Genomic DNA, 72,089 nt, shown 5'->3' on the forward strand with positions numbered 1-72,089 from the left:
AGAGAACATCAAAATACTTCTTAAACATTGAGGGTCTATGCTTCTACGACCCTCACAGACAGTGAGTTCTAGATTCCCACCACCCTCTGCATGAAAGAAAAAGTATCCTCATATTCTAAACCTCCTACCCTTTACCTTTAATCTATGTCCCCTAATCATCAAACCCTTCACCAAGGGGAAATATTCCTTCCAACAGGAATATTACGCCAACCATTAATCATGTCCCTCCCCTCAGTCTCGGCTGCTCCAAGGTAAATGATCCTGGTCTGTCCAATCTCTCCACATAACTAAAACCTTCTAAACCAGGCAACATCTGCACCCTTTCCAATCTCAAGATTTGGATAAAGGAAGTGAATGAACTATCAAGTCTGTAGATGACACAAAAACCATTTGGGAGTTCAAATGGTGAGGATGCCACATTAGTACACAGAAGGGCAGAGACAGAATCCTTACAGTGTGGAAACAGGCCATTCAGCCCAGCAAGTTCTCACCGACTCTCCCAAGAGCATCCCACCTTGACACCCCCCACCCTATCCCTGCATTTCCCATGGCTAATCCAACTAACCTACACCTCTCTGGACACTTCGGGCAATTTAGCATGGCCAATCCACCTAACATGCACATTCTTGGACTGTGGGAGGAAACCCACACAGATACGGGGAGAACATACAATCTCCACACACAGTCATAGAGATGTACAGAACAGAAACAGACCCTTCGGTCCAACGTGTCCATGTCGACCAGATATCCCAACCCAATCCAGTCTCACCTGCAAGCACCCAGTCCACATCCCTCCAAACCCTTCCTCTTCATATACCCATCCAGATGCCTTTTAAATGTTGCAATTGTCCCAGCTTCCACCACTTCCTCTGGCAGCTCATTCCATACACATACCACCCTCTGTGTGAAAAAGTTGCCCCTTATGTCTCTTTTATATCTTTCCCCTCTCACCCTAAACCTATGCCCTCTAGTTCTGGACTCCCCCACCTCGGGGAAAAGACCTTGTCTATTTATCCTATCCTTGCTCCTCATGATTTTATAAACCTCTATAAAGTCACCTCTCAGCCTCAGACTCTGCAGGGAAAACAGCCCCCTAGCCTATTTAACCTCTTCCTGCAGTTCGAACCCTCCAACCCTGGTAACATCCTTGTAAATCTTTTCTGAACCCTTTCAACATATTTCCGATGGGAAGGAAACCAGAATTGCATGCAATATTCTAACACTGGCCTAAGCAATGTCCTGTACAACCACAACATGACCTCCCAATTCCTGTACTCAATACTCTGACCAATACGGGAAAGTATACCAAACGCCTTCTTCAATATCCTATCTACCTGCGACTCCACTTTCAAGGATCTATGAACCTGCACTCCAAGGTCTCTTTGTTTAGCAACACTCCCTAGGACCTTATCATTAAGGTTGAAGTCTTGTCAAGATTTGCTTTCCCAAAATGCAGCACCTCGCACTTATCTAAATTCCATCTGCCACTTCTCAACCTATTGGCCCATCTGATCAAGATCCTGTTGTAAAGACTGGAATTGAACCCAGGTTCCTGGCATTGTGAGGCAGTAATGCTAACCACTGAGCTACTGTGTCGCCCCACAAGTTAAATGAATAGGTAAAAACTTATGCATGTTGGCAGCAAGACGTGCTGAATATTATTTAAGTTGAGTGAGAGTGCAGAAAGCTGAAGTACAAGAGATTTCGGAGTCCTTGCACATAAATCACAAAAAGTAAGCATGCAAATTCAGCAGCTAATAGGGAAGGCAAATGGAATAAAGAAAGGGAGGATAAAAAATAGGGCAGTCTTGCTGAAACTGTACAAGGCACAAGTTAGACCACACCTAGAATACTATGTTTATCCTCTTTTCTAAGGAAAGGTGTATTGGCATTGGAAGTGGGGGTTGGTTAACTCAGTTGGCTGGGCAGATTGAGTTCAAGGCCAATAACGCTCTTCAGGTGTGATTTTACTTTACAAGCAATATGAAAATGAAAATTTGATCTTAGAACTCTGTTTAAACAGGGATATCTGCACATAGATCTGAGTGGGAGTCATAAAATGTAATATAAATCAATAAATAGTTGGAACAAAATACTGGATGAATTTGTAGAGGAAGAGAAAGTAAATGGCCAGTATCAGGATGACTGCTCCTTTTTTGTATTTAACTTATTTGAGCATTAGATCAAAGGACATAATTTCAAAGTTCAGATTACACTAAATTCAAATGCAGTAAACCAATAAAGGACTGTAGCTGATATCAGCAGAATGAAAGACACCACTTGTAAAGAAATTTTCACAACTTGCAGGTTATCTGAGCACAGGCTCATCAAACGTCTCACATGGAGGTTCACATTTTGACATTTTTCTCTCACTTGGGAAGGGAGGCAATGAGCAAATATCAGAAAGGCCAGCTTAGCCACAAACATAAACATGAATTTCATAAAAACAAGCAATTCTAAAGCAAACGATCATTGTCACAACTCGCTGGGATAGCGACAGTGGAAATCAAGCGACATTACTCCCAGAGTCATCACAAAAGTTAAAAGGTTTTAAAAGAAACAAGTGAAACCTCTAAACTACCTGATTTTTCAGACCCAGGTTGGGAGAAAACATGGACCATGTTTCTGTACTTAACAAGAATTAATATTTATCACAGGTCATTAGATTCTAGCTACAGGTAAACTAATAAATTTAAACTTGAAACCCATTACTCAATGGCCCTTACACAGATAGACACAGAGATAAATAGGGGAAAAACACACATGGACAAAGGGGACACTGGAAAAGTTCAGAGTCTTTGCTCACAAAATCTTTTGAGTTGCTTCTTGATCTTCCGTTTCTGAATGCTGTCATTGGTTTGTAAGAGACACAGGGTGATTGGTTCACCTATAAAAAGTCTCTGACTTGTCAATTAAAAGTTACAGCTTACAGTAACTGCTGAAGGATAGATAAACTGATTTCTTCTGGCTTTGCATTGACATTGCAGAGAACAATGAGTGACAGCTCCTGGCCTGCTGTTTGCATTCTCTCTGTGTCTGGTCCAAGCTGCTCAACTACCTGACAACCAATCACATTGTGGTGAGCAGGCTGGAGACCACTGTCACTGATAATTACTCACTATTCCACAAACCAATCCACTTCTTGTTGCCAACCCAAAATCCATCTCAACTATTTGGCTTCAGTTTGTCTGCAAGCTGAACTTCAATAACTAGCAGCTGGACAGACAGACAATATTAACAATGAAAGTCAGGTTACTGGATTTTTAAAACATTCAGCAATCCTTGCAAATCTCTGGATTTAAAACTGTTGACTGTTAAAAAAACTATTTAAGAAAACACTTCTTTAAAAACCATATGTTCCACACAACTGCCATTCTGTCCTTGATGTACAAAATAACTCTGGTTATCTGAGAGGAGGTTCCAATCAGGATTCCTTCAGAAATGCAGTGCCACACTTCCATTCTGATAGCTGTCTCATGGTGCATACCTAAAGGCTAACTGCGTCCCTTTTCACAGCAGTCAGCTGCCGTATTCTGAAACGTAGAGGTATAGAATCACGGACACCACTTTGAGACCGGCTCTCAAGTGTGTGTCTCAAAGGTAAATGTGAGGTTATGGGTCTGTGAGTGCCTAATGCCTGCTTGAATGGGTGTTACAAAGTGCCAAGTTTGACGAGGAATGGGTGTCAGGTGGAAATATATCTGTGGGAAAAAATCGGCCCCCCTGCCAACCCATGATAGGCCCACAAAAGCAAAATTAGCCAAAAAAACACCCAGAATTCCCAAGCAAGTTCACAAGCCAAATCAGATATCCCATGCAGACAAGAGAATACACTTCAAGCTCCCACTAACAATGACAGAGCACCACAGGTATCTCAAAGCCCCAAGGGCAATTTCACAACCCAGCAATACCAAAGCCACACAAAGCGCAGATTAGACAGAGAGGCAGCAGCAAGGACATGTTCCAGGAACAGGACAATGGAAGCACTACACCACTTCAGAGGAGACATTAACATCTACCTGTGAAGAGGAATGAAACCTTCAATCCTGTCGGCATGTTGCATTGTGTGAAGGAACAGGACATTCATCTGATAACTATTTTCCAATTAGCATCCTTGTAAGTAGATTACTCCATTTCCAGATACATTGAATTTTCCACATTTCTTAATCAGCCTGATTGTGCAGCATTATTATAAAAACTGGGAAAAGAAATTCTGATCTACCTGTACAGACTGTCAGTTCTGTGTCAGTCTAGTCATTTTCTCTTCCAGTGATATCACTTGCAATAAACTGTTTGTCAATTTCACTTTGAGCTGTACTTTGTGATCTCTAACTTCTTGGCAAATTTCTCCAACAATATCACAATTCCTTCACTGGCTCAAAACCCTGAAATTTCCTCCCTCAGGTTATTGTGGGTCAACCCACAGCAGGTGGACTGTTGCAGTTCAAGAAGGCAGTTCACCACCACCTTCTCAAGGGGCAACTAGGGATGGACAATAAATGCTGATCAGCTAGCAATACCCACATCCCACAAAGGATTTAAAAAAGTCATCTTTGCTTTGGCAAATTCACTTCTAGCCATATTTATAGTTAAGTTTGCTTTCAAGCAGTTTCTTGAACAGTTCCGGGCTTTTGCCCGAAACATTGATCTTCCTGCTCCTCGGATGCTGCCTGACCTGCTGTGCTTTTCCAACACCACACTCTTGACTCTGATCTCCAGCATCTGCAATACTCACTTTCGCCCACTCAAACAGTTCAGTCAAGTGACGTAAATGTTCATGCTAGGTTTAGTTAAAGCAATTTAAATAGCTGCACAGAGGCCAGTATTCAGTCACCAAGTCACCCTTTATTCACATCTACACAGGACACGGTCTCTGAGCCAGTGCCTAGAACTAGGAGACTCCTGAATGTCCTGTTGTTCCTCTTCATACAATTTCCACTTGGAACCTTTTGCCAATTATTTTCTAACCACCTTCACCCTCCACAATTTTGAAAAGGAAGCCCTATGTCTACTAGGAATAATTCCTTAACTTGTAAACAACATTTGTGCCATCTCCAACCAGAGAAAGTCTAGCCATCTCTGAACATTCAATGATATTACTATTGCTAATTAAACTTAAGTAGACTGAAATAACTGTACAGAGGATGGTATCGCATTACCAAAGAGCCTTTTGTTTACATGTGCACTGTACATGCGCTGTGACCAGCCAGGTCAGAGCAGGTCTCTAGACTGGGGAGACCTTCTGAAACTGCTGTTGATTTTATTAAACAGTACAAAATACAGTTGACAATAAACAAAAAAAAACAGTTCACAGAAAAACCACTATATACAGGGGGAAGGGCAGCAAAGCCAAATGCCCCGCCGCCCCCCCCCCCCAACCACCACCACCACCGCGACAACTGTTCAACCAGTTTTCAGGGAGATGAGGACAAAGCTCAAATCCTACTTCCATTCATCACAAAGAGAACAGTAACAAACACAGACAAGACCATGCAATCAAATAAAAAAGTGCAAAGAACACAGACTCAATATAACTGTAAAAAATGTACCTGACACCCATCCATACCACATACTGATCAGACCATCCTTGGCTAGCCTTCCTGCAGGACAGTCACGGCCTTCCAGCACCCGACTGCCCACATACTTACTGACCCTTTCTCCTGGCCAGCGTTCCTACAGACTGGCCATTGGCTGTCTGGCTCCCAGCCTCCCTGGGTACTGACCGGTCGACCTTCCTACAGGCTGCCAACAGCCGCCTGGCTCAGTCTCCCCACGTACTGACCAGCCTGCCCTATACTGGCTTTCCTGCCAGGACACTATCACTTGCCTGCCCCCACCTACCCCCTGTACTGACAGGCTCCTCCTACCCACTTTCCTCCAGGCCGGTCATCAAACCTCTGGCCCCCAGCCTGCGTATTGGCTGCCTAGCCCCCAGCCACCCTGCATACTAACAGACCCACACCCAACTCATTTTCCCCCAGGCTGGTCATTGACTCTCCAGCTCCCAGCTGTCCCACATACTGAATAACCCACTCTTGCCCGCACTCAAACACAATTACAAAACCCACATACATTAACAGAATTCACAAAATCCTCAAAGTATACTTTCCAGTACCAAGGCAGAGTCCACGCCCGAAGGCAAAAATGCACACCCTGCAGCACACACACAGGTATTCAGTCTCCATAGGGCCTGGTTTATCTTTAGAGATCCAGGCCTACTCACAGGAACACAGTACATTGTGAAGGTGCAGTTAACTCTCAGGGGTTTGGGCCACACCACACACGCAGGTGTTCAGTCTCCACAGAGGCCTGGTTCATCCACAAAGGACCAGGCTTACTCACAGGAACACAGTACATTGTAAAGGTGCAGTTAACTCACAGTTGTTGGTCCACTCCAGGATGCAATTGCTCACCTCTCAGCACACACACAAGTGTTCAGTCTTTACAGAGGCCTGGTAACTCATGGAGGGCCAAGCCTACCCATAGAGGGCTGGCTCATCTGGAAAGATATATTTTCTCACAGCAGTTCAGTCCAAACACCAAAAAAGTGAAAACACATTCAAAAAAAAAGAAAACCAGAATGCAAGGGCTAAGCCCTGCCACAAAATCAGCATAGTCCTTTTCTCAAAGTAAAAGAGTAACATACAGCCTATAACCAGTCAGTGAAACAATAGTTCCCTAATGAGAACTGAATTATATCTGAAACACATTGACTGTGTAGATCAGGCAGTTTAAAAATCAGTCCTCAGGAATACCAGTTAACAAACTGACTATATAATTCAGCCAGTTCAGGAATCAGGTTTCCTCCAAAAACAAACAGAAACCAACAGGAGCAGTACACACAGGATGTGGTCCAGCCAGCTCAGAGTCAATCCCTCCCTGACACAAATTAAGAATCCTTGACACTGATCCAGCTCCCTCACAGCCAGCTCTCAGAGTGATCAGAACCTCTGACACTCCAGTTTATTTCTTTTTCTCTGACACTCGTTTTTTTTTTCTTTCCCTCCCCACGTTATTTTCTGCTTATTTTTCCCCAACATCAATGTCATATGTGTACAGGTGTAGGACACAGTGAAAAACAAGAACGTAGATCTTTATTTATATTCCACCACCAGGAAGAAAGGAAACACCCAAGTCGCCAGTGAGAAGCAGTGCCCTTCTCATCAAAGGGCAATGCGGCGTGATCAAAAAAATGAAGGGGAGGGCAGAGATTAATCAAAATAGAGTTGGAGGGGGGAAATAAGACACTTCACTCCCCGTGATGCCCATCTCTCCCTGAAAATCTTTAAGGTGTTGGTGGACACCGCGTGCTACCTTCTCCAGGAATACCCGGGCTCAGATGTAGCTGCGAAGAGGGGCAGGCTATTGGGCCTAACGACCTCCTCCACGGCCTGCTGTGTGGACCAGTTTATGGCCAGTTTGGCCAGGCCCAGGAGCAGACTCACGAGGAGGTCCTCTGACCTATCCTCCCCCCTCCGCACCAGGGACACTCCTGGTATTTTTTTCTTTACAGAGTCAGTCTGCTAAACCGAGGAGATCCTAAATCACCTGTTAATTTTTTTTTCTTTTACAGGGTCAGTCCCCTTTACTGAGGAGATTCTAAATCTCCTGGTTATATTTTTTTGTGCTTGTATTTTCCCCAGTGTTAGAAACGAAAATCGCTTCTTAATAATCGCTCTAGACAAATTCAGGAAAACAAAGGTTTATTAGCAAGTCTGCAGAAATGGGCACCCTTCTGAGTAAAAGGCGCGCTGAGGCTTACAAAGTTTCTCATTATATACAGTACAAGTCCCTCCCCTCCTTGGTTCTAACGAGCCATGAGGTTCACATTCTTAAAAACATCATTATTCTCCAACTTGCATCCTTGTCACAAAGTCTGCAACAAATGTCTCCAGACCCTCCCCTTCCTGGCTCTTAACGAGCCATGAGGTTCACATTCTTAAAAACATCATTATTCTCCAACTTGCATCCTTGTCACAAAGTCTGCAACAAATGTCTCCAGACCCTCCCCTTCATGCCTCCAGACCCTAGAGGTGTTATTTTTTCTCTCCCTGTAGTCTTATCAGTCAAAGACTTATTCTTCTCTGTCTGTGCTGTAGCAGATGTCTCTGTATCAATCTGTAGCAGATGTCTCTCGAGTCGTTTCCCTGTCCTGCAGTCTTTATCAGTCAAGGACTCATCCTTCCCTGCCTGTGTTTATGGTTTCATCAATCAAGGGCCTGCTTGTTTTACTCTGCTCACAAACTGCATGCACTATTTTAAACTATTCTACTTTTGAGTATACAAAATGTTTTAAGAAAGCAAAAGTCTAATGTTTTAGAAAAGAAGCAAAAGTTTTATCTTTTATTATAGATCAGTCTGTGGTCTAGGCACATCTTAAAGTTGCAAACCGAAATTACCTCTCACAATTCCACCCTTTTCTTTTTTAAGATGTGCCTAGACCAAGATAAGCCCCCCCTTCTTTAAGGGCCCGGGAAATCTTTGGACTTTCGCAGCAACATCACCTTAAGTTCCCGTGTCCCATGTTGTGGAACCACCACTGCCTGGAGTCGGGAAATATTTTTCTGAATTAGAAGCTGAATACAGGGGATTAGGCAGGGTAATACGAGAAGAAGAATCACAACCCCCCCAACCATCAGTAGCGCCGTGCGCCACCAACTACCACCTAGGAGACCATCCCACCATCCGATGCGACTAAGAGGACGCCAAGATTGTATTGGCACATGGGCCAATTTCCGTATTTCATCGGAAATTTCCAAAACCGCTTTACCATTATCGTCAATTTCTAGGCAGCAGTTAGTCAGGTTAAACTTCCCGCACACGCCCCCCTCCGAGGCCAACAAATAATCCAAGGCAAGTCGGTTTTGATATATAGCAGCCCTCATCTGATCCTGCTGCTTAGCCAGCAGCTCCAGGGCCAGGGCAGTCCGGTTAGTAATAACCTCTACGACTGCTTGGAGCCTGATAATTCGATTTAACATATAGATAGGAGTACGGTATCCCCATGATCCGTCCTGTGCCCATGTAGCTGGCCCGTAGTATGCAATAACCCGGGCCGGTGGCCACTCATCCCCCCAATCACCGACTTGGATATCCCTTGGCGACCTACGGAGAGAGTCAAAGAGTTTAATTCCCAAATCGTTGCCTTCCTTCCGGGGTAATAGGAAGAACGCAGGTCGTATTAGACCTAGGAAGCATACCCCAGCCCATCCCATGGGCAGTTTGGAGTATGCCTGATTACCGCATATCCAAAATAGGCCATCTGGAGCAGGCCCTCCCTGCCTCACAACGTTATCCCACAGCTCCTTCACCCCGGGGACGCCCTCATAAGGACCAGGACCACTGCAATTCCAGTAATCAGCCCCCAGCTTGTCAGAGGAGGAATCAGTACGTAATGGAACGCACGAGCCATGATCTCGGTTTGCAATGTACCAAGTAATATCCTCAGGCCACCATACTCGCGTGGTCGCATCCAATACATTCTGACAGGGACTAATCCCTACCTCCACGGTCCCCTTGCCTTCAATACAGAACTGGCCCTCAGGGCTGTTTGTCAGTCTCCACCCCTGGCTTTTCCTTTCGTTGACATGAGTCCAAGTGGTTTGCAGCAATTCCCCTATGTCTAAGCTTTGGCCAGTCCACGGCCATTGTTCTGACATATGCGGCCCCCCACAAACCCAGCAATTGCTAACATTTAAAACAGTGGCTATTCTAGAGGTGAGATCAATAAACAGGTTTTGTGTAACATCAGGGAGTTCAATCTTTTCTTCTACCTGTTCGTATACAGATGGCACTTTAGAGAGCACGACCATTCTTTGACGGTCTTGCTCTTTTCCCAACCCCCGATCAATGTTCTGTACCCTGGTCTCCTTGACTCTGTCAACCTGCTCTCTGAGCAACACGGAAGATGGGTCCCACCTTCCAGTTTTGCTAATACATACCCAGCGCTCATTTATAGGGCATCCACGGATTTTGCCACCGTATCCCTTATTATACACCTGATAATAGGGTCTTCCGCCCTCCCAACATTCATGGCGTGCACTCACATCATAACACCAATCGTCCACATAGGAATGGGACACAAATGATCCCGTGTAGATTCGAATCCCAAGTCTTACTATAGTTCGACATTTGTCACATCTCCCCTCACCCTCCCCCACATACAGGAGTAAACTGATCAATATCCCCACCAATACAGTCCAAGTAGAGTTCATTATTGCTGTCTTTTCAGTTTTACCACCAACGGCTTGTCCCCTTGCTCGCATGTCCAAGTGCTTTCTTCTTCAGACGGAACAGGCCCCTTTATCCTTGATGCGTGGACCCACCCTTTTTCTTTCGTCCGAACAGCTGCTTCAGTTGTTAACAGAACCAGGAACGGTCCTTCCCACCGCGGCTGGAGCTTTTCGGCCTTCCAGGTCTTAACAAGTACCCAATCTCCGGAGTTCTGCAAAAGAACGGGATAAGGCCAGTAAATAGTTTCTGACAAATACATCTCCCCCTTGTAAAGTGGGACATCCATCAACCTTACTCCAATATGGTAATCCGAACAGCATTTCATCGTCTCATACTTCAGGATGCGAGAGTCTGTTAACCAGCGGTGAGCCTTCTGAGCCAGTATGGCACTAACCGAATGTGGGGAATATACTGTGATCCTTCCTCCAAAGGTAAGTTTTCGGGCCTCTTCCACTAACATTGCCGTAGCTGCCACTGCTTGTATACAGGTCGGCCATCCACATGAGACAGGATCTAAAATTTTTGACAAAAATGCAACTGGCTGACGTTTCCCTGCCCGCAGCTGGGTAAGCACGCCCTGGGCAATTCCGCCGGCGCTATTGACATATAACTGGAATGGTTCCTTCAGGGTGGGTAAAGCTAATACCGGAGCTCGGATCAGTTTACTTTTAATAATATTAAATCGCTGCTCCTCCTCATCTGACCAGTCCACCTTTTGTCCTTCTTGTCCCAGTTTGTCGTACAAGAATTTTACTAAAGTGGTGTAACTTTCAATCCATATCCGGCAATATCCTACTAGCCCCAGGAATTGTCTGATTTCCTTCTTCGTCCTGGGTATTGGCATACCCGTAATCCCTGATATTCGTTCTGGCGTGATACGGCGATGCCCCTTACTGACTTGATGGCCCAGATATCTTACTACTTGCTCCACAAACTGGAGTTTTGTCCTGGAGACTCGTAGGCCCTGTTTCCCCAGGAAGTTCAGCAGGGCAACGGTGTCTGCCCGTACCTCCTCCTCTCTTGGTCCTGAGAGCAAGAGATCATCGACATATTGGAGCAATTGATTCTCCGCGTTACACCGAAATCCTCCTAAGATCTGCTCCAGTATTTGTCCAAACAAGTTGGGTGACTCCGTGAATCCCTGCGGCAAGACTGTCCATCTTAACTGTCGCTTTTGTCCTGTGGAGGGATTCTCCCATTCAAAGGCAAAAAGGTTCCGACTTTCTTCGTCAAGGGGGCAACTCCAGAAGGCATCCTTCAGATCTATTACGCTGAACCATTCATGTTCGGGGGAAATTTTACTCATTAACGTGTAGGGATTGGGTACCACCGGGTACCTAGCCTGGACTACTTCATTCAACCCCCGCAAGTCTTGCACCAGCCTATATGTCCCATCCGGCTTCCTCACAGGGAGTATTGGAGTATTGAAAGGGGACATACATTCCTCCAGTAGTCCATCTGTGATTAATCTTTCTATCACAGGTTGTAACCCCTCCCATCCTTCCATAGCAATCGGGTACTGTTTCCTTCTCACAGGGCCTCTTCCTGGTAACATGGTGATTTGGAGAGGTTTGATGTTTAAACCCCCTCTGTTCCCTTCTCGGTACCATACTTCCGGGTCTATTTGTTGATCATCTTCTTCGGTGAGGGCGAACAATCTTACCACCATTTCCCCGTTACTTGGTACCGTTCCGATCCCTAGTTTGACCTGCAAGTCTCTTCCTAACAAATTAAACCCCGCCGATGGCAGTAGAAGGAGGTCTCGTTTAGTAGTTCTGTCTTCATACCCAATTTCCACGTCCTCCACCACTGGGACTTGTAATTTCTGTCCTCCAATTCCAGATACCCCCATAACTTTTCCTCCTGCTCGGGTGCCGGGGGGTATTTGGATTATACTTGATCTTTCGGCTCCCGAGTCCACCATAAATGTGATCTCCGATCCTTGGGGTCCTACTTTCAAGTTTACCAGGGGTTCCTGTCTATAGTCCTTTTGCCCCAAGGGTAGGAACCCCCGACCTCCCTAATCTTCCTCCATCAGTGCGTACGACCGCACCTCCCGCTTGTAGCGGGGGCACTCCCGTTTAAAATGTCCCTCTTCATTACAGTAGTAACATCTGAGTATCCTCTTCGTTTCCCTGTCACGGTCTCGCGCTCCTCCACTCTTCCTTTGTTCCGGCCATGGTTCTCTTTTCCTCTGCTCTTGCCACGACTCTCCCCTTTCCTGTTTCTGCCACGGCTCCCCCTTTTCCCTTCTTCCAGCTTGTCATTTGTTGCACCGTTTGCATCATTATCTTTGTCGCCTTCTTCTGCTTCTCATCGTCCCTTCTCACAAACACCTTTTAAGCGTCCCGTAGTAGTTCACTTAGAGATTTACTATCCCAATCATCCATTTTCTCTAACTTCTTTCGTATGTCCGGCCAGGCTTTTGATACAAACTCTACCCGTATGAGTTGTTGCCCCACGTCCGTCTCAGGGTCCACCCCAGCGAACTGCTGCAAGTTCTTCCTAATCCTGTCTAGGAAGTCCGTAGGGGTCTCCTCCGGGTTTTGATGATTACCAAAGGCCTTGGTAAAATTGTGCCCCTTCGGGGCTGCCTGTCTTATCCAATATTCCCGCATGTCTCTCATGTTGCGCCGTCCTTCCTCCGTGTTCTTATTCCACTCGGGGTCGGTGAGGGGAAACTTCTGCTCCCCTCCTTCTCCCCCCTCTTTCTCCCAGACCAAGAGCGCAGCTTGTCGTATCATCTGACGTTCCTGGCTAGAGAACAATGTTTTCATGATGGAACATATCTCTTCCCACGTGTAAGTATTCGGACCCAGGAACTGATCTAATTGTTCAGCCAGGCCCATGGGGTCCTCTAGTAGACCCTTCATCTCCCTCCTGAAATTTCGTACTTCAGTACTCGTCAAGGGAACGTTCACATATCCCGTCCTTCCTTCCTCGCCCCCCATGGGCACTTCCCGGAGTGGATTCATTATTGCAATTGAGGTAGGGTTTTGTCCGTGACCCCTTCCAGCTCGAGATCTGGTCTGTACCCCTGAGGTAGCCTGTGATTCCCCCCATTGTCTTCCCCTTCCTCTGACTCGTCGTCACCCGAAGGAACATTTTGTGGGGCAGACGGGGTCACGTAGGGCGGTGGTAAGTGATCTAAAGGTTCCCATTCTTTCTGCCTTCTCGAGTCTTCATTAGTTGCCTGCATTTGGCAAGATATCGTAACCGGTAGCCAACAAAAGGCATAATCACTTTCTTCCAGATTATCATCAGGTTTTGAATTGACATATAAAATGAGAGCTTGCCGGACCCAGTCTTCGTCAGTACCGAAGCTAGGCCACCACACTGAGTCGCCCTGAATAGGTTTCTGGGACCACTTTTCACAGGATTTTACCATCTTCCTTCTAGATTTTCCTTTTCTCCCACCCTGATTCCAATTATTTAACATTCTTCCTAACGGACTATCGTCAGGTACCCCGGGGTATGTGTCATTGTCCCTGTTTAAGCCTACCCTTCCCTTAATCACTTTGGATCCCCTATTTCCCATTGCCGAGGACTTTGTATTTCTCGTATTATCCCGTGATAATCTATCACAATTTAGCCAATTCCCGGACCTTCAGTCCCGTGATCGCCCAGGTTCCTTTGCAGGCACCCCCGGTCTTTGGATTCCTGTGTCCTACGTCTCTGCGACACAGATCACAGGCACCCCGTAGGTCCACGTTCCTCCTCAAACACGGTCTCTGCAAAATCCCTCACAGGCGAGCCCCGGCCTCTAGATACCTGAGTCCCACGTCTCTGTAGAAAAATCCACAGGCACCCCGTAGGTCCCCAGGTCTCCGGAAACACGGTCCCCACAAGTTTTTTCTTACCTGGGTTCGGTGCACCGAAATTACTCGATCGTTAACCGTCCCCACTGCCTCGGCTACACCCCTCCTTTGTTTTCCTGAGCCTCCCGGGTATCACTCGCTCAAGCCGCGCGGGGCGACAAGCAAGGAATCAGGGACTGCCGAAATCGGCAGGGTGCACCTTCTCCGATGTCCTTCCTCAGCTCCCCTTGCGGCCGGAGTGTTGACCGGATGAGCCCCCAAGTTGTTAGAAACGAAAATCGCTTCTTAATAATCGCTCTAGACAAATTCAGGAAAACAAAGGTTTATTAGCAAGTCTGCAGAAATGGGCACCCTTCTGAGTAAAAGGCGCGCTGAGGCTTACAAAGTTTCTCATTATATACAGTACAAGTCCCTCCCCTCCTTGGTTCTAACGAGCCATGAGGTTCACATTCTTAAAAACATCATTATTCTCCAACTTGCATCCTTATCACAAAGTCTGCAACAAATGTCTCCAGACCCTCCCCTTCCTGGCTCTTAACGAGCCATGAGGTTCACATTCTTAAAAACATCATTATTCTCCAACTTGCATCCTTGTCACAAAGTCTGCAACAAATGTCTTCAGACCCTCCCCTTCATGCCTCCAGACCCTAGAGGTGTTATTTTTCTCTCCCTGTAGTCTTATCAGTCAAAGACTTATTCTTCTCTGTCTGTGCTGTAGCAGATGTCTCTGTATCAATCTGTAGCAGATGTCTCTCGAGTCGTTTCCCTGTCCTGCAGTCTTTATCAGTCAAGGACTCATCCTTCCCTGCCTGTGTTTATGGTTTCATCAATCAAGGGCCTGCTTGTTTTACTCTGCTCACAAACTGCATGCACTATTTTAAACTATTCTACTTTTGAGTATACAAAATGTTTTAAGAAAGCAAAAGTCTAATGTTTTAGAAAAGAAGCAAAAGTTTTATCTTTTATTATAGATCAGTCTGTGGTCTAGGCACATCTTAAAGTTGCAAACCAAAATTACCTCTCACACCCAGCACCCATGTTGTGTGTGCAGGTGTGAGACACAGTGAGAGACAACAGATGGGCAAATCTTTATTCAATTCCCACCACCAGGAAGAAAGAAAACACCAGGGTGGCCAGTGACAGGCAATGCCCTTCTCATCAAAGGGCAATGCTGAGTGATTGAAAAGGTGAAGGGGAAGGCAGGGATTAAATCAAAATAGAGTCAGACGGGAAAATAAGACACTCTACTCCCTGCAGTGCCCACCTCTCCCTGAACAGCTCGAGGGTGTTGGTAGACACCACGTGCTCCTCCTCCAGTGACGTCCGGGCTCGGATGTTGCTGTGGAAAAGGGGAAGGCAACCAGCCCCAACGAGCCCCTCCATGGCCCGCTGCCTGGACCTGTTTATGGCCAGGCCCAGGAGCACACCCACACCTTCCCACCCCCATTCTCTGTACAGGAACCACTCCTGTTTATTTATTTATTTATTTTTTAAAGTAGGTAGGCTCAGGCAGCAGCAGTGGTGCAGGCAAGGTCCAGGCTCCAGTATTCGGAGCAGGCCCAAGCTTGTAGCAGCAGCAGCAGTGATGGTAGTAGCTGCCTGTGCAGTTGAGCACAGCTTCAAATTAGCAAAAAAGCCAGAAGACAAACAATCACAATAACAATAAAGAAGAAACAAACAACTTCAAAATAAACTCTTCCTCTTCAATGGGAAGACACAAATAGAATCAGTCTCCTTTTAACACAGGAAAAAGAGCAGAGTCCTTCTTTCCACACTGATCCAACACTCTCAGAGCCAGCTCTCAGAATGAAACACAATCATTTACTTTTTTTATTTTTATTTCAGAATGTCTGACATTCCTGTTCTTTTTTTCTTTTTCTTTTTTTTGTCCCACACTACTGCCGAACTGTGGTAGTGCTTGTATTTTCCCCAGCATCCTTGTCATGTGTGTGCAGGTATGGGACACAGTGAAAGACACAAGGTGTACAAATCTTTATTCAATTTCCATCACCAGGAAGAAAGGAAACACCCAAGTGGCCAGTGACAAGCAGTGCCCTTCTTAGAGTGTAATGCTACGTGATCAAACAGTGAAGGGGAGGTCAGGGATTAAATCAAAATATAGTTGGAGGGAGAAATAATACAGTCCACTCCCTGTAGTGCCCACCTCAGGCAGAAACAATGGGTCTGCCTGGACAGTCCTGTTTATGGATGCTGGGGAGAAAGTAGAAGCAGACTGTACAGGGTGAGGGGACTATGAGCTACAAGGCTGTCAAAGGGAGATAAGATGAGATTGCTGATGGTGATGGACACAATAGCCTGATGCTGAATGGTGGGGTCATATCCAGGAGGAGATAGGAGATGGTATCTGAGAGCTGGCGCTCAGCCTCAACAATGTAGAGATTAGTCCGCCAGACAACATCAGCATGAGTCTTGTGGGCAGGCTTGATGATAAAGCCATGTTTGGAGCTGAGAGCATGGAGCCCCTTCAGTTCAGAGGGAGTTAGGTTTCAACGGGTGAGGGGTGGGGCAGAGAAATTCAGATGACCAATATGACATTGACAATTCTCAATAAACAGGTCAATTGCAGGTAAAAGGTCAGAGGGAGGGTCCAGGTGGATGGAGAGTGTTGGAGGTGGGGGAAGGGTAAAGTCATTGAGTCATACAGTCATTGAAACAACCTTTTTAGTTCAAGCAGTCTGTGCCAACCATCATCCCAAACTAAACTAGTCCCACCTGCCTGTCCTTGGCCCATTTCCCCCTAAATATTTCTTAATCATGTACTTGTTGAAATGTCTTTTAAACGTTGTAACTGTAACTGCATCTACTCTGGAAGTTCATTCCACATATGAACCACTCTCTGAGAGAAAGAAAAACTCCCCTCATGTCTTTTTAAAATCTTTCTCCTCTCACCTGAAAAATATGCTCCCTCGTTTTGAAAGCTCCACCTTAGGGAAAAGACTTGTGCCAATCATCTTATCTATACCCTTCAACTCCTATGTTCCAGTGAAAAATGTTCCAGCCTATCCAGCCTCTCCTTGTAACTCAAATCCTCCATTCCCAAATGCTGGAGATTCTAAAACAAAAAGAAAAATTGCTGGAGAAACTCAGCAGATCTGGCCGCATCAGTGGAGAGGAAGAACAATTGTTTTGAGTCTGGTGTTTCTTCATCAGAACAGACAGCAGTTAGGAAAATATAATATTTACAGCGAAGATGAGATTGTTGTGGGTGGATGTGGGGGAGAGGTGAGGGGATAGATGGAGACAGATTCCAGAACAGGCAGACAAGGGGATTATTGAGAGTAAATCAGGACTGAAAAGAAGCTGAATAAGTATTAATGAGGGCTAAGAATATGAGAAAATGGTTAGTTTGTGTCAAAACCCAGCAGAGAAAATGAAAGTAATGATGGTGAACAAAAAGAAAGATTAAATCAGAAATCCTGTCCGAGAGAGGAGCAGATGTGTACCATCTTGAAGAAATTTCTGTGTGTTTGACACAGTCTATCCACTTTCTACAAAGGGACATTTGCACGTTACCATAGAGCTTCAACCCACTGGTTAGGGTTCAGCTGGACAGTGCTGACAATTCTGGGTATTTAGGAATAATGTTAAAGTCTTGGGAGGGTTAATCATGTCTTACCGCAGACAATTTGGTTCACAACTCGAATGGAAAATTCCAGCCCTTTGTTTCCGACACGAGGGCAAAGCAAATATCATGCAAGAGAGAATAGCATTTTCATTCAATAATGTTGGAGACTTACAGCTTAAAGTTGCTGAGGAATGGCAATGAAAGAATAAATACATAAGAATTAAACCATCTTCCTGCTCAGCAAGTTTTCTTTCTGTCACCAAATCCATCGCTGAGCAGAAGCAAGAGGCAGAGTCCGGAATTTCCAAACCCGCCTTAGGTCGTTTCTATTTCACAGATTAGAGTTTGTACCTGGGCTGAGTCCAGACATGGGAAGCTGTAAGTCAATAATTTTGTGTTTGTCTGATTCTATACTCGTATTTTAAACTAAATAATTTAATACATTCACTTTTTATTTCAGCTTATTCGAATGACAATGCCGTTCACAGTCCAGTTTTCAACCGACGGTGAGTTTCTGGACCAGCCGAATCAATTAATAAATTATGTAAACAAAAACCACTTCAATTTAAACTTTTTACACCCTTCTTGTATTTTTTTGGCAGAAAGCTGGAATCTCTGAGGGACTATCTGTTGGGCTACCAGCCTCCCAGAGAATGTGGGAAGTATATAAACATCTTGCTGTTTGGAATGGAGGGAGCTGGTATATCAGCCACCATTAACACATTTCTCTCAGCTCTGGATCCAAAAGGAAGAATAACGAACCTTGCACCAATTGAGCGGAATCGGAAATCTCTTACACCCACGGTACTGTCTCCTGTTTTTATTTTAATAATTCTTTGTATGTTGCTGCAACTGGCAATCCTGTTTATTGTCCGTCTCTGATTAGAGGATCCAAAGGGATAAAAACAAACCGATCAAAACAGGAGTAATACCTGGAAATGAATGTACTGGTTCTAATGAAGCTGTTTAAAAGTATACAATACAAATGGACCAGTATGTCTCTTCTACTGGACTTCCTGGATTTTCTAATCATTTTGCACAACAGCAACTAAGTCCATTACAGCAGTTAGTGTGCTGGGCCATTTCAGAAGGCAGTTAAGTATCAGCACATCAGTGTAGGGCTGGAGTCACACCTTGATGAAAGCATAGCTACTAAATGTCAAAACACTTTCTTGCCAACAAAGTGCTTTGGAAATGTAGTCATTATTGCAGTACAGGAAACACTGAGCCAATTGGATAATATAACAATATTTAATATCCTTCCTTCTTTAAAATCTACAACCCATACTGTTCCAATCTTTCAATGTTACGAACTAAAGAAGATTCTGTCCTAATTCCAGATTCAAACTTGGTTTGATGTAGCATATGTTTAATTATTTAACTTTTTTGCAGTTGCCTGTTGTAGTGCTGAGTCAGTGAAATACATTTATGGGGTTGGAAATATTCTTTAGCTCTAGAACATAAGAAATAAACATTATTTTCAATATATTGAAGACAGATAGAAAGGTCTCAACACAAGCAGCAACACAATGTTTCAGACTATTTACAAAGATGATTATCCTTTGACTGATAGTCAATTACAGAGAAATATTTTTTAAATCTTTACTTTTTAAATCTTTACTGAACTGACTCTTCCCAGTTTCTTTCTCTTGGATGCTGAGACTAATTTTTGATTCTACGATTCCTTTTTGAGACTGGAGCCATGAACCTTACCCAACTTTGATAGCCTAAATAGTCTTCATTCTAACAAGTATGTCCACAAGGGCTATCACAGCTTGAAAGCTGCACAGACTGGAAACCACTTCCATTGGGGTGACTGGTCAACATGACATGACTTGACTCTTCTGCTGTGAAGTCCAAACCAAAACTAGTGCCTTGATCTATTTACTCTGCCTGCCTTAAACTCAGGCAAGCAGAGTAAATAGATCAAGGACAGAGAAGATATAGAATGGAGGGAAATAGGTTGTGACATCTTGAAAAATGTCCATATTACAGAGGAGGAAATGCTGGATGTCTTGAAATGCATAAAGGTGGATAAATCCCCAGGACCTGATCAGGTGTACCCTAGAACTCTGTGGGAAGCTAGAGAAGTGATTGCTGGGCCTCTTGCTGAGATATTTGTATCATCGGTAGTCACAGGTGAGGTGCCGGAAGATTGGAGGTTGACTAACGTGGTGCTACTGTTTAAGAAAGGTGGTAAGATCAAGCCAGGGAACTATAGATTCTGACATCAGTGGTGGGCAAGTTGTTGGGGGAAATCCTGAGAGACAGGATGTACATGTATTTGGAAAGGCAAGGACTGATTAGGGATAGTCAGCATGGCTTTGTGCGTGGGAAATCATGTCTCACAAACTTTATTGAGTTTTCTGAAGAAGTAACAAAGAGGATTGATGATGGCAGAGCGGTAGATGTAATCTATATGGACTTCAGTAAGGCATTCAACAAGGTTTCCCCATGGTAGACTGAGAACTAGTCATTTGGATACAGAACTGGTTCAAAGGTAGAAGATAGAGGGTGGTGGTGGAGGGTTGTTTTTCAGACTGGAAGCCTGTGACCAGTGGAGTGCCACAAGGATCCGTGCTGTGTCCTCTACTTTTCATCATTTATATAAATGATTTGCTGCGAGCATAACAGGTATAGTTAGTAAATTTGCAGATGACACCAAAATTGGAGGTGTAGTGGACAGCAAAGAAGGTTACCTCAGATTACAACAGGATCTTGATCAGATGGGCCAATGGGCTGAGAAGTGGCAGATGGAGTTTAGTTTAAATAAATGGTAAGGTCCTAGGGAGTGTTGCTGAACAAAGAGACCTTGGAGTGCAGGTTCATAGTTCCTTGAAAGTGGAGTCGCAGGTAGATAGGATAGTGAAGAAGGCGCTTGGTATGCTTTCCTTTATTGGTCAGAGTATTGAGTACAGGAGTTGGGAGGTCATGTTGCGGCTGTACAGGACACTGGTTAGGCCACTGTTGGAATATTGCATGCAATTCTGGTCTCCTTCCTATCGGAAAGATGTTGTGAAACTTGAAAGGGTTCAGAAAAGATTTACAAGGATGTTGCCAAGGTTGGACGATTTGAGCTACAGGGAGAGGCTGAACAGGTTGTGGCTGTTTTCCCTGGAGCATCGGAGGCTGAGGGGGTGACCTTATAGAGGTTTACAAAATTATGAGGAGTATGGATAGGATAAATAGACAAAGTCTTTTCCCTGGGGTGGGGGAGTCCAGAACTAGAGGGCATAGGTTTAGGGTGAGAGGAGAAAGATATAAAAGAGACATAAAGGGCAACTTTTTCACACAGAGGGTGGTACATGTATGGAATGAACTGCCAGAGGAATTGGTGGAGGCTGGTACAATTGCAACATTTAAGAGGCACTTGGATGGGTATATGACTAGGAAGGGTTTGGAGGGATATGGGCCGGGTACTGGCAGGTGGGACTAGATTGGGTTGGGATGTCTGGTCGGCATGGACGGGTTGGACCGAAGGGTCTGTTTCCATGCTGTACATCTCTATGACTCTAATGCTCTAGAGAAGATGGTGATGATCTGCCAACTTGAACTGCTGCAGTCCACAGGGTGGGTGCACACACAATGCTGTTCGAGTGGAAATTCCAGGATTTTGACCCAAAATCACTGTAAGCATGGTGATCTATTTCCAAAGCAGGGTGTAGCGTGGGTTGGAGGGGAACTTGTAGGCAATGGCATTCCCATGGATCTCCATTAAATGGCAAAGGCTGTGGATTTGGAACGTTATGTTGAAAGTGTCTTTGTGAGTTACTGCAGTGTGTTTTGTAGATCGTATATTCATCTGAATCTATGCATCAGTGTTAGAGGAACTGGGAAGAGTCATTTCAGTAAGGTGTTTGATAAGGCTGATGGGGTCCAGGATGTTGTAGCTAAATGGATAGAGAACTGGCTGGGCAACAGGAGACAGAGAATAGTAGTGGAAGGGAGTTTCTCAAAATGGAGAACTGTGACCAGTGGTGTTCCACAGGGATCTGTGCTGTTGATCATGATATACATAAATGATCTGGAGGAAGGTATAGGTGGTTTGATTAGCAAACTTGCAGATGACACTAAGATTGGTGGAGTAGCAGATAGTGAAGAGGACTGTCAGAGAATGCAGCAGAATACAGATAGATAGATTGGAGAGTTGGGCGAAGAAATGGCAGTTCAATCTTTGCAAATGTGAGGTGATGCATTTTGGAAGATCCAAATCAAGAACGAATTATATGGCAAATGGAAATGCTCTGGGGAAAATTGATATACAGAGAGATCTGGGTTTTTAGATCCATTGTGCCCTGAAGGTGGCAACTGATGTTTATAGAGTGGTCAAGAAGGCAGATGGCATGCTTGCCTTCATTGGCAGGTCATGTTACAGTTGTATCAGACTTTGGCTCGGCCACATTTGGAACACTGCGTGCAGTTCTGGTTCCATTTTACCAAAAGGATGTGGATGTTTTAGAGAGAGTGAACCTTCTCTGCACAAGGATGCTGCCTGGTACGGAGGATGCTAGCTATGAAGAAGGGTTGAGTAGATTAGGATTATTTTCATTAGAAAGACTGAGGTTGACAGGGGTCCTGATTGACGTCTACAAAGTCATGAGAGTTACAGACAGAATAGCAAGAAGCTTTTTTTCTCAGAATGGGGAACTCAATTACTAGAGGTTACATGTTCAAGGTGAGGGCCGAAAAGTTTACAGGAGATATGGTGGAAAGTTCCTTACACAGTGGGTGATGGGTGCCTGGAATGTATTGCCAACGGAGGTGGTAGAGGCAGGCACAATGGCATCATTTAAGATGAATCTAGACAGATACATAAATGGACAGGGAGCAGAGGGATACAGATCATTAGAAAGTAGGTGACTGGTTTAGATAGAGGGCCTGGATTGGTTCAGCTTCGAGGGCCAAAGAGTGTGTTCCTCTGCTGTAATTTTCTTTGTTCTTTGAATGTTGAAGGTGATATCATGCCAATCACTCAGGCTATCTTGGATAGTAGGAGAAAGTGAGAACTGCAGATGCTGGAGATTAGAGTCGAGAGTGTGTTGCTGGGAAAGCACAGTAGGTCAGGCAGCGTTCGAGGAGCAAGGGAATCGACTTTTCGGGCGTAAGCCCTTTATCAGGAATGAGGCTTATGGGCCGGGGCTGAGGGATAAATGGAAAGGGGGTGGGGTTTGAGGAAAGGTAGCTGAGAAAGCGATAGGTGGATGAAGGTGAGGGAGAAGGTAGTAGATCAGAGGGGGGAGTGATGGACAGGTCTGGAGATGATGCCATGTTGGACACTTGGGACTGGGATAATATGGGGGGAGAGGAAATGAAGAAGCTGTTGAAATCCATATTTATCCTGTGTGGTTGCAGGGTCCCAAGGCGAAATATGAGGTGTTCTTCCTCCAGGTGTCGGGTGGTAACAGTTTGGGAGTGGAGGTGACATAGGACCTGCATGTCCTTGACGGAGTGAGAGGGGGAGTTAAAGTGTTCAGCCACGGGACGGTGGGGTTGGTGGGTGCGGATGTCCGAGATCTTCTCTGGAACAATCCGCAAGAAGGCATCCTGTGTCCCCGATGTACAGGAGACCACACTGGGTGCAACGGATGCAGTAGATGACATTGGTAGAGGTACATGGAAGACTGACATGGAAGAATCCCTTGGGGCCTTGGATGGAGGTGAGAGGAATGGTATGGGCGCAGATTTCCTGCGGTGGCAGGGAAAGGTGCCAGAAGTGGGGTTTGGGCTGGTGGGGGAGCATTGACCTAATGAGGGGGTTGCAGAGGGGATAGTCTCTCTGGAATGGTGCGAGGGGTAGGGAGGGAAATATATCTTTGGGGTCCGTTTGGAGGTGGCAGAGGATGATGCGATGTATGCAGAGGTTGGTGGAGTGGAAGGTGAGGACCAGGGGTGTTCTTTCCTTGTTGCATTGGGAGGGGTGGTGTTCAAGGGCAGTGGTGCGTGAAGTGGAGGAGATGCACTGGAGGGCATTGTCAACCACATGGGAAGGCAAGTTGCGATCATGGAAGAAGGAGGCCATCTGGGACTTTCTGAGGTGGAATTGATCATTCTGGGATGATGTGGAGGAGGCGGAGGAATTGGGAATAAGGGATGGCGATGTTACAGGAGGTAGGGTGGGGAGAGGTGTAGTCTAGATAGTTGTGGGAGTCGGTGTGTTTGTAGTAGATGTCTGTGGTTAGTCGGTTGCTGGAGACGGTTATGAAGAGGTCCAGGAAGGGGAGGGACGTATCCAAGATTATCGGGGTGGAAGGTGTTGGTAAAGTTGAACTGTTCAACCACCTCTTGGGAGCATGAGGTGATGCCGATACAGTCATTGGAGGAACATGTGGGTGGTGGTGCCTGTGTTATTTTGGAAGATGGACTGTTCCATATATCTGACAAACAGCTAGGCATAGCTGGGTCACATGCAGGTGGAAGAAGTGTGAGGATTGGAAGGAGAAGTTGTTGAGGGTGAGGACCAATCCAGCCAGGTGGATGAGGGTGTCAGTAGAAGGGTGCTGGTTGGGATGGCATGAGAGGAAGAAATGGAGGGTTTGGAGATATTCGTCATGGCGGATCGATGTGTATAGGAACTGGATGTCTATGGTGAAGATGAGGTGTTGGGGATCAGGGAAACAAAACTCTTGGAGGAGGTGAAGGGCGTCGTGAACGTAAGTGGGAAGTTCCTGGACTAAGGGGGACAGGACAGTGTCGAAGTAGGAAGAGATGAGTTCAGTGTGACAGGCGCAGGCTGAGACAATAGGTCAACCGGGCAGTCAGGTTTCTGAATCTTCGGTAAGAGGTAGAATCAGGCAGTGCGGGGTTCACGGACAATGAGGTTGGAGGCTGTGGATGGGCGATCCACAGAGGTGATGAGGTTGCGGATGGTCTGGGAGATAACGGTTTCGTGATTGGAGGTGAGGCTGTGATCGAGGGGGCAGTAGGATGAGGTGTCTGCGAGTTGCTGCCTGGCTTCAGTGGTGTAGAAGTCAGTGCACCGCATACTACTGCACCCTCCTTGTCTGCGGGTTTAATGGTGAGGTTGGGGTTGCAGCAGAGGGAGTGGAGGGCTGCATGTTGTGAGGGCAAGAGGATGGAGTGGGTGAGTGGGTAGACAGGTTGAGGCAGTCAATGTCTTGGATGGTGTCAAGCTTTATAATCATTGTTGTAAGTGGATTCATCAGGTAAGTGGCGAGTGTTTCATTACGATCCCAACTTATACCCTGACTGGAGGTGAGTGATTCACCACAGAATTCCCACAATGTGATCTGTTTTTGTAGTCACTGTATATGAATGCCTTATCCAGGTCAGCTTCTGGTCATTTTAACTTCCTGGATATTATGCATCCATCTTGAAGATTTGGCATTTGTTGCTCTTAGTGGTGAGCTGGGCTGCTACACAATCGATGTTGTACCTGTTGCCTCAGGTGATGCAGGGGCTAGGCTTGCTGTTGCTCATGTTGTCTCTCTGAATAGTAATGTTTGCAGGCTTGCTCATGGTCATTTCTGTTGTTTCAGCTCAGGTGTGGGTCAAATATAGACTTTATTTCTTATTTGTTTACTGGTTTTCTCTCAATTATGTATGTCCTTGGAGTCATGTCTTCAGGAATAACGTTTTCTGAGCTCAGAGTTATATGATTGAATTCTATGCATTTTGTTCTTTTAACAGTTTGGGTTGTTACAATTCATTGCAATAGCACACTGGAAATCGAGCCCTGTGATTCCGAAAGTCATCGCAAAAGATACAAAAGTCATATCAAAAAATACAGAATTCATGTGGAGTCACAGGTAGATAGGATAGTGAAGAAGGCGCTTGGTATGCTTTCCTTTATTGGTCAGAGTATTAAGTACAGGAGTTGGGAGGTCATGTTGCGGCTGTACAGGACATTGGTTAGACCACTGTTGGAATATTGCGTGCAATTCTGGTCTCCTTCCTATCGGAAAGAATTTGTGAAACTTGAAAGGGTTCAGAAAAGATTTACAAGGATGCTGCTAGGGTTGGAGGATTTGAGCTATAGGGAGAGGCTGAACAGGCTGGGGCTGTTTTCCCTGGAGCATCAGAGGCTGAGGGGTGACCTTCTAGAAGTTTATAAAATCTTGAGGGGCATGGATAGGATAAATAGACAAAGTCTTTTCCCTGGGGTGGGGGAGTCCAGAACAAGACGGCATAGGTTTAGGGTGAGAGGGGAAAGACATAAAAGAGACCTAAGGGGCAACTTTTTCATTCGGAGGGTGGTATGTGTATGGAATGAGCCGCCAGAGGAAGTGGTGGAGGCTAGTACAATTGCAACATTTAAAAGGCGTTTGGATGGGAATATGAATAGGAAGGGTTTGGAGAGATAATGGCCAGGTACTGGCAGGTAGGAGTAGATTGGGTTGGGATATCTGGTCGGTATGGGCGGGTTGAACCAAAGGGTCTGTTTCCATACACCTCTATGACTCTATCTTCAGTGTTTATGGTCACTGAATTATGGTCATTGTCAAATAATGTTTCTTTGTTACTGTCTCACAGATTGACTTCAGAGTGCTGACGAACCAATAATAATCCCAGACTCTGCTTTTCTCTGGTTGAATACTTCTGATATTGGTTCAGTTCCTAGAATCTTAGAACTCTACAATACAGAAGAGGCCCATCCAGCGTACACCGACAAAACTATAAATCTCCACTAATCCCATTTTCCAGCATGGCCCTTGATCTTGACATTTGAAGTGCTCATCAACGTACTTTTTAAAGATTATACTGTTTTCTCACCTCAACTACCACACCAGACAGTGTATTTCAGACTCCCACCACCCTTAGGGTGAAAAGAAGATTTCCTCAAATCCCATGTAAACTTCCAACTGTTCTCTTTAAAATTATGGCCTATGTTATTGACCCTTCTACAAAGGAGGGTCAATGACATATCCACTCTGTTCATGCCCTTCTGAATCTTATATACATTCTCCATTTGAAAGAAAATGACCTCAGCTTATCCTTCCTCTCGTCTAAAGAGCTCAATTCCTGGCAACATTCTGATGAATCTCCTCTGTCACTACTAAGCCAATTTGGATCCAGCTTGTCAAATTATCCTGGATCCTATGTGCTTCTACCTTCCTTGTTATTTAACAGACCAGACCGAACCCCTCAACACATATCAAGGAGTTAGCCTCGACCCTTTTTCTTTGTTTTAGAGCCAAGTGCCAGGTGTACTCTGGATGGAAGTATTGTTTGCATCCAACAGCAGCTCAAAGTCCAGGAGTCAATCAGACATTTGTAGTCTGACTGAAAGTCTTTGTGATCCACAACTGGTCACAGCCTCACAAATCAATCAGCTACCTGTTGCCAGCCAAATATCACTTTCTGCTCATCTGCAAACAAACTCCTCCCTCAGCTTGAACAAAACAGTGGTGTAAACACAACTGACAATTAATTTCAATTATTTGCTCTTAAGTATAGATTCCTTCCATAACCATTTTCCCACTTTGCCAAGCTGATCTGCTATCCTATAATTAAAATAAAAAATGTTTTCTTTACAATTGTAGTAGTTGAAAAACTTTGTCTTCCAGATTGGAATGGTGCATGAACTTATTTTCTCTGGAACTATCACACCTGGTCATTTCACACAGTTATATGATTCTTGTGCCTATTGTGTTGTCAAATTCACTGCCATTTTCCAGTCTACAAATGCTTTGATTTATTGTTCTCCCCAGTTCTCCTGTTGCTCTGGCTCAGGAGATTTATAGATTTTCTTTCCTGCTTCACTCTGCACACCTTTTCTCAATAATTGGCCTTTCTACAAACTGCAGATTGACGCCTGTCAAGAACATTTGCTTCCAATTCTAAATTCATGTGATAGTCCACATTGCCTGCACATCTTTGGCTCTGTTTGGTGTATCTTCTTATGTTTCTTCTCATTGCCTCAGCAGCTTATCTGATGGTTAGTTTTTCTGCGTAGTCAGTGTCTTCATCTGTCTGCTTGTGGCTTCATGTGCACTGTCGGTGTCTACAGCTTGTGACGTTGCAAACTCATACTTTCCAATTCATACCTTCTGTACTTCTGGAACCCTAGATGAGCTGATCTACCAAACTTTCATTTCTGTTCATAAACCTACATGTGACAGGCAGGAGACTGTTTGCAACTTGATGATGTAACCTGTAAACCACTGTATTTTAATGTAATTACATTCATACTTGTTCTCATGTAACAGCTCAATTACTGTGGGTCAAACTATCTCAGGTTTTGGGATCTGGCTGGTTGGAATGCACTCGAAAATAAAAATGATCCAATGCAAGTTTTCAATATGATCCTTGAGGGAAGAATACTACCAGGAACCGATGTGAGTATCCTCCATTAGTATGCACTTTGACACTTTAAAGAGTCTCATTAAAATAAAAAAAAACATTGGAGTGAAAAATGTGTAATAATTAAGAGGCCTAGTCTCTACACATCAGGTATGAACTATATTTTTTAAACATTTACAGGACATAGGCATTGCCAACTCGGGCCACATTTATCGTCCTTCCCTCACTGCCCTTGGGTAATGAGCTGCCTTCTTGAACCATTGTATTCTTTGGGATGTAGGTACATTTCCAAGACTAATAGGGAGAGAATTCCAGGATTTCGACCTAGTGACAGTAAAGGAATGGCAATATTTTTCCAAGTCAGGATGGTGAATGACCTGGGATTTGATCTTGCAGGGGGTGGTATTCCATTTGCTGCCCTTGTCCTTCTAGATGGTAAAGGTTATAGGTTTGGAAAGTGCTGTTTAAGAATTCTTGGTAAGTTTCAGCATTGCTGCAATTAGGTGTCAATGGTGGAGGGAGTGGATGTGCTGCCAGTCAAGCTGATTTGTCCTGGATGTTGTCTTCTTGAGGGTTACATGTATTTGAGAGGGAATGACAGCTGAATTGTGGATGATATAAGGGGGAGAAGACTGCAGAGTGGATTGGCCTGAGAGAGGGGGTAAGGAAAGGAATGGAAATGGTGAGACAAGTGAAAATCACGTGGTGGAAGAGCTGGGCAAGGCTAATGGGGACAAGCGAGCAGAGGTGGATATGGGAGGGTTTGAGTGGGTGGAGGCCAATAAGGAAGGGGTAAACTGGGAAGAGGTCAATGTCAGAGGGTTCATGCAGGAGGAAGCCAGGGATGAGATTGGGGGAAGACATGTGGAGGCCTTGGGAAAGTGGAAGGAGGCCAATGGGAGAGAGGATGGAAGGATGGGGAGGAGGTTGGAGGAGGTCAAGAAGGACAGGAGAATGGCTGAGGGGAGCAGGAAGAGGGCAAGGACTGGGGACATTTGCGAATGGAAGATGTAATGGTTGTAATGGGGTCAACCAGGTCAACCTCATAGAATATGAGTTCCCTGATTGGGGCTGTTAACGGATCCACTCAGGAAGCCCTGGCTGACAGATATAAACAGGAATGTCAGAGGTTCTGTTCACTGAGAGCTGGTTGTAGGGAGCAGGATCAGTTCAAGGACTCTCTACATGTAAATAAAGGGTGACTTCGTGATCGGATATCAGCCTCTGTTATTTCTGTGGTAACGAGAAAAAAAAACACTCCTGAAGAAATTGGCTCACAATAATTGTCTTTGAGTTGGGGGTAGCATTTCTGGCATTATGCTGTTGTTTGGGAAACTTGACGTGTTCAATCCTGCCATCAAAGACTGGGCCTAATATGTGGAAAGAGTGTATTATTTTTCTGGGCAAATGGCACTAGGGCAGATAAAAAAAAGAGTAAAAGCAAATTTGTCAAAGGAGCTTTGACAAACGGTCAGTTAGACTTGAAATGTCAGCTCTTTTCGCTCCTTACAGATGCTGCCAGACCAGTTGAGATTTTTCAGCATTTTTACTTTTGGTTTGGAGAAAAAAAAGAGTAATTCTCTTGACATGCCAAATGTTTCCTGAGGCACCAGATATTACAACCTTTCAAAAGATGACATACATAATTAAGGAATATTACAACCCCAAGTCTCTTCTAATTCTGAGACACTATTGGTTTTACTTGGCAATTTGAGAACCAGGGGAATCCTTATTGGGATCTTTGATAAGGTTTAGACAACTGAAATAAGCATGTAATTTCGGTTAACCCCTGAATGAGATGCTGAGAGACTGTTGGCATGTGGAGTTAATGATGTAACCATGCAAAAGTCCCTTCGAGCTGAAGCCCAATTGGACTTCAAACAGGCACTGAAACTGACCCTGTCATTAGAAAAGACGGCAACTGGAGCATATGAGTTACAGAGAATGTCACTGGAAGTGGACACCTTCACCAGGCCAGTCAGTTTGGGGGGGGTCACCATTTGAGTGAAAGCAACTGCATAGCCACAATCAAGAAATCACCTGAACAGAGGGACACTCGGTCAGCCCACAGCAAAACCCCAAAACAAAGCCAAGCCTGAGCCAAATGGTTAACATTTTCTTCAGGGTCTGGGCCAGTATTTGCTGTTGGTATGCAGACTTGAGACAGCAAAAGAGTCCCACTAGGCCTGATTTGAGTAAGAGAACTCATAGGCCAATACCCAGGAAAGTGCACAACCTGAAAAGCCAACTTGGAACAGTTAAATTGCTTAGCAACATCCAAATCAGAACAAAATCAAAACAAACCTTTGGTTAAATGGTCATCCGGTTCTAATGGAATCAGTACTGATTTGGCTTTGTCACTTATCACAGGACCAGTCTTTAACAAAATTCACTCTGGACTCCAACCATTAAGTTTGGGTAAGATCTTGGCTAGACTGAGAACTTATACTGGAGAATCTTTACAGATTAAGGGTACAACTTTGGTTCAATTCTCGTATTTGTAGCAGCTAGTTCAGTTACACTGATTGTAGTAAAAGGCTCAGGCCCAAGACTGATGGGGTGAAATTATTTGAGAATGATTCATCTTTATTGGCGCAACAGTTTTCAATTAGAAAATGGCTGCCTGAGAGAAGTCCCAATTAAACACAGAATTTTTTCAGGAAGGTCTAGGGACTATTAAAGGTGTCTTACTTATTGCCCAGGAAGCATTTCCGCGATTCTGCAAGGCCTGCTCAGTGCTATTTGCCTTATGGACAAATGTACAAGCAGAAATCAGGAGGCTGGAAAGTGAAAGAATCCTCAAACCAGTCCAGTTTGCGGAATAGGAAGCACCAGTCGTACCAATTATGAAGCCTGACAGGTCAGTTCACCTTTGTGAGGATTTGGAAAAGACTGTAAACTGCTTCTCACAGGTGGATAAATATCCAGTCCCTCATACTGACAACTTGTACACAGCGCTAGCAGGGTGTACTGTTCTTCGCAAAGCTTCATGAGCCACATGTACCTGAAATTGCGGTTACATGAGGATTCCCAGAAGTAAGCTACAATTAATATCCAGAAAGGTTTGTTCCAATATCTGAGACTGCCATTTCGGGAATCATCAGCCTGTGCCATTTTTGAGTGAACGATGGAGAACATTTTACAAGATCTAACCCAGGTTGCCATTCATCAGGATTACATGCTAATAACAGGGTAGGGCATTTATTGAACATAGTCCTCAGAAATTTTTCAAGGCAGGCATATACCTTAAAAAGAAAAAATGTGTTCCAGGTGCCCCAAGTGACATACTTTAGTTAAAGAATCGACAAGACCAGATTACATCCATCAGAAGAGAAAGCGAGGTTGATCAAAGGAGCCCTGGCTCCCACGTCTGTACCGGAGCTTCGGTCTTCCCTCGGAATGGTGAATTATGATGGAAAATTGATAATTACCCTGGCCTCCATTCTGGCATCCTTACATCTACTATTGGAAAAGTGACAATGTTGGGAATGGTCTTGTCGCCAGGATGTAACCTTTAGGGAAATGAAGAAGCAACTGTCGTCACTGCTGCCATACAGCGCCAGAGATCTGGGTTCAATACCCACCTCAGGCGACTGACTGTGTGGAGTTTGCACATTCTCCCCGCGTCTGTGTGGGTTTCCTCCGGGTGCTCCGGTTTCCTCCCACAGTCCAAAAATGTGCAAGTTAGGTGAATTGGCCATGCTAAATTGCCCGTAATGTTAGGTGAACGAGTAAATGTAAGGGAATGGGTTTGGTTGGGTTGCGCTTCGGCGGGTCAGTGTTGGGCCGAAGTGCCTGTTTCCACACTGTACGTAATCTAATCTAAGATGCTGGCACAATACAATCCCAAGCAAGACATGGTGCTGACAGGCAATGCCTCCCCATACAGTATTGGGGTCATGGTGGTTCACAGATGACCCAATGGAGAGGAATGTCCAATAGCATATGCGTCCTTGACTTCGGCTGATGCTGACTGAAGATAATCTCGATAGAGAAGGAACATTTGGTGACCATCTTTGGTGTGAGAAAGTTCCACCAATACCTCTATTGATAATAGTAGCAGACCACAAACCCCTGCTAGGGCTAATCAAAGTGGACAAGGTGTGCTGTCCATCGCTTCAGGTCAAATTCAGCGGTGGGCTGTCATTCTACGTGCAAACAATTACAAGTTGGAACACCACCTTAGAGGCAAAGTCACAAATGTGGATGCCTTGAGCCTCCTCCCACTGGCAGAAACACCAAGAGTCTATTCTGGTTTTAAATTTTCTGGACACCCTTCCGGTCACCGCTGATAATATTAGCCTGCGGACACCAAACAATCCGGTCCTGGCAAACTAAAACAGCTGGTGGTGATGGGGGAATCAAAAGGGACATCGCAATCAGAACTGAAATCTTTCTAGATTCTGTTAGACCAGATCACTGCAGAGGACAGACATTTTATTATGAGGAGCAAGAGTGATTTGTCTGATTAAAGGTCACCATCAGGGTCATTCAGGGGTGTCCAAAATCAAGAAGTTATGTCTGGTGCCCAGGATTGGATACAAACTTGGCAACATTGGTGGGGCAGTGCCCAGAGTACCAACATAGTTGGGACTGACAGGGTAAACCCTGGATTCAGTTATACATCAGTTATGCCAGCCTTATCATGAACTCAACATTCTTAATCATTGCTGATGTCAACTTAAAGTGGGTGGATAGCAGACTCGGGGATCAATTTGAGCAGCATCTGTGCCCTGCACGCATCAACAAACCTGAACTTCAGTTAGCCATCCATTTCAATTTCCCCTCCCAATCCCTTGGAGAGATGTCCATCCTTGGCCTCCTCTACTGTCAAAGCCAGACCATAAGCTAGTTCATAAGATCATAAGATATAGGAGCAGAATTAGACCATTGAGACCATTGCATTTGCTCCACCATTCGATCATGTCTGATATGCTCCTCATCCCCATTTTTCTGCCTTCTCTCCATATCTCTTTAACCCATTATTAATTAAAAATCTGTCTAACTCCTCCTTAAATTTACTCACTGTCCCATTTGCACTTTGGGGTAGCAAATTCCACAGATTCACAACCCTTTGGGAGAAATAGTTTCTCCTCAAGTCTGTTTTCTCCTCAACTCCTTATCCTAAGACTATGACCTCTCGTCCTGGAATACCCCACAAGAGGAAGCATCTGCTCCATGTCTATTTTATCCACACTTTTTATCATCTTGCAAACCTCAATGTGATATCTCCTCATTCTTCTAAGTTCCAAAGTGTATAGGCCTAAATTGTTCAATCTCTCTTCATACAACAAACCTCTCATGTCTGGGATCAATCTTGCGAACTTCCTCTGAATTGCCTTCCATGCCACTACAGCTTTCCTCAAATAAGGGGATCAAAGTGAGTGAGGCCTCTTTCAGTCATGGCTGACCACGGGTTTCATCCTCATTGTTCTGGCTTTTCGCTTGTGACCGAAGAGACCAATGCTGGAGTGACAGTCCTGGTCACAGAGGTCACATCTGTATGTGGTCGTTGATCTGATAGAACTGTTGGAACTCCTTCCTTTGTGCCCACTTGACTGCTGTAGCGATCAAAACTGTGCACAATACTTCAGGTGCAGTCTCACCAATACCTTGTATAGTTGCAACAATACTTCTTTACCTTTATATTCCATTCCTTTAGCTATAAATTTATTATCTGCAGTGCCTGCATGCTAGCTTTCTGCGACTCATGAATGAGTGCATCTAGATCCCTCTGTTCCGGAGCACCCCGAAGTCTCTCCCCATTAAGATAAAAGAACATCTTCCCATTTTCTCAACCCAAATGCATGATCTCGCACTTATCCACATTATTCTCCATCTGCCATATTTTGGCCCACTCTCCCAACCTATCTATATCCGGATGTAAGATTCTTATTTCCTCATTGCAATTTGCCATCCCATCTATTTTTGTGACATTCGCAAATTTGGCTGTAGAGCCTTCTATCCCTGTATCCAAGTCATCAATGTAGATTGTAAATAGCTGGGGTCCAAGGACCAAACCCTCTGGCACCCCACTAGTTACATCTTGCCCTCCAGAAGAAAACCCATTTATCTCAACTGTCAGTCTTCTGTCCATCAGCCAGTCATCGATGTAGGCTAATAAATTACTCCTAATCTCATATAATCCAACCGCGTTAATTAACTTTTTGTGCGGCACCTTATAAAACACCTTCAGGAAGTCCAGATGTGTTACATCTACAGCATTCCCATGATCTACTTTGCTTGTTGCATCTTTAAAGAACTCCAGCAACCCATTACTAATTAAAAATCTGTCTAACTCCTCCTTAAATTTACTCACTATCCCATTTGCACTTTGGGGTAGCAAATTCCACAGATTCACAACCCTTTGGGAGAAATAGTTTCTCCTCAAGTCTGTTTTAAATTTGCTACTCCTTATCCTAAGACTATGACATCTCGTCCTGGAATGCCCCACAAGAGGAAGCATCTGCTCGATGTCTATTTTATCCACACTTTTTATCATCTTGCAAACCTCAATGTGATATCTCCTCATTCTTCTAAGTTCCATGATTAATGATTTGCCCTTCATTAAACCATTCGGCTCTGATGGATAGCATTTTGACTTTCCAAATGTCCTAATATTGCTTCCTTGATAATTGAAGGAACAACGCCTCATATTTTGCCTGGGGATCTCATAGCCCAATGGCCACAGTATTGAATTCACCAGCTTTAAAATCCCTCCAGCCTCATTCCATGTCCAGCCCTCCCTCCCATCACCACCTCCCTCACCTGTCCATCCTCCTACTCACCTATCCACTCCACCCTTCACAATGAACAACCACAATAACTCCCTACATGCATTCAACTATCATCATCCCACCTACCCTTGCCCCACCCAATCCCCAGACCCAAAATATTGACTTTCTTGCACCTCGAATGTTGTCTGATCTGCTGTCCCTTTCTAGCTTCACATATATTGACTCTGACTTCCAGCGTAGAGTCATAGAGCCATAGGGAAGTGCAGCACGGAAACAGACCCTTCAGTCCAACTTGGCCATGCTGACCAAATATCCTAACCTAATCTAGTCCCATTTGCCAGCACTTGGCCCATAACCCTCTAAACCCTTCTTGTTCATATACCATCCAGAAGCCTCTTAAAAACTGCAAATGTATCAGCCTTCACTACTTCCTCTGGCAGCTCATTCCAGAAACGCATCATCTTCTTGAAAACATTGTTCCTTAGGGTCCTCTTATATTTTTCCCCTCTCACCCTAAACTTATGCCCTTCAGTTCTGGACTCCCCCACCCCCAGAAAAAGATTTTGTTTACTTACCCTATCCATGCCCCTCATGATTTTATAAACCTCTATAAGGCCATCCCTCAGCTCCAATGCTCCAGGGAAAACAACCCCAGCCTATTCAGCCTCTCCCTGTAACTCAAACCCTCCAAACCTGGCAACATCCTTGTAACTCTTTTCTGAACCCTTTCAAGTTTCACAACTGCAGTCATTACTGTCCATCTTTCTGCTCTGGCTGTTTCCCTTCAGCTTAAAACAATTAAGTTCCAGATATTCCAAGCAAACTTTGAGTCTGGATCGTAAAACAAATAAAGGCCATTGTGAAGCTCCAGTCCCTAAACTGTTTTAGAAGAAATGACAATCGCAACAGAAATATTGATGTTAATTATTAACATCAATCAGATGACAAAGTTTGGATACAAACTCAAACACCAGAAACCCAAACTTACAATAAGTAATATTTTACAAATTTCTGTATAAGTCCATATATTACATCACACCTCCCTTACTGAAGAATGAAAATGTATTTTGAGAGGCATTTACCTTATTCATCAAAAGTTATCTTACCAACATTGTTAGCATCAGGGTGGGTCTCAGAGGACTTGAAAATTGCTAATGTGACACTCCTGTTTGAAAAGGGAGTAAGGCAAAAGACAAAAAATTACAGACTGATTAGCCTAACCTCTGTAATGGGTAAGATCCTGGAATCCATCGTGAAGGATGAGATTTCTGAATACTTGGAAGTGTATGGTAAAATAGGGCAAAGTCAGTATGGTTACATCAAGGGGAGGTCATGCCTGACAAATCTGCTAAAGTTCTTTGAGAAAGTAATAAGCAGGTTAGACCAAGGAGAGCCAGTGGATGTTATCTGCTTGGATTTCAAGAAGGCCTTTGACAAGATACTGCACAGGAGGGTGCTGTGTAAGATAAGGGTCCATGTTGACTGAGGCAAGGTGCTTGCATGGGTAGAAGCTTGGCTTCCTGGCAGGAAGCAGAGAGTGAGGATAAAAGGATCCTTCTCAGGATGGCAATCAGTGACAAGTGGCATTCTGCAAGGCTCAGTGTTGGGACCACAACTTTTCACTTTACACATTAAGTGTCTAGATAAAGGAATTCAGGGCATTCTGGCTAAGTTCGCCATTAATATGAAGATAGGTAGAGGGACAGATAGCGTTGAAGAGGCAGGGAGACTGTAGAAGGTTAGGAGAGTGGGCAAAGAAGTAGCAAATGGAATAGAACGTGGGAAAGTGTGAAGTCATGCACTTTGGTAGGAAGAATAGAGGCATGGACTTTTTTCTAAATGGGGAGAAAATTCAGAAATGCAAAGAGATTAGGGAGTTCTAGTCCCGGATTCTCTCAAGGTAAACTTGCAGGTTGAGTCAGCAGTTAGGAAGGCAGGTGTAATGATGGCATTTATTTTGGGAGGACTTGAATATAAAAGCAGGATGTAATACTGAGGGTCGATAAGGCTCTCGTCAGACCACGTTTGAAGTACGGTGCACAGTTTTGGGCCACACATCTCAGGAACGATATATTGGCCCTGGAACGGGTTCAGAGGATGTTCATGAGAATGGTCCCAGAAATGAAAAGCTTAACACATGAGGAACGTTTGATGAGTCTGGGTTTATACTTGACCGAGTTTAGAAGGATGAGGGGGAATCTCATAGAATCATCAAGATATATAGCACGGAAACAGACCCTTCGGTCCAACTTGTCCACGCCGACCAGATATCCCAATCCAATCTAGTCCCACCTGCCAGCACCTGGCCCAAATCCCTACAAACCCTTCCTATTCATATACCCACCCAGATGCCTTTTAAATGTTGCAATTGTACTAGCCGCCACCACTTCCTCTGGCAGCTCATTCCATACACGCACCACCCTCTGTGTGAAAACGTTGCCCTTTAGGTCTCTTTTATATCTTTCCTCTCTTACCCTAAACCTATGCCCTCCAGTTCTGGACTCCCCCACCTGCTTCCCAAAATATACAACTGACTCCCTTGGTAGATTAATTGTTTCTGCTTGCCCCACAGAACCCATTTCTTCCTACCTCGAATAGATTTCTTCTGCCCTTCTCCAGTCCTTTCCCACTTATATCTGCAATTTCTCTGACGCTTTTACGTCAGTTCCAGAATTTCCAGTTTGCAGATTTGACCTGTCTCCTCTTCACTATAGACGTGCAATTCCTTTACATCTCCACTCCCAGTCAAGATGATATCAGGACTCTCTGCTTCTTCCTTGGAAAAAGGTCTGAACTGACCCCATCCACCATCAACCTTCTCCGCCTGGTCGGGCTCATACTCATCCTAAACAACTTCTCTTTTAACTCCTCTCACTTTCTTCAGGTACCATGGATATCCACATGGGTCTCAGTTATGCCTATCTCTATGTGGGGTAGATGGAATATTCCTTGTTCCAGTTGTATTCCTGCCCTCAGGCACAACTCTTTCTCTAGTATATCAATGATATAATTGGTGCCCCTTCCCCCTCTCATGCGGAATTGGAAAAGTTGATCAACTTTGCTTCCAATTTCCACCCTGCTCTTCCCTTCACCTGGTCCATCTCTGACTCCTCCCTCCCCTCCCTCGACATCTCTGTTTCGATTTCTGGGAATAGGATAGCCATCTATATCCACTATAGACCCACCAACTTTCACAGTTACCTTGACTATATATCCTCACACCCTACTTTCTGTGAAGACTCTATTTAATTCTCCCAGATCCTCCATCTATATCAGATCTGTTCTGATGCTGACAGATTCAATAAGGGAGCCTCCGAAATATCCATCTTCTTCCCCAGCACCGTTGTTGACATGGGTCTGACCCATCTCCTGCATTCAGTATTCACCCCATCTCTTCCCTTCGACAACAACAATAGGGTCCCCCTTGTCCTTATCTATCTTCTCACCAGCATCCACATCCAGAGGATCATTAGCTGCTATTTCCACCACCTCCAGCAGGATGCCACCACCCAACATAAGAACTCAAAACAGGAGTAGGCCATCTGGCCCTTTGAGCCTGCTCTGCTATTCAATAAGATCATGGCTGATTTTCTCTTGCCTCAGCTTCACTTACCCACCCTCTCAGCATAACTCTTAATTCCTTTATTGTTCAAAAATTTTCATCTTAGCTTTAAAAACATTTAGTGAGGAAGGCTCAATCACTTCATTGGGCAGGCAATTTCATAGATTCACAAACCTCCGGGTAAAGAAGTTTCATCTCCATTCAGTCCTAAATCTGCTCCCTCTAATTTTGAGGCTGTGTCCTCTTGTCCTAGTTTCACCTGCCAGTGGAAGCATCCTCCCTGCTTCTATCTTATCTATTCCCTTCACAATTTTATATGTTTCTATAAGATTCACACTGATTCTTCTAAATTCCAACGAACATAATCCCAGTCTACTTACTCAGTCTCTTCTTATAAGCCAAACCCCTCAATTCCGGAATCAATCCAGTGAACATCCTCTGCACCCCTTCTAGTTCCAGTACATCCTTTCTCAAGGAGACCAAAACTACACGCAGTACTTCAGGTGTGGCCTCACCAGCACCCTATACAGTTGCAACATAACCTCCCTGCTTTTACACTCAATTCCTTTAGCAATGAAGGACAAAACTACATTTGCCTTCCTAACTTCCTGTTGTATCTGCAGACCATTCTTCTGTAATTCATGCACAAGGACACCAAGGTTCTTCTGCACAGCAGCGTGCTGCAATTTCTTAGCATTCAAGTAATATCCTTGTAATAGTAATAGCCACATATTCCCCTCCATTACGTGTCTGCCTTCCACAGGGACTGTTCCTTCTGGGACACCCTTCAGTCCCACCAACCCTCACCCCACAGTCTCATGGCACCTTTCCCTACTACTGCAGAAGGTGTAACATCTGTCCATTTACCTCCCTCCTCAGTATGCAAAGACCCAAACATATCTTCCTGGTGAAGCAGCACTTTACTTGCACTTCACTTAATCTAGTCTAATGCTTTTGCTTCTCGCAATGTGGTCTCCTCTACATTGGGGACAGAAGTGTAGACTGGGTGACTGCTTTGCAGAACACCTATGTTCTGACCACAAAAAGACTCTGAGATTCCAGTTGCCTGCCACACAGCACCTTATTCCCTGGCCAACATCTTCATCTCAGACTTGCTGCAGTGCACCAGTGAAGCTCAGCTCAAGCTAGAAGAACAGCACCTCATTTTCTGCTTGGCAAGTCCATGGCTGTCTGGACTCAATATTGAGGTCAACAATTTTTGGGTTTAAGACACCTTCTCCAATGTCATTACCCCAACCCTGACACACCATGCCTTGTTATCAGATGGTTTGTTATTGCACACAACTAATTTTTAGCCACTAATAGTCTCCATTAGTAGCTATTTACTCTCCTCAGCTAATTGTTATTCATCTTATCTTAACCAACTTATCTTTCCTTCAGTAGCTAATTCAAGCCGTGACTTTGAATTTGATCAGTCAGTGACTTTTCATAAGCAAACCAGCCATCCTGTGCCTCTTGCAAACCAGTGGAAGCATTCGAATAAAAAGATCATGGAGAAATCTGAGTCAGCAAAAATCCACTAAACAGATCTTGCAAAAGGTTTTTCCAGTTTTCTCTCCATTCATGTAATTTTTTTTCCCATCTTTAAATTTCTCTGCATTTATGTTTGTGCAGGAAATAGTTCAGAAGGGTTTGGAGTTTTAATTTCTCAAGTTTACTTCAATTTATTGGTTACCTGTGACTAGATTTTAATTACCTCAAATAATTAGTGACTCTGGTTAAGTACGAACTCTAGTCCATGATTCCTATCAACTTGGGTAAAAAAAATCAGGCAGTTTGGGGATTTTACATAATCTTTCAAAATCTTTAGTTTTTGTGATGATTCCAGGAATAGTGAGGCTTGATTTTCAGTGTGCTATCCCAGGCGAGTCTTCACAAAATGCAAAGGCCAAAACAGCCTCAAAAAGTTGTGTCAATATTCATACAAAGCATAAATAGGTGTTAGGTTCAAACAGCACCAATAGTCATACCAAATTCCAAGGGAATCACATGCAGGGGGTGGAGGACAGAAATGACAATGATGTTAAAGAAGAAGCTGAGTAAGCTGTGTGAAATCAAGTTTAGTACTGAGATGTTGTACGAACAAGATTGAAACAGTCTGTTTTCCTTCACAGCCAGACATTCCCCAAGCCTCATCAATGCCAAATGATGCCATTTCATGCCATTTGCCTATTCACATGGCACCTCATATCTCCGACAACACCCCTTGTCCTTTAAGCACCCCAGTGACCGCTGATATCACCAAAGCCAATCTATGTCTCTCTTCCTAACCCCTAGGACCGTGATGTCACTCATGACAACTCAGTGCTAACTCAGTCCCAACCTATATCCCACAGCTTCCTTTGCCTTAAGAGCCTCCATTCTAACTCATGGTCTCCCTACTATGGGCAGACCTCAGGAGCGACGCTGAGAGGAAACAAAATGAAGCTGTAATTGCAGATTTTATTTAAAAAGATTTACTCATTCATAAAAAACACATTCTCTCTTCATATTCCTCCAACTCCTTAATCCTGCATACACGTAAAGACTCTATTCAATTAGTGAATGCCTTGTGAAAGCACATATTTGGATTCTTAGCCCAACATGAAAGACTTTCCATCTCTTGAAGCAATCAATCAAACTGTGAAAGAAAGGCCCCTCATCGTAGTAAAGGTAATCATATGGCATGATTTCTATAATGGTGGCTCCCTGGTTTATGTCAGTAGACATAATGACATTACAAGCACTGAATATTATAAATGGTAGACATTTTTAAACTAAAAGGGCAATGGATTTAAATAGTGAGCAAGCTTGACCATTTCACTGATATTATTCCCTTTTTATGCATTTTCATGTCTCCACTTGGCAAATACAAAAATAACTTTCTCCTAAAGTGTTACCTTGACTGATCAAAAAGGGATCTTTGGACCTATCTAGAGGGTCTGTTGTCTCTCCAAATAACCTGGGAAGCTCTTCAATGTGCAGGTTCTTCCATGAACTATGAGTGTGAAAGATTCAATCTGTTTCCATCCCCTGAAACTCCCACTTCACCTTCTTCACCAATGAGTGTTGGGTTTAAGGATAGAACTTCCAGAACTGGGGGCTAAGTTAGAGTCTCCTTTCATTCCTGTTAAACAATTGAGGGCATAGAAAATAGTTGAATTGTAACTGAGAAATTAAAAGCTCGTGTTAAATTTTCTCCATAGTTATGATTGTAATATGATTGGTTGACTTCTAGCAATGATTTGTGAGAAGTGTGACTCAGGCTCAAGTACTTTTACAACAGAAGAAATTCTATGTACACGTGTATATAGTTGTTTCAGGTTGACATTAAATGCAAGAAATACTTATCATGTCAGGCAGCATCTGCACAGAGAGGGACAAAGTTAACATTGAAAAATAACTCTGTTCGTCTCACCGCAAATAGGAGAAAATGAGGACTGCAGATGTTGGAGATCAGAGTCAAAAAGTACAGTCCTGGTAAAGCACAGCTGGTCAGGCAGCATCGGAGGACTAGGAGAGTTGACATTTCGAGCATGAGCTCTTCATCATCACATTCCCGATAAAGGGCTTATGCCTGAAATATCTATTCTTCTGCTCCTCGGATACTGCTTGACCAGCTGTGCTTTTCCAGTGTCACACTTTTTGACTCACCACAGATAATGTCTGGTCTGCTTTTGTGTTGAAACAATTAAGTGATTTCATTCACAAGGATCAAGATGAGATGAATTGGGGCAAAATATCAAAAATGGGAAGAGGCAAAAGTTGTAGCTGAGTTTGACAGAAAAAGGGAGGGATGTTCTGACTAATTGACCTAACACTGAGATGGAATCAATCTAGATCTGTGTAATGTTAATGAATGGGATGATCAGGCCTACTCTGATCAGCTGATGAATACCTCCAGCAGATAAACAACTTAGTGCTCACAAGGAGATTTTGAATCACTACACTGAAAGTGATCTTTACTCAACATAGTAATCTCCACCTCCGAAAATTCTGCATGCACACAAACACCCTATTGAGGACTGCCCTATCTACAGACAAGTGGTGGAATAATCGCCTTAAACTCAACAACTGAGGAGGCAGTCACTTGACTCAAGGGATATGGATTTGCTGAATCACTAAATAAGTGCCCAAGAATTGTAAGTATTTATGCTGTTGGGAACGTTCAGTATAACAGAAACATTTTTCTTTGATTTAGTTGCATGAATTTAATCCCAGTTTTGAAGATAAACATTCAATCATTCCAGAAAATATCATTCATGGAGTGGCTTTCGTTTTTGATATGAACACATTCGACAACATTGATCTGTATATAATGAAACAGTTTCAGGAGCTCCAAACTCTTGTGGCTCAGAAATGTAAGTCTCCATTTTGCTTTCGGACTTATAACCTTTATTTCCATTCAGTACCCTGTTGAACATTAATATTTTTACTGAATTCTCTCTTTTCAGATATTTACAGGATTGTGATTGGGACCAAATTTGACCAATTAGGGATACCAGAGAGATATTATAGTTACATATACAACTACAAGCTTCTACAAGAGAAGGTAATAGTTTTAGTTCGTAGAATCACGTATATTGATGTCAGTACAATTTTTTTTAGTTTGTGACATGGGTATTATTGGAAAGGTTAGTACTGATTGCCCATCATGTATCACCATTGACAAAGTAGTGTGTTGCATTCGTGAAATGCTACAGTTAATTGACTGAAGATGTTTTGATACAGTAATTCCCAAGTTTTGACATTGGTCTGGACTCTCAGCCCCAAGCTCCTCCTATTAACTGAATGTGTCAATGTGAGGATGGAAGGGCTGAACGAGGCACTCAAATACACTCAATTTAGGAAGCAGGTTTTAGCCTGAAGATATCTCTCAGTGAGGGGGCACAGGCAGACATGAGAACATTCATTGGTCTTCTAAGTCAGAGGGTGTAGGCAAAACTCCCATTGCTGAAACATCAGCCTAAAGTTTAGAATGACAATCCATACTGAGGGAGTGCTGCACAGTTAGAGATGTATTGTCCAGAATGTGATGCTTAACTGAAGCTCTGCCTGCCTCTCTAGGCACAATTCAAAACACAATCAATGCTACGATGCACTAGACTAATGCACCATAAATCTAGCTCTTTTTGTTTCTACAGTTCGTTCATTAGATATAGGAGCAGAATTAGGCCATTTTGCCCATGGAGTCTGCTCCGCCATTTGATCATGGCTGATATGCTCCTCGCCCCCATTTTCCTGTCTTCTCCCCATAACCCTCAACCCATTAGCATTTAAAAATCTGCCTAACTCCTCCTTAAATTTACTCACTGTCCCAGTATCCACCACACTTTGGGACAGCAAATTACACAGATTCACAATCCTTTGGGAGAAGTAGTTTTTCCTCAACTCTGTTTCAAATGTGCTACCCCTTATCCTAAGACTATGACCTCTCATCACAGAATGCCCCACAGGAGGAAGCATCTACTCTACATCTAGTTTATCCAGACCTTTCATCATCTTGAAAACATCAATTTGATCTCCCCGCATTCTTCCAAATTCCAGAGATTTCAAGCATAAATTGTTCAATCTCTCTCCATATAACAAAATCCTCATCTTTGGGATCAATCTCGTAAAACTCCTTTGAACCGCTTCCAATGCCACTGCATCTTTCCTCAAATAAGGGGACCAAAACTGAGCACAATACTCCAGGTGTGGTCTCATCAATGCCTTGTGTGGTTGCAACAATACTTCCTTACCTTTATATTCTATTCCTTGAGCTATAGAAGCCAACATTCCATTCACTTTCTTTATTATCTGAATGGCTGCATGCTAATTTTCTGTGACTCATGAATGAGCAAACCCAAATCCTTCTGTACCGTAGCACCCCAAGGTCTCTCCCCATTTAGATAATAGGTTGCCTTCCCATTTTTCTGAACAAAATGCATGACCTCACACTTATCCACATTAAAATCCATCTGCCACATTTTGGCCCACTTTCCTAACCTATCTATATCCACATGTAAAGTGCTTATTTCGTCATTGCATTATGCCGCCTATTTTTGTGTCATCTGCAAATTTGCCTTTGAGCCTCTATCCCTGCATCCAAGTTATTAATGTTGATTATAAATAGCTGGGGCCCAAGGACTGAACCCTGTGGCACCGCACTAGTTATTTATTGCATCCAGAAAAATAAAATTTATCCTGACTCTCTGTCTTCTGTCCATCAGTCAGTCACCTATCCAAGCTAATCCATTACGTATAATCCCATATGATCCAATATTGTGAATTAACGTTTTGTGTGACACCTTATCAAATGCCTTCCAGAAGTCCAGATATTTTACATCTACAGGATACCCTTTATCCACTTTGCTTGTTACATCTTCAAAGAATTCTAGCAAATTAGTCAAACATGATTTGCCCTTTACAAAACCATGCTGAATCTGACGAGTAGTGTTTTGACTTTCCAAATGTTTTGATATTGCTTTTTTGATCATCGATTCCAAGCAAATGTACACACAGTGCGCCCAGTTGACCCGATTTTCAGACCAAGGTTGATGGAAAGCACAGACCTACACTAACCAAGAATTAATTCCGATAATGATTAAACTCAGCCATAGATAAAAATCTATATCACACTACCAACTAAAAATCTAATCCTTTGATAAATTCCACCCCAATGAAAAACACAGACAAAACAGTGAAAACAGACTAACGATGGAGATAAACAAAAACTGGAAACTCCATTGATTAGTCTTTGCTTCTTAGTTCCAATGCTGAGGTGAAGCTTCTGTGGCTCACCAGGCCCTTGGTGTTCAATTGTCTTTCTTTTAATATTTCCACTAGTTTGTAAGTGGCAAATAAATTAAATTAGAGTGGATGATGCATTAGTACAGTGCTTCTCATTTCTGAATTCAAACATCACTGCTCACAATTGCTGCAGGCAGGAAAACTAGTTTTATAGAGTCATAGAGATGTACAGTACAGAAACAGACCCTTAAGTCCAACTCATCCACATCGACTAGATATCCCAACCCAATCCAATCCCACCTGCTGGCACTTGGTCCATATCTCTCCAAACCTTTCCTATTCATATAACCATCCAGATGCCTTTAAAATGTTGCAATTGTACCAGCCTCCATCACTTTCTCTGGCAGCTCATTCCATACACATACTATTCTCTGTGTGAAAAGGTTACCCCTTTATTTTCTTTTTTATCTTTCCCCTCTCACCCTAAACCTATGCCTTCTAGTTCTGGGCTCCCCCACCCCAGAGGGGTAAGACCATGTCTATTTATTCTATCCATGCCCCTCATGATTTTATAAACCTCTATAAGGTCACCCCACAGCCTCTGACACTCCAGGGAAAATAGCCCCAGTCCATTCAACCTCTCTCTATAGCTCAAATCCTCCAACCCTGGCAACTCCCTGTAAATCTTTTCTGAACACTTTCTAGTTTTACAACATATTTCCAATAGGAAGGAGACCAGAATTGCATGCAATATTCCAACAGTAGTCTAAACAATGTCCTGTGCAGCCGCAACATGACCTCCCAACCCCTGTACTCAATACTCTGACCAATAAAGGAAAGCATACCAAACGCCTTATTCACTATCCTATCTACCTGCTACTCCACTTTCAAGGAGCTATGAACCTGCACTCCAAGGTCTCTTTGTTCAGCAACACTCCCGAGGACCTTACCCTTAAGTGTATAAGTCCTGCCAAGATAGCACAGAGACGGGTCCTTTGGCCCAAACTGATTCATGCCGACCAAAATGTCATTCCATGCTGACCCCATTTCCTTGCACTTGGCCCATATCGTTCTAAATCTTTCCTTTCCATATATTTGTCCAAATGCCTTTTAAATCTTGTTCATGTACCCGCTTCAACCACTTCCACCGACAGTTCATTCCATATGCATACCACCCTCTGTGTAAAAAAGTTGCCCCTCAGGTTCCCATTTATTCTTTCCCCTCTAACCTTAAAGTGTCGGCCTCTTGTCCTCCAATTCCCCAACCTTGGGAAAAAGACTGAGTGCATTCACCCCATCCATACCTCTCAGGATCTTATAACTTCTGTAAGATCCCCCCTCAGTCTCCTACACTTGAAAGAAAAAAAGTCCTAACCAGTCCATCCTTTCCCAAAAGCTTGGTCCCTTGAGTCTTGGCAATATTCTTTAATTTTTTTTTCTGCATTATTTCCAGTTTAATAACATTCTTCCCAAAGCAAGGTGACCAAAACTGAACACGGTACTCCAAGTGCAGCCTCACCAATGTCCTGTACAACTGTGACATAATTTCCTAACTTCTATACTCAATGTCCTAACTAATGAAGGCCATTGTGCCAACAGTCTTCTTCACTGCTCTGTCTGGGGTGGCACGGTGGTTAGCTCTGCTGCTTCACCATGCCAGAGACCCGGGTTCTATTCACGCCTCGGGCAACTATCTTTGTGGAGTTTGCACATTCTCCCAGTGTTTGCATGGGTTTCCTCCGGCTGCTCCAGTTTCCTCCCTCAGTCCAAAGATGTGCAGGTTAGGTGAATTGGCCATGCTTAACTGCCTGTAGTGTTAGGTGAAGGGGTGAATGTAGGGCAATGGGTCTGGGTGGGGTGTCTTCGGAGGGTCGGTGTGGACTTGTTGGGCCAAAGGACCTGTTTCCAGACTGTAAGTAATCTAATCTACCTATGACTCCACTTTCCGAGAAGTGTGCACCTGAACTTCAAGGTTCCTTTGTTCCACTATACTCCTTCAGGCCCTAACATTCACAATGTAACTCCTGCCTTGATTTGACTTTCCAAACTGCAACATTTCACATTAATCTGTATTAAACTCCATTTGCCATTTCTTGGCCCCACTTCCCCAGCTGATCAAGATCCTGCTGCAATTTCTGATAACCGTCCTCACTGTCTATGATAGCACCTAGTTTAGTGTCATCTGCAAACTTATTAATCATGCCATGTACGTTCTCATCCAAATCATTGATATAGATAACAAACAGCAATGGGCCCAGCACCGACCCCTGAGTCAATCCACTAGTCACAGGCCTCCAGTCCGACAAACATCCTTCCACTATTACCTGCTGCTTCCTACTATTAAGCCAATTGTATATCCAATTTGCCAGCTTGCCCTGGATTCCATACAATCTAATCTTTCAGAAAGCCTATCATGCAGAATCTTATCAAGGGCCTTACTGAAATCCATACAGACTATTCCTAGTGCCCTGTCTTAATCAACCTTCCTAGTCACTTCATCAAATAACATATTAAAAATTTGTGAAGCATGATCTCCATCTACAAAGTCATGCTGACCACTCCTAATCAAACCCTGTTTATCTTATTCTTCGCTCGTAATTTACCTACCACAGATGTCAGGCCTACTGGTCTATAGTTTCCATGTTTTTCTTTGCAGTCCTTCTTGAATAAGGGCACAACGTTTGCTACCGTCCAGTATTCTGGGACCTCACCTGTAGCTAACGATGATGCAAATATATCAGCCAGGGTACCTGTAATTTCTTCTCTCGCCTCTTGCTTGGCTATATCTGGTCAGGACCAGGAGATTTATCCATCTTCATACATCCTAACATGTTCAATATCTCCTCTACTGTGAAATGGACTGTCCCCAAAATATCACCGCTAACTTCCCCAAGTTCCTTAGTCTTCTTGTCTTTCTCCATGGCAAACATGGGAAGTGAAATATTCATTGAGGAACTCACCCATTTCCTCTGATTCCATACATATGTGTCCACTTTGGTCCTTGAGAGGTCCTTTTCTCTCTCTAGTTACTTGTTTTCCTTTAATATATTTAAATAATCTTCTCAGCCAAAGCTATCTCGTGCCTCCTTACCACCTTCCTCATTAGCTTCTTCAGTAAACTCCTGCATCCCCTGTATACCTCCAGGGATTCTCAATCTCAGCTACCCCTACCTGAGCCATGCCTCCATTTTTGTTTCTGGTCACAGCCTCAATATCTCTTGTCCTGGGTTCCCTACTCCTGCCAACCTTGCCCTTCATCCTCACAGGAACATACAGACCATGAACTCTAGCTATTATACTATTAAATACCACTTGCCAGAGGTCCCTTTGCCTGCAAACAAACTACTCCAATCCACCCCCGCAAGTTCCTGTCTAATTCCTTCAAAATTTGCCTTGCCCCAGTTTAGAATTTGAACCTGTGGACCAGTTTTGTCGCTCTCTGTAGCTATTTTAAAATTATTAGAACAATGGCCACTGGTGCTAAAGTGCTCCCCCAGCTGTCATCTCAGTCACCTATCCTGCCCTATTCCCCAAAAGTAGATGGTGTTTTGCCCCTTCTCAAGTATGGCACTCTATATAATGCTTTAGGAAACTTTCCTGAACACTCTTAACAAGTTCCATTCCATCTAAGCCCTTAATTCTATGTTGTTTTACTGCTGGCTTCTGCTGAGGAAAGCAATTCCACAATCATGTGTGCCTTTCTCTCTTTTCGTGTCTCTATGACTTGCTTCAACCTGCTCAGTTAACTAAGAACCAATTAGCTTCATGTGTGAACAACTCCTCCTCTTTGGATCATCTGCATATTACAGGAACCCACAGCCATAACAAAAATTCACAGCAGTTATTAAATTCCTTGCTATGAAATTATGCAGCCATCCTGGTAAATTCCTGTTTTTAAAAACAGTATTTTCTCATTGCACTACACATTCTAAAAGTCCTTATGTGCCCCCATCCTTAACGAAAATTAAATGTCATTTCCAAAATGCATGTAATTACAAATCCATAATATACAGACAGCAAGACTTTCATTCTTCCTCCCCATTTATATAAATTTACTGTTTTTGGAACTTCTTACATTTTAATGTATTCTAACACTTTACTTCAAGTTTAGCCATAGCTGCAGTCACTGCACGTAATGGAAAAATTTCCACAACCTGTTCCTGCAACTATTCCATTTCTACAGCCACAGCCTCAACAACACTGCCACCTGCAGCAAAATATTTGCTGTTCCCTGTCTTAACTGCAGTACACAATCTAGTGTTATTTTTACAATACCACACTCATATCCTCATTGCTTCTGCTTCCAACACAATTCAATACAATCCAAACCCAGGAAAACCCACAGGGGAAGTTTGCTGTAAATCAAACCGCAATCTTATAGGAGTGTATAAAAATACACAGAATACCCTAATTTACTTGTCTTTCAAGGAGAAAGTGAGGACTGGTAAAAAGCATAGACTAGGTTTCACTCAAACCAAGAAATATTATTTATTCCAAGTAATTCGAATATAGCTATAAGTAACCAGAGATAAACCATTGGCATGTACTATCATTACCTAAAACATTAATCTCTTTGCACACGTACAGAGATTATTCAATTTCCACCACCAGGAAGAAAGGTAACACCAGTTGGCCGGTGACAAGCAGTGCCCTTCTCAGAGGGCAATCCTGCAAACAGTGAAGGGGAGGGCAGAGATTAAATCAAAATAGAGTCAGAGGCGGAAATGATACACTCCACTCCCTGTGGCACCCACCTTTCCCTGAAAATCTCGAGAATGTTGGTGTACACAGCGTGCTCCTTCTCCAGGGACACCCAGGCTCTGACATAACTGTGGAAGATGGGCAGGCAATCGGCCCTAACGACCCCCTCCATGGCCCGCTGCCTGGACCTGTTTATAGTCAGTTTGGCCAGGCCCAGGAGCAGACCCATGAGGAGGTCATCTGACCTAACCTCCCCCCTCTGTATTGATGTTCAAAGGTCAGGAGCGTGGGACTGAAGTGCAACCAAAAACAGAGGAGGATGTTTTTAAGGAAATCAAAAAGGGAGTGCAAGTGCCCACTCCTAATATATACATGGTCCATGGATGCCACAGCACCTCAGAACAAACAGTTGGGCTGGGAGTCCGTGAACCACCATAATCTGCGGTTGTAGGGGACTGCCGCATGCAGCATCCTCCACCCCAGATCCCTGAAAGGGGGCAGACTCCCACATAGACAACACTCCATTGGGGATCCCTGCTGCCCGGTGGCAAATAGGCACGCCAAGGTGTGTCTGGGAGGTGGATGAGGGAGAAGAGGTGTGGGGCACAGGTTCCCAGGGGGAGTATGGTTCCTTGGGGCCAATTCCGTTCAGACAGGAGTAAACCCAGATGGGATTCCACTGCACACCTGAGCATCCTCCAACTGGTGCACTATGTTGAGTCCGAGCACCGCTGTTTTAAGGCGTCGAATGGCAGTGGCCACGAACCGGACATCTACCCGCTGCCCTGCTTGCTATATCCTGTGGCAGCATCCAGCCCAGACTCCCGCCATCCAGCACGTCTTCGACCCTGGTCACCCTTGCAGCTACGGCCATATCTTCTGACAGCCACTTGAACTCGCGAGTACGGAGGTGCAGATTCCTGAGCAACGGCTGTCTGACAACAGCTGCTACTCCTGCGAGAGGATAAGCGTGATGCGATTCAACCATGTTCCAGACAGTGATCAGGTTCTGGTAAAAGACAGGCATCATCCTCCAAACGACCTCCAAACCATTTCAGTTAATGAAGAGGAGCTGCGTCCCCTGTTAATATTGGTCATCCAGGGCTTTCCCGATTGGTCCACATCAACAACCCCAATCAACAACCTCATAGTCAACAAAGTCAACGGAGTTCCAATCACGGCTAGTTCTTTATTTTTGTTGTCCAAGTTTTTAAAGACATAAAAACAAGAAGGCAGAGTCCTTCTATAAAGTGTGCTGGGATGAGGGGTTTGGGGATGGGGGAATGTATAGCCCCTATGTCCTGGCCAATGTTTACACCTCTATCAACTCTGAAAAATCACATTACCAAATGATTCACTCATACATTGTTTATGGGATCTTGCTGTGTAAAATATGGCTGTCCAATATGTTGACAGACAAGCCTCTATGTAATTTCACAATTGCAGCCAATAAAGTATAGCCACTGTTTTCATACAATAAATATGAACCAATTTGAGCACAAATAAAAGATAAACAATAATGATAATCATTTTTTTCAGTGAACTTTATACCAGATTTATGATTTACATTGTGTAATCATTTTGACAGATTTATATACTTACTGTTTGAAACCTCTCTGTCCTTTTTCTCTTAGTTTCAAAAGCTGTCGGAATACACTGGGATGGACAGGAGGACCATGTTTGCCATTATAAATACAAGCAGAGGCGACAAGATAGGACAGACGAGATGTATGCTCACTTTGTATATATTAGAAAATTTGGTCAGAAACATCAACAGATACTTTAAAATGATAGAATAATAGACAATCCAATCTGAAACATAATATTGCAGCACAGAAACATCTAAACTACAACGGTGTTCAAACATATGCTTCATTCCACCTTTCTTCATCCTGACCTGTCAAAATAAACTTTTATTCCTTTCACACTCCTGTGATTATTCAGATGCATTCCCTTTAATACATCTCTGCTATTTACCTCAAACAATCCTTTTCACTCTGTGATGAAAAAAATTTCTATGCTGTGACGAAAGAACAAAGAGAACTGAAGAACAAAGAACTGAACATCACAGAACAGGCCCTTCGGCCCACCAAGCCGGCACTGATATACAATGCCTTTCTAAACTAAAATCCTTTTCCCTCTACGCAGTCTGTATCCCTTTTCTCTATACCATTAAAGTATCCAGCAAGAAGCCTCTTAAATATTGTCATTGTATCTGTTTCCCCCATCTCTTCTTGTAACACATTTCAGGCACTACCACCCTCTGGTGTAAAACAACTGCCTCTTGATTCTCCTTTAATGTTCCAGGAAACAAATGCTTGAAGCACAGAAAGGGAGGCAAGAGAGCAGGGGGAGTGATGTTTTTGATAAGGGATAGCATTACAGCTGTACTGAAGGAGGATATTCCGGATATACATCCAGGGAAGTTATTTGGGTAGAACTGAGAAGTAAAAAAGGGATGATCACCTTATTGGGATTGTATCATAAATCCCTTAATAGACAGAGGGAAATTGTGAAACAAATTTGTAAGGAGATCTCAGCTATCTGTAAAAAGAATAGGGTGATTCTGGTGTGGGGTTTTAACTTTCCAAACATCGACTGGGACTGTCATAGTGTTAAGGGTTTAGATGGAGAGCAATTTGTTAAGTGATTCAGTATGTGGATGTACCTACTAGAGAAGGTGCAAAACTTGACTTACTCTTGGAAATAAGGCAGGATAGGTGACTGGGGTGTCAGTGGGGGAGCACTTTGGGGCCAGCGACCATAATTCTATTTATTTTAAAATAGTGATTGAAAAGGATAGACCGGATCTAAAAGTTGAAGTTCTAAATTGGAGGAAGGCTAATTTTGATGGTATTAAGCAAGAATTTTCAAAACCTGACTGGGGACAGATGTTTGCAGGTAAAGGGACGGCTAGAAAATAGGAAGCCTTCAGAAATGAGATAACGAGAGTCCAGACACAGTATATTCCTGTTAGGGTGAAAGGAAAGGCTGATAGGTATAGGGTATGCTGGATGACTAAAGAAATTAAGGGTTTGGTTAAAAAAAAGAAGGAAGCATATGTCAGTATAGACAGGATAGATTGAGTGAATCCTTAGAAGAGTATAAAGGCAGTAGGAGTATACTTAAGAGAGAAATCAGGAGAGCAAAAAGCGGACATGAGATAGCTTTGGCAAATAGAGTTACGGAGAATCCAAAGGGTTTTTACAAACACATTAAGGACAAAAGGGTAAATAGGGAGAGAATAGACCCCCTCAAGGACCAGCTAGGTGAAAGTAAGGACTGTAGATGCTGGAGATTAGAGTCAAGATTAGAGTGGTGCTCGAAAAGCACAGCAGGTCAGGCAGCATCGGAGGAGCAGGAAAATCAAAGTTTCGGGCAGGAGCCCTTCATTCCTGCACCACTCTAATCTTGCCCCTCAAAGATCAGCAAGACAGTCCTTGTATGGAGCCGCAGGAGATGACACAGATACTAAACGAATATTTTGCATCAGTATTTACGGTGGAAAAGCACATGGAAGAGATCGAATATAGGGAAATAGATGGTGACATCTTGAAAAATTTCCATATTGCAGAGAAGGAAGTGCTGGGTGTCTTCAAATGCATAAAAGTGGATAAATCCCTAGGACCTAATCAGGTGTACCCTAGAACTCTGTGGAAAGCAGGGGAAGTGATTGCTGGGCCTATTACTGAGATGTTTGTATCATTGATAGTCACAGGTATGGTGCCGGAAGACTGGAGGTAGGCTAACGTGGTGCCACTGTTTAAGAAAGCTGATAAGGACAAGCCAGGGTACTATAGACCAGTGAGCCTGACATCAGTGGTGGGCAAGTTGTTGGAGGGAATCCTGGGAGACAGAATGTACATGTATTTGGCAAGGCAAGGACTGATTAGGGATAGTCAACATGGCTTTAGTGGGGAAATCATGTCTCACAACTTGATTGAGTTTTTTGAAGAAGTAACAAAGAGGATTGATGAGGACAGAGCAGGTGTGATCTGTATTGACTTCAGTAAGGCATTCGACAAGATTCCCCATGGGAGACTGGGTGAGCAAGGTTAGATCTCACGGAATACAGGGAGAACTTGCTACTTGGATACAGAAATGGCTCAAAGGTAGAAGACAAAGGTTGGTGGTGGAGCGTTGTTTTTCAGACTGGAGGTCTGTGACCAGTGGAGTACCACAAGGATCCGTGCTGGGCCCACTACTTTTCATCATTTATATAAATGATTTGGATGTGAGCATAAGAGGTATGGTTAGTAAGTTTGCAGATGACACCAAAATAAGAGGTGTAGTGGACAGTGAAGAAGGTTACCTCAGATTACAACGGGATCTTGATCAGATGGGCCAATGGGCTGAGAAATGGCAGATGGAGTTGAATTTAGACAAATGTGAGGTGCTGCATTTTGGGAAAGCAAATCTTAGCAGGACTTATACACTTAATGGTAAAGTCATAGGGAGTGTTTCTGAACAAAAAGACCTTGGAGTGCAAGTTCATAGCTCCTTGAAAGTGGAGTCACAAGTAGATAGGATAGTGAAGAAGGCGTTTGGTATGCTTTCCTTTATTAGTCAGAGTATTGACTACAGGAGTTGGTAGGTCATGTTGCAGCTGTACAGGTCATTGGTTAGGCCACTGTTGGAATATTGCGTGCAATTCTGGTCTCCTTCCTATCGGAAAGACGTGAAACTTGAAAGGGTTCCGAAAAGATTTACAAGAATGTTGACAGGGTTGGAGGGTTTGAGCTATAGGGAGAGATTGCATAGGCTAGGGCTGTTTTCCCTGGAGTGTCGGAGGCTGAGAGGTGACATTGTAGAGGCTTATAAAATTATGAGGGGCATGGATAGGATAAATAGAGAAGGTCTTTTACCTGAGGTGGGGGAGTCCAGAACAAAAGGGCATAGGTTAGGGTGAGAGGGGAAAAATATAAAAGAGACCTAAAGGGCAGCGTTTTCACACAGAGAGTGGTACATGTGTGGAACGAGCTGCCAGACGAAGTGGTGGAGGCTAGTACAATTACAACATTTAAAAAGCATCTGGATGGGTTTATGAATAGGAAGGGTTTAGAGGGATATGGGCCAGGTGCTGGCAGGTGGGACTAGATTGGGATGGGATATCTGGTTGGCATGGATGAATTGGACTGAAGAGTCTGTTTCTGTGCTGTTCATCTCTATTCTACACCCTTTCGAATAGAATCACAGCACATACATCTCTCCTTTTCAATGTTCACTTCTTGTTGTGGAATTAACAGGGATTAGTCATTTTCCATTTATGTGTTTGCATTGTGAATATTTCAATGTCAAAGATTATTATTAAAGAATCACATGACAACATAATGCAAGACGTTATTCAGCCCATCATGTATTGCCAGCTCTTTCAAAGAGCTATTAAGTTAGTCCCACTTTTCCACCTATTCACAACCCAATGCCATGGATGTTAGTAGCTTAAGTATTCAATTATCTTTAGAAAGTTATTCTCAAATCTGCTTCCACTGCTTTGAATTGTCAATAATTCGTAACATAAAAATCCTCCTCTTGGAAACTTACAGCATGAGGAAGCCATTCTATCTGCTGTACCTGCAGTGGCTCTTTGCTCTCTCCTTGACAAACCTGCAAATTACAAAGATCAGATGGAAGTTGATTCAAACACCCTTGCATATTCCAAATCTTAATACACTGCGTGAAGCATTTTTTCTCATTCTTTTACTTCTCCTTTGTTCTGAAACCATGAGTTACCTATCCACTGGTCCGGAGAAACCACTATCTGCCAGCTACCTCTATCAAATCCATTATTCGGAACAGCATCAGTAAATAATTACTTCACCTTCTCCGCTCAAGAACAATGAACAATACAGGAGGATCTAAAAGTTAAAATTAAAAATTGGAAGAAAGCCAATTATGAGAATATTCGGCAAGAATGTTCAAAAGTTGATTGTGGGCAGATGTTCACATGTAAAGGGATGGCTAGAAAATGGGAAGCCTTCAAAAATGAGATAACGAGATAAGGGAACGTATATTCCAGTTAAGGTGAAGGGCAAGGGTGTTAGGTGTAGGGAATGCTTGATGACAAGAGAAATTGAGTTATGAAAAGGAAGGAAACATATATCAGATGTTGACGGCAGAGATCAAATGAATCCTTAGAAGAGAGAATCCAGAGGGAGACACAGTGGCTCGCTGATTAGCTGCTGCCTCTCAGCACCAGCGACCTGGTTCAATTCGAGCCTCAGGCGATTGTCTGTGTGGAGATTGCACATTGTCCCCTAGTCTACATGGGTTTCCTCTGGGTGCTCCAGTTTCCTCCCACAATCCAAAAATGTGCAGATTTGGTGAATTAGCCATGCTAAATTGCCCGTAGTGTTCAGAGATGTGTAGGTTAGGTGCTTTAGACAGGGGTAAAAATATACGATATTAGGTTAGGGAATGAGTCTGGGGTGGATTACTCTTTGGAGAGTTGGTATGGACTTGTTGGGCCAAAGGACCTGTTTCCATAGGGATAACAGACAATAGGTGCAGGAGTAGGCCATTCTGCCCTTTGAGCCAGCACCACCATTCATTATGATCATGGCTGATCATCCTCAATTCTGTAAACAAAAGTATAAAGGCAGAAGGAGTATACTTAAGAGGGAAATCAGGAGGGCAAAAAGGGGACATGAGATAGTTTTGGCAAATACATTTCAGGAGAATCCAAAGGAATTTTATAAATACATTGAGGACAAAAGAGTACCGCATATACTTGAGTAATAGTTGATCTCATAAAAGTCGACCCACTATTTTTGGCCACATATCCTGGAATTTTCCATATATCTCATGTAAACGTCAACCCTCATATATCTCATGTAAAAGTTCTTCACAGATAAAAGTTCAACATTTATGAGGCAATGTGTGGGCGGTCACGTCTCGCTCCAGCTTTCCAGTCTGTCGATTGTTCCGCTCTGCTCCTGGTCTTCCAGTCCATTGGCTGTTGTGTTCCGCACTGAGTTTTCAAAATTACCATAATTTGTTTTTTTTTATTTGTTTAGAGATCATTTGGGCTCCTGCTAATGATACAGTATGAAATTTGATGGGCATGAATGTCAGCCCCTCAAAAGTAGTACCCACGTAATAGTTGACCCCATAAATTGAACCTTTAAATGTAGTAAAAAAAATTTGACTATTACTCATGTATATACAGTAACTAGGGAGAGAATAGGACTTCTCAAAGATCAGTAAGACAGCCTATGTGTGGAACCACAAGAGATGGGGAGATACTAAATAAGTACTCTGCATCAGTGTTTACTGTGGAGAAGGACATGAAAGATATAGAATGTGAGGAAATAGATGGTGACATCTTGAAAAATGTCCATATTACAGAGGAGGAAGTGCTGGATGTCTTGAAACACATACAAGTGGATAAAGCCCTAGGGCCTGATCGAGTGCACCCTAGAACTCTGTGGGAAGTTAGGGAATTTATTGCTGGGCCCTTGCTGAGATATTTGTATCATCAATAGTCACAGGTGAGGTGCCGGAAGACTGGAGGTTGGCTAACGCAGTGCCACTATTTCAGAAAGGTGGTAAGGAAAAGCAAAGGAACTATAGACTGGTCAGCCGGACATCAGTGGTAGGCAAGTTGTTGGAGGGAATCCTGAGGGACAGGTTTTATTTGTATTTGGAAAGGCAAGGACAGATTAGGGATAGCTAGCATGGCTTTGTGCGTGGAAAATCTGGATGTCTCATGAACTTGATTGAGTTATTTGAAGAAGTAACAAAGAGGATTGCTGAGGGCAGAGTGGTAGATGTGATCTATATGAACTTCAGTAAAGCATTCGACAAAGTTCCTCATGGGAGACTGGTTAGCAAGGTTAGATCTCATGGAATATGGAGAACTAGCCGTTTGGATACAGAATTGGATTGCAGGTAGAAGTTAGAGGGTGGTGGTGGAGTGTTGCTTTCCAGACTGGAGGCCTGTGACCAGTGGTGCACCAGAAGGATCAGTACTGGGTCCACTGCTTTTCATCATTTATGTGAATGATTTGGATGTGAACATCGGGAGTATGGTTAGTAAGTCTGAAATGATACCAAAATTGTATGTGTAGTGGACATCGAAGAAGGTTATCTCAGAGTACAATGGGATCTTGATCAGATAGGTTGAGGAGTGGCAGATGGAGTTTAATTTAGATAATTGTGAGGTGCTGGATTTTGGTAAGGCATATCAGGGCAGGGCTTATACACTTAATGTATAGGTCCTGGAGAGTGTTGCTAAACAAAGACACCTTAGAGGGCAGGTTCATAGTTCCTTGAAAGTAGAGATAGTGAAATAGGATAGTGAAGAAGGCATTTGGTATGCTTTCCTTTATTGGTCAGAGCACTGAGTATAAGAGTTGAGAGGTCATGTTGTGGTTGCACAGGGTATTGGTTGAGCCACTTTTGGAATACTGTGTGCAATACTAGTCTCCATCTTATAGGAAGGATGTTGTGAAACCTGAAAGGGTTCAGAAAAGACTTACAAGGATGTTGCTGGGGTTGGAGGGTTTGAGTTATAGGGAAAGGCTGAATAGGCTGGGGCTATTTTCCCTGGAGCATCGGAGGCTGAGGGGTGACCATACAGAGACTTATAAAATCATGGGGGGGGGGGGCACGGATAGGGTAAATCAACAATATCTTTCCCCTGGGGTGAGGGAGTCCAGACGCAGATGGTATAGGTTTAGGAGAGAGGGGAAAGATTTAAAAGGGACCTAAGGGGTAACTTTTTCATGCAAAGGGTGGTGTGTGTATTGAATGAGCGAACAGAGGAAGTGGTGGAGACTGATACAATTACAACATTTAAAAGACATCTGGATGGGTATATGAGTAAGAAAGGGTTAGAAGAATACAAGCCAAATACTGGCAAATGTGACTAGATTAATTTACAATATCTGATCAGCATGGACAAATTGGACTAAAATGTCTGTTTCTGTGTTGTGCATCTCTATGACAGGTACAGGCTGTTTGGCCCACCAAGATTGCACTGATACACAACACCTTTCTAAACAAGAACATTTTTGCCTCTATGTGGTCAATATTTCTCTATTCCCTGCCTATTCATGGATCTGTCAAAATGTCTGCTAAATATTGTGACATCTGCTTTTACCATCTCCTCTAGCAGTGTATTCCAGGCACTTACTATTCTCTACATGAAGAACTTGCCTTGCAAATCTCCCTTAAACTTTCCTCCTTTTACCTCTAACTGATATCTCTACACTGGGAAAAAGACTCTGACTCTCCATTCTATCCATGCCTCTCATAATATTGTAATCTTCTATCAGGTCATCTCTTATCCTTTGACATTCAAGTGAAAACAATATGTAAAATGTATCACCTTGCATTTGTCTGGGTTCAATTCTATCTGCTATTTCACTGCTCAAATGTTCAGCCTGTTTAATTATTGTCAACAAAAGATGCGGTCACTGTTGGAAATACGTCTTTGATGTAATGTTTCTGTCGGGACCTGGAGATCTCCTTCGGATAATCCGATTTTCGGATAATTGGTATTTGGATAATCGGTTCCTCTGTACAAACAACTGGGGTCCCAGCACTGATCCCTGCAGAACACCACTGCTCACAGATCTCCAGTCAGAGCGACACACTTCCAACGCTTCTCTCTGTCTTCGATGACCAAGCCAATTCTATGTCCATCTTACCAGCTCATCGGGGATCCCATGTCACTTCACCTGCCTGTCATGAGGGACATGTAGAAACATCCACCACTGTGTCCTTATAAACCATCTCTCACTTCTTCAAAAATCTCAAGTCAAATTTGTGAGATACAATCTTCAAAGTTTGTGAGAAGATGTAGCTTGGGTGCTCATTGTTGTTCTGTTCGCCGAGCTGGGGATTTGTGTTGCAGACGTTTTGTCCTCTGTCTAGGTGACATCCTCAGTGCTTAGGAGCCTCCTGTGAAGCGCTTCTGTGATGTTTCCTCCGGCCTTTATAGTGGTTTGTCTCTGCCGCTTCTGGTTGTCAGTTCCAGCTGTCCGCTGCAGTGGCCGGTATATTGGTGTTTGTTGATAGAATCTGTGGATGAGTGTCATGCCTCTAGGAATTCCCTGGCTGTTCTCTGTTTGGCTTGTCCTATAATAGTAGTGTTGTCCCAGTTGAACTCATGTTGCTTGTCATCTGCTTGTACGGTTACTAAGGATAGCTGGTCGTGTCGTTTCGTGGCTAGTTGGTGTTCATGGATGTGGATCGTTAGCTGTCTTCCTGTTTGTCCTATGTAGTGTTTTGAGCAGTCCTTGCATGGGATTTCGTACACTACATTGATTTTGCTCATGCTGGGTATTGGGTCCTTCGTTCTGGTGAGTTGTTGTCTGAGCGTGGCTGTTGGTTTGTGTGCTGTTATGAGTCCTAGTGGTCGCAGTAGTCTGGCTGTCAGTTCAGAAATATTCTTAATGTATGGTAACGTGGCTAGTCCTTTGGGTTGTGGCATGTCCTCATTCTGTTGTCTTTCCCTTAGGCATCTGTTGATGAAATTGCAGGGGCATCTGTTTTTGGAGAATACATTCTTCCTCTTTTTGCAGTTCTGGTGTGCTGCAGTGTGTTGTGGCCCTTTTGAACAGTACCTTGATGCAACTTTTGTGTGTGTTGGGGTGGTTGCTTTGTAATTCAGGACTGGGTCTGCGTGTGTGGTTTTCCTGTATACCTTTGTGAAGAACAACAGCCACTTTCAGACAACCACTCACCAGGACAAAGGACCCGATACCGAGCACAAGCAAAACCCGGCCTCCGAAAGCGCCATTACTTCACACGACAGTCTCCCGACGGACTTCGGGTGTCAGCAAATGTGTCTTGGAATCACACCTTCGATACCCTTTCCCTTCCCAGCCCCCAGCCGCCCTAAAGTTCTCTGCTCAGAGCGACCTTCGGTTGACGGAAATGGTACTCGAAAACATCGTCGCTCTTCATCAAACCGACGACCTCCTTCTCGCCGCCTGCCAGCTTCCCGCCCTTTCACCGCACCGCCTTGTCAATCACCCACGGCCCCCTCCTTATTGGTCCGGGGGTGGTGGGGGAAGAATGAAGCTCCACCCATCGGCCGCGCGGTGATCTGTTTAGCATAACGGTCGCCTAATTAGCATAACGTCCACCTCATTACCATAACGGTCTGCTCTCAGAATCTACCGATAGACATTCAGATGAAAGCATTCGACGTTTGGAGCGGACAGTACCCGGGATGTAAGAAACAATCCGTGGAGGGAGAAAAACAGATTTAACGCTTCATCAGAAAAAAAATGTTTTCACGTGTTGAGTGTCGGTGTGGCCACTCGGTGAAAAAGAGCAGTTGTGCTCATGGTGGACTGGGAGTCACCCTGTTACCAACTCCGTAACAGGTTCAAACAAAAATGGTTGCGCCATGTGTCTTACCCAGTAAAGGGACACCGTGTATGTAACTTGTGAAATGTGGTCAGAGTAGAATTTGTTGGATCGACTTTTCCTTTTCCAAAATAAGACAGCCGACGGTTGCAAAGATGGTTGTTCAAGGGTTACCTGAATTCACAGGCGGATTTGAATCTCCCGTACTCGCTGAAGAGGACAAAAGAAAACGTTATAGAGAGTAGACCTTAACTGTTTCCATTCCTTGTTGCCTTCCTAACGGTATTTCCTCATAGGAATGGATCGCTCTGAAACAAAGATGATCACCTCAAAATAAATGTATTCAGGCAATGACCCGGGATGGTGGCGGTGACTAAGCAAACAATCACTTATCATATTTGGAAGAGGAAACTGTGATAAGACACATGGCAACGATGTTTTTGTTTTACTTAATAAGTCGGGAGCAATTCTCAAAAATCTGTTTATGAATAACAGCTTCAAACAGCCGAGGGAGTAGAACCTGTACCTTGAGAGCTGGAGGCTATCAGTAAGGTCACCCCGCTGTAATTTATATCTATTTATTTTAGAATTGGAACTAGTGGAAGTGGATTTAGGTCTCTGTTTATCACTGGGTTTATTGACTAATGCTTCCTGCAGTTATGGTTTGTTTTAAAAAATAAGCTTTCTGTGTCAACTAGCAGGTAATATAAAGATGGACGGTAAATGCTTCTTTCAATCTATAACAGGGGAGAGTGAGACCAAAGTAAATATAGTTTACTGATAGAATGATTTTTTAAAAATATTCATTTGTGGGCCAGCATTTATTGTCCATCCCGAGTTGTCTTCAGAGGGTAGGGGTGAGCTCTGTCGGTTGACACACCATGCCCTTAGGGAGGGAATTCCAGGATTTTGATCCAGCGACATCTATTTCCAAGTCAGGATGGACAGTGGCTTGGAAGAGAACTTGCAGATGGTGGTGTTTCCATGTATCTACTGCCCTTGTCCTTCTAGGTGGAAATGGTCGTGGGTTTGGAAGGCGCTGTCTGAGGATATTTGGTGAATTTCTGCAGTGCATCTTGTAGATAGTACAGGCTGCTACCAGTGAACCATCAACAGGCAATGAGCCAATTGCCTTTGGGTAAAGGGCACTTGAAATTTCTTTGTTGCATTCCAACTTATACATCCACACAATAAGATTTACCAAATGCAGCATTTTAGTTAGCTATTCTGCTTACTGAACACACATTCTTATTGTTAAAGAGATCTGGCAAACATGGTGTGCTTATAACCCCTTTATCACTATTCCTGTCCTGTTACTTGACTGTCCAGAGGAGAAGTTATTTTATTTATTTTGATTATTTTGTTGTTTTGTGACTAAATATATGGTAATATCAATGAAAAACATTACATATTATTTTGTTTAATGATTGTTGACGTCTGTTAATGTTTGTTTCATCTTTGTTCCTGGGTCTTTGTATAATTTCCTCTGTGCCTGGGAAAAGGACAGTGTCAACTGCATTTCTTGGATAATTTAGTTTGAAAAGTTAGAGAATTTGGGATCTCTAAGCATGCTAGAGGCAGGGAAATTATTGGAGAAGATCTTAGAAACACGTTTTACTCACATTTGGAAAAAACATGGACGTATTAGCAAAAAACAGTATGGGTTTGTGTGGGGAAGATTGTATGTTGTGGTTCTTGGTCGTTTTATTAGAGTACTTACAGTGTGGAAACAGGCCCTTCAGCCCAACAAGTCCACACTGACACTCTGAAGAGCAACCCACCCAGACCTATTCCCTTACGTTTACCCCTTCACCTAACACGACAGGCAATTTAGCATGGCCAATTCACCTAACCTGCACACCCCTGGACACAATGGGCAATTTAGCATGGCCAATTCACCTAACCTGCACATTTTCGGACTGTGGGAGGAAACCGGAGCACCCGGAGGAAACCCACACAGACATGGGGACAGTTGCCTGAGGTGGGAATTGAACCCAGGTCTCTGTGGCTGGTGAGGCAACAGTGCTAACCACTGTGCCACCGTGCCACCCGTATTGCACAGGGTAAGAACCCTTCGGTCCAACCCGTCCATCACAACCCAATCTAGTCCTACCTGCCAGCACCCGGCCCATATCCCTCCAAACCCTTCTTTTCCATATACCCATCCAAGTGCCTCTTAAATGTTGCAATTGTACCAGCCTCCACCACTTCCTCTGGCAGCTCATTCCATGCATGCACCACCCTCTGCATGAACAAGTTGCCCCTGAGGTCTCTTTTATATCTTTCCCCTCTCACCCTAAACCTATGCCATCGAGTTCCGGACTCCCCGACCCCAGGGAAAAGACTTTGTCTATTTATCCTATCCATGCCCCTCAAAATTTTATAAACCTCTATAAGGTCACCCCTTAGCCTCCGACGCTCCAGGGAAAACAGCCCCAGCCTGTTCAGCCTCCCCATAGCTCAAATCCTCCAACTCTGGCAACATCCTTGTAAATCTTTTCTGAACCCTTTCAAGTTTCATAACATCTTTCCGATAGGAAGGAGACCAGAATTGCACGCAGTATTCCAACAGTGGCCTAACCAATGTCCTGTGCAGCCGCAACATGACCTCCCAACTCCTATACTCAATGCTCTGATCAATAAAGGAAAGCATACCAAACGCCTTCTTCACTATCCTATCTACCTGTGACTCCACTTTCAAGGAGCTATGAACCTGTACTCCAAGGTCTCTTCGTTCAGCAACACTCCCTAGGACCTTACCATTCAGTGTATAGGTCCTGCTAAGATTTTCCAAAATTCTGAATTTCATTGTGAAGTGCTGCCTGCTTCTCTGTCCTTTATTGGACACTTGTGCTATGCACCACTTTGTAAAAGGAATTCAAATCTCACATCAGTTCACCTGACTGATTGACACTTAATTGCCCTCTGAACTGGCCTGACAACTCTGTTGTATTACCCTTCCAATCTCTATTGTGATGATCCTGGCATACAGGAAACTCTGGAAAATCACAACCAGTGGATCTGCTATGTCTACATCTGTCTCTTTTGAATAATGTGTGCCTGAAAATTTCTTGGCTCTACCATAATCATGCTGCTGAAATAATTTTCCATGATCATCAAGTATGGTAAAGTATGGTAAAGTGTTCTGTTCAATAAGGATCTGAAAATGCATTCAATGAGGAGTTTCTTCCAGAAAAATATTTTTGCATTCAGAAGTGTTAAATGATTTTGTATCAGAATAAGGTGAACAATGGAAAAGCAGAAATTATTGAATTTTGTGTAAAAGATGCTAGTTAGCCCTCAGCTGGAATTATGTACAACAATATTTGGAATGGTGTTTTACAGTCAGTGTCACAAACATCACCATCGTTGGATATATCCTGTCCCAATGGTAGCAAAGGCAGGAGCACCAACTATATAATTGGGAGGGAGCTGCCCTGGGAATTCTTAACATTGATTTCGAGCCCCATGAAGCTTCATGGGTCAAGGTTGAACATGGGCAAGAAAGCCTCCTGCTGATTACCATTGTTATGAAGCAGACAAAACCTCCTCAAAAAATATTGAAATGATAGTCTAGACCTGAACTTTTACTATTTTTAAAGACAAGAGCGAGGCATTGGATTCCAGATGTAATTTGATTTGTCTTGAAGCAAAACATATTTTATTCATACGCTATTCTTAAAATACAACAAATGAAATTGGAACGATAACACTATTGGAAATCTTAACAGAATAACAGATTATTTAGCTACCAAACAGCAACTGTTCCAATGCAGTATCATCCAATAAACACAACCTTGGCAAAGGAGGGGGCAGCACAGTGGTATGCTGTTGGAAGGGAGTTGCTCTGGGAGTCCTCAACATTGCTTCGAAGTCTCGTGGGTTCCGGTTTAACATGGGCTAAGTAACCTCCTGGCAATTACCATGAATAATCCCTTGGCTGATAAGTCAGTACTCCTCCATATCGAACAACACTTAGAATACGCACTGAGGATGGCAAGGGAGCAAAATATATTGTGAAGGAAGGGGATTTCAACTAAGAGTGCTCAGTAGCTGCTAAGTGAGTTGGTTCAATGGAGACTGCAGGAGGGCAGGAATGGAACAGCACCAGGCATACCTGAAGATGAGGTATCAACCCGGTGAAGCCACCAAACAGGACTCCTTGCTTGCCCAAAAGCATCAGCCGCAAGTCATGAACAGAGATAAATTATCCCACAACCAATGGGTCAGATCTAATCTCTGCAGTCCTGGCACATTCAATTGTGAAAGGTGGTGGAGAACTAAATCACTGGAGGAGGTAGCTCCACAAATATCCCCATCCTTAATGAATGTAAAGGCTAATACATCAGTGCAAAATAGAAGACTGTAGTATTTGCAGCATTCAGCAGAAACTGCTAAGTAAGTGATCCATCTCTGCCTTCTCCAGTGGTCCCTAGCATTAGAGATTTTTTATATTCAGCCAATTCAATTTACTCTGATATCGAGAAACAGCTGGAGATACTGGATTGTGTAAAGACTATAGGCCTGACAACATTCTGGTAATAGTACTGAAGACTTTTGCTGCAGAACGTGCCACTCCCCTAGCTAAGCAATCCCAGTTGGCATTACCTGACAACATTGAAAAGTGTGCATGTATATCCTGTACTCAAAAAGCTGGACAAATTCATCTCAGCAATTCCAGTTCCATTATTCTATTCCTGATCATCATCAGTGAAGTGATGGAAAATGATATCAATGTTATGAAGCAGCATCTGCTCAGCAATAACCTGCTCAGCGACTTTCAGTTTGGTTCCACCAGGGCCACTCAGCTCTAGCCTAATTATAGCCTTGGTTCAAAGATACTAGAATCTTATCCAAAACTAGAATCAATCCATATCGGGGGCAGACACTATGTTATATGAAGATGGCAGTGCTTGTTGGAATTCAATCATATCAATTCCAGGACATCTCTGCAGGTTTTCTTCAGGGTAGTATTCTAGACTCAACAATTTTCAGCTGCTTTATAATTGACCTAAGGTAAGAAGAGGGTATGCTCGCTGATGATTTCACAATGCCTCCTCCTGATCGAGGGAGAGAAAGGCAATCAACAGGCTAGCCTACTGAGAACAATGGATCATGTCCTGGACAAAGTGGATGTTAACATGGGTGCTTTGGCTCAGGGTAGTGTAGGGCTAGTCTGGATGTATCACGTGGTCCAGCACAGTGCCCTGGCAAAGATTTTGTCATCCGTGCGGAGGTGAAAGACTGGACTCCACTTCTTTAACAAATGAAGATCCCCCTTCTTAGGCAACAGAGTGAGGACAGCCTTGCACCAAGAAAGGGGCATCTCTCCAGCCATGATACATTTCCCCCAGGACCGCGCATAAGCACCCATCCCTCCCCCAAACGTTCCAGCACACCTTGAAGGCCTCCATAGTCAGTCCGTCCAGCCTGGGTCTGTGCCCCTGGAAAGACAGTCACAGGCACTGGTCAGCAAGCTAATAGAGAGGTCAAGCCTTTTGGCATCTGCTCCTACAGAAATCTACAGGCGTAATCACTGGACGGATCTGCAGAGAAGAGAGCTACATAGTAGTCCCTCATTTTGGCCCTAATGACCTCCATATCTGAGGTGAGGGATTTGTTGTCAGTTGTAGCACAAGGAGCTGCTGGCAGGCCTCGCACCTTTTTTCCAGCAAATAGAAGAAGGAAGAGGTGTTGTTGAGGTCCCAGAGGAACTGGATCAACAACCTTATGTACGCACCGCATGTCAGTAGGACATCGAACACTTCTTCCGTCACCTCCGCCTCCGAGCTTACTTTCACAATCAGGACTCCTGCCCACCTTCTGAGGACCCCTTCGCCCACCTCCAACACACTGCATCCACCTGGACACCCCGCGCTGGCCTATTACCTGCCCTCTTCATTTCCAACTGCCGCCGGGACATTAACCGCCTCAACCTGTCGACCCCCCTCCCCGACTCCAACCTCTCACCCTCACAACGCGCAGCCCTCCAATCCCTCTGCTCTAATCCCAACCTTACCATTAGGCCAGTGGATAAAGGGGGCGCAGTGGTAGTCTGGCGCACTGACCTCTATACCGCTGAAGCCAAATGCCAACTCGAGGACACTTCTTCCTACTGCCCCCTCGACCATGACCCCACCCCCCCATGACCAAACCATCATCTCCCAGACCATACAGAACGTCATCACCTCAGGAGATCTCCCACCCACAGCTTCCAACCTCATACTCCGGGAACCCTGCACTGCCCGGTTCTACCTCCTTCCCAAGATCTACAAGCCTGACCACCCTGGCCGACCCATTGTCTCAGCATGCTCCTGCCCTACTGAACTCATCTTTACCGACCTCAACACTGTCCTATCCCCCCTAGTCCAGGAACTCCCCACATAAGTTCGAGAAACCACCCACGCCCTCCACCTCCTCCAAGACTTCCGTTTCCATGTTCTTTTCCACAGTAAATCCAACTCAAAATATTTGCTTAGAGTCTCATCCATCTCCTGTGCTTCCACATGTAGACAGCTTTGTTGATCTTTGAGGGGCCCTGTTCTATCCCTAGTTAATCTTTTGATTTTAATGGAATTATGATTCTCTTTGGATTCTCCTTAATCCTAATTGCCAAATGAAATCCTAGTTCATTTCCCCTTTTTTGCCCTACTGATTTTCCTCTTTAGTATTCTGCCCTTATGTTTCTCTTGGGATTCACTCATTCCCAGCTGTCTATACCTGACAATATGCCTCTTTTTTTATTGACTAGATTCTCAATTTCTCTAGTCATTTTATTGACTAGATCCTTAATTTCTCTATTCATTCAGTATTTCCTACACCTGCTAGCTTTGCCCTTCATATTAACAGGGATGTGCTGTCTCTGAACTTCCATTGACCATTTTTAAAAGCCTCCCACTTTCCAGCCATGCTTTGGTTCATTTTTCTGAAACTTCATAGCAGATCAGAAAGACAGTCTCTGAGCTTCAGTTTATTTATTTATCCAGAAGTGCTCTTACACACAACTGCATGTTTTTTAAATTCCCAGCTCCAAGTCACCTGTGAAATGTTCAATATACATTTCTCTAATTCATCTAAGGTGTCCTCTCCCCTCATGATCAAAGATTACTTTAAAGGGACTACATCTTGTGGACTCATTTGAGACATCCCTAATGACAAATAGAAATAGGGAAGTAGACAAACAGAACAGAAATTTTATCCCTTTTAGGGCATTCTTGACAAAAAAAGTTCTGTCCATCCTCTTTAACCTTTGACACTCTGTTTCAATGCTACGTGAAGACATTTATTTAGTTGATAAACTTCATTATATCTTGAATATTCCAAAAGTAACATTTGGACCTTGATCTGATTATATTTTTTGTACATTTTGTTGAATATTGTATATCCTGTTAAAATGGACTATTTTTTTAATCAGAAGGTTTACTGTATTTCTTTCCAAAGACACTATTTCAGAAAATCGTGTTGAAGCATCCATAGATACTGATTCCCCAGATAGTCTTGGGTGGAGGTCCTACACAATACTCTGTGAACAGTTCTTCAAGGGATCGAAATACAGGAGCAGGTTGAAATAATTGTTGAAGTGTCCCCACTACTTCACGTGTATGACACATCTGGCAAAATCTCTCAATTTTTATCATAGCAATATTTTAGTTTGTTTAGCTTGTGTTTTCCTAATCCCCAAATGACCTGCCATTGGAATTTCATGAGGTGTTCAATAGACTTTGTTACCAGACTCTGATGAAACATAGAAAGTAAGAGCAGGAGTAGGACAATGGCCCCTTCAAGCTATATGACCATCCCAACTCAGTACCCTATTCCAGCTTCCTCCCTTTGATCCCTCTAGCCCTATGAACTAAATCAAGCTCCTTCTTAAAAATATTCAATGTGTTGGCCTCCATTTTCTGTGGCAGAGAGTGTAATAGGCCCAGCATTCTCTGGGTGATGAAATTTCTCCTTATTTCAGCCTGAAATGGTGTAACCTTTAGTATAAGAGGGCTGATAAGTAAATTCAGTAATGATACAAAAGTTAGTGTGGTGGTAAATAGTGAAGAGGATAGCCTCAGATATCTGGATGATACAGATGGACAGCTAAGTGGAAAATGGAATTCAGTTGGATAATTGTGAGGTGATACACTTGGGCAGGACAAACAAGGCAAAGGAATACGTGATAAATGGCAGGACCCTGGGGACCACCAAGAATTAGAGGGAACTTGGCATGCATGTTAATCAGTCCCTTAAGGTCGAGGGACAGATAGGTAAAGTGATTAAGAAGGCTGATGAAGACTTGTCATTTTAAGCCAATGCATAGACAGGAACAGCTTCTTCCCTTGTTGGAGGGATCAATGATCAGGTGTTATAGATTTATTGTAAGGGGCAGGAGGAGAGCAGACATGAGGAAGATATTTTCACCCAGAAGCTGGTGGGAATCTGGGACTCACTGCCAAAAAGGATTGTTGAGGCAGAAATCCTCATAATATTGAAGAAATATTTGCATATGCACTTGCAAGGCGTAAAGGCTATGGGCAAATTGTGATCAGAATAATAATTATGGCTATTTGTGACTGGCACAGACTGGATGGGCTGAAGGGCCTTTTTCTGTGCTGTAGACCTAATGACTATGGCTCAACCATACAAGATTGCAAGAACCTTGAATCTTTTGGACAATTACACTGGGGTGAGGCGCCTTCCACATCCACTGCCCCCTTACCTGACTCAATTTCACTTACACCATCCTATGGCAGACCACTGACTAAATGAGAAGATACAAGTAAAAGATGTTTGTCTGTTTTGGACAAACAGTCCAATTATTTTGCTCTTTTCTAATGCAGTTCACTGTCTGTAGCTTAGCCTACACTTCATTAACTCTGAACCAAAATTCTTTGAGCTACGGACATTTGCTGCACATGCAGACCTTGGATGTCACTGCCATCTGCCAGTGCCAACAGACTGCATCTGTAACATATCACCTACGCAACCATTAATTTTAAGTGATAATGAATTTTCTTTTACTATTTGGTTTATAATAAACTATACTAATAAGTATTAATACTCCTCATAAACCTTGGAGCAGAGGGAGTGGGCTTCTTGGTGAAGTCGGGCTCCAATCATGACCTCACCATCAAGCCAGCAGATAAAGAGGGTGCAGTGATTGTCTGACGCACTGACCTCTACACCGCTGAAGCCAGACGCCAACTCAAGGACACCTCCTCCTACCACCCTCTTGACCATGACCTCACCCCCCCATGACCAAACCATCATCTCCCAGACCATACAGAACGTCATCACCTCAGGAGATCTCTCACCCACAGCTTCCAATCTCATAGTCTGGGAACCCCGCACTGCCCAGTTCTACCTCCTTCCCAAGATCCACAAGCCTGACCACCCTGGCCAACCCATTGTCTCAATATGCTCCTGCCCCACTGAACTCATCTCTACCTACCTCGTCACTCTCCTATCCCCCCGGTCCAGGAACTCCCCACATATGTTCGAGACACCAGCCATGTAGTCCACCTCCTCCAAGACTTCCATTTCCCTGGCCCCCAACGCCTCATCTTCACCATGGATATCCAATCCCTCTACACCTCCATCCACCATGACCAGGGTCGCCAAGCCCTCCTTTTTTTCCTCTCCAGACGTCCCCAACCGTACCCTTCCACTGACACTCTCATTCGTTTGGCCGAACTGGTCCTCACCCTTTAACAATTTCTCCTTTGAATCCTCCCACTTCCTCCAGACCAAAGGCGTAGCTATGGGCCCCAGCTATGCCTGTCTCTTTGTTGGCTATGTAGAACAGTTGATCTTCCGTAATTACACCGGCACCACTCCCCACCTCTTCCTCCGCTACATTGATGACTGCATTGGCGCCACCTCGTGCTCCCGCGAGGAGGTTGAGCAATTCATCAACTTCACCAACACATTCCACCCTGACCTTAAATTTACCTGGACCATCTCTGACACCTCGCTTCCCTTCCTGGACCTCTCCATCTCCATTAGTGACGACCGACTTGACACTGACATTTTTTACAAACCCACCGACTCCCACAGCTACCTGGATTACACCTCTTCCCACCCTATCTCTTGCAAAAATGCCATCCCGTATTCCCAATTTCTCCGCCTCCGCCGTATCTGCTCCCAGGAGGACCAGTTCCACCACAGAACACACCAGATGGCCTCCTTCTTTAGAGACCGCAATTTCCCTTCCCACGTGGTTAAAGATGCCCTCCAACGCATCTCGTCCACATCCCGCACCTCCGCCCTCAGACCCCACCCCTCCAACCGTAACAAGGACAGAACGCCCCTGGTGCTCACCTTCCGCCCTACAAACCTTAGCATAAACCAAATCATCCGCCGACATTTCCGCCACCTCCTAAAAGACCCCACCACCAAAGATATATTTCCCTCCCCACCCCTTTCCGCCTTCCGCAAAGACCGTTCCCTCCGTGACTACCTGGTCAGGTCCACACCCCCCTACGACCCACCCTCCCATTCTGGCACTTTCCCCTGCCACCGCAGGAACTGTAAAACCTGCGCCCACACCTCCTCCCTCACCTCTATCCAAGGCCCTAAAGGAGCCTTCCACATCCATCAAAGTTTTACCTGCACATCCACTAATATCATTTATTGTATCCGTTGGTCCCGATGCGGTCTCCTCTACATTGGGGAGACTGGGCGCCTCCTAGCAGAGCGCTTTAGGGAAAATCTCCGAGACACCCGCACCAATCAACCATACCGCCCCGTGGCCCAACATTTCAACTCCCCCTCCCACTCTGCCGAGGACATGGAGGTCCTGGGCCTCCTTCACCGCCGCTCCCTCACCACCAGACGCCTGGAGGAAGAACGCCTCATCTTTCGCCTTGGAACACTTCAACCCCAGGGCATCAATGTGGACTTCAACAGCTTCCTCATTTCCCCTTCCCCCACCTCATCCTAGTTTCAAACTTCCAGCTCAGCACTGTCTCCTTGACTTGTCCAGACTTGTCCGACCTGCCTATCTCCTTTTCCACCTATCCACTCCACCCTCTCCTCCTTGACCTATCACCTTCATCTCCTCCCCCACTCACCCATTGTACTCTATGCTACTCTCTTCCCACCCCCACCCTCCTCTAGCTTATCTCTCCACGCTTCAGGCTCACTGCCTTTAT

General features: G+C 44.0%; 1 protein-coding gene across 1 annotated transcript; it reads left to right on the top strand.

Annotated features, from left to right (window-relative positions):
• Nucleotides 1-17,961: 17,961 nt before the first annotated feature.
• Nucleotides 17,962-51,905, top strand: LOC140459014 (uncharacterized). Its single transcript, XM_072553727.1, has 7 exons — nucleotides 17,962-18,015; nucleotides 18,098-18,143; nucleotides 18,240-18,441; nucleotides 27,804-27,932; nucleotides 42,398-42,557; nucleotides 42,651-42,748; nucleotides 51,264-51,905. The coding sequence occupies exons 1-7, from the start codon at nucleotides 18,006-18,008 to the stop codon at nucleotides 51,426-51,428; spliced, it is 810 nt and encodes a 269-aa protein (XP_072409828.1). The 5' UTR covers nucleotides 17,962-18,005; the 3' UTR covers nucleotides 51,429-51,905.
• The last annotated feature ends 20,184 nt before the right edge of the window (nucleotides 51,906-72,089 follow it).

The sequence above is a fragment of the Chiloscyllium punctatum genome, chromosome 34 (assembly GCF_047496795.1).
Source record: "Chiloscyllium punctatum isolate Juve2018m chromosome 34, sChiPun1.3, whole genome shotgun sequence".
Taxonomy (NCBI): domain Eukaryota; kingdom Metazoa; phylum Chordata; class Chondrichthyes; order Orectolobiformes; family Hemiscylliidae; genus Chiloscyllium; species Chiloscyllium punctatum.

Bases quoted from the DNA above. Each gene is read 5' to 3' on its own strand.
- LOC140459014 (XM_072553727.1), top strand. The intron at 18,442-27,803 runs GTACTGTCTCCT...CTCATGTAACAG, and splicing joins GGAAATCTCTTACACCCACG to CTCAATTACTGTGGGTCAAA. The intron at 42,558-42,650 runs GTAAGTCTCCAT...CTCTCTTTTCAG, and splicing joins AACTCTTGTGGCTCAGAAAT to ATATTTACAGGATTGTGATT.